The 72089-nt window shown below is 40.3% G+C and overlaps 1 long non-coding RNA gene across 1 annotated transcript; it reads right to left on the bottom strand.

Annotated features, from left to right (window-relative positions):
- Positions 1–53017: 53017 nt before the first annotated feature.
- On the bottom strand, positions 53018–63288 carry LOC142175480 (uncharacterized). Its single transcript, XR_012704550.1, has 2 exons — positions 62506–63288; positions 53018–55296 (listed from the first exon to the last, which is right to left on the bottom strand). It is a non-coding gene; the product is annotated as an uncharacterized LOC142175480 (long non-coding RNA).
- Between the last annotated feature and the right edge of the window lie 8801 nt (positions 63289–72089).

The following is a 72089-nucleotide window of genomic DNA, read 5'->3' as shown; positions in this document are numbered from 1 at the left end:
TACAATGGGCGGTTATGAGGAGTGTCACCTAGCAAAAGATCGTCATTTGTGAATGTGACCTTTTCCTCACAAGCATTAACTTCTTGAGGAGTGGACTCGATGGTCTTTTCCGAAGATGGTGCAAATGGTAGATCATCACTCTTTTCTTCCCCCTTGTCAGGATGGCAACAAAAGGCATCAATACCCTCATAGGAAATCTTCGTGCGGAAGAACTCCTCCAAGGTCACTGGATGTCGTGGCTTTTGAGGATGGTGCACCTCCACTTTTGCTTTCTTTAAATATTTAACTGGATTCCATCTCCTTGGCCTTTTCACCATCATTTTCCTTGTTGGTTATTCTATTGATTCTTTTCGTGGGCTCCTTTTGTGGTGCCTATGACGAGTCACCAATGTCCAACCTTCATCATCATCAGGTTGATTGACTTCAGCTTTGTCGCTCTCCAGTAATTCTTCATCTTTACTTTCTTTAAAACCACATAATTCATCTGGATTGAATGAGCCAAAGGTGATAGAGACTTGGTTTATGCTTGCTTTCTCATCTTCAAGCACGATCTTCTTTTCGCGAGCCAAGTCCATAACTTTGTCCTTGAAGACAAAGCACTTCTCCAGAGGGTGGCTTACAAGTCGGTGATATTTGTAGTAATTTGGGTAATTTGTTTTCCCAGCTTTATTTGGTCGCTTCATCTCTGGAAGCTCAATAAGATTTAACTCGAGGAGTTCTTCAAAAATGGCTGGCACATCAGAATCCAGGAATGGGTACTCTTTCTCATGCATTTCTTTTAGAGTCAACTTTCCACTTGGCTTATCTTGAAAAGAATTGGATTTCATACTCTGCTTCTTGCTCACCTTCGTCGTGAACTTCATAGGTGACGTGTTGACATTCATACCTTCTTTGCTTTCAGACTTGGGTACGAACTTGCCCCACTTCCTGACTTCTTGATTGTCATTCCCTTTGCGAGGTTCATAGTTGGCAACCTTTCATTTTTAGTGGAGGCCATGCTCAACTCCATCATGGGCACGAGTTGCAAGTTCTTCAAATGTGCCAGGATTGATACCTTGCAAGATGTAGCACAGTCCTCAATGCATGCCTTGGATGCACATCTCTATGCCTGAAGCTTCACTGAGCCTATATTTGTAGTTGAGGCTTGCATTCCTCCAACGATTGATAAATTCGATAACTGGTTCATCCTTTCGTTGACGGGTATTTATAAGTTCGATCATACTCACAGTGCATCTCATGCTATAAAAGCGATTGAGGAATTCTTGCTCTAGTTGATCCCAGCTATCAACAGATCCAGCCTCGAGGTTTGTGTACCAATCAAAAGCATTTCCTTTTAATGAGCAGACAAACTGCTTGATGAGGTAATCTCCATAAGTCCTAGCATTGTTGCATGTCTCAACGAAGTACGCCACATGTTGCTTTGGATTTCCTTTGCCATCAAACTGTTGAAATTTTGGAGGTTGATAGCCAGCATGCATCTTCAACATATCGATCCTTGAAGTGTATGGCTTTGCGTAGGTAAAGGAGGACTTGGAAACGACTTCATATTCATTTTTTATAGTACCTTTAATGAACTCCTTTAGTTGATTGATTGGAATCATCCCTTCCGAAGAGACTGGAATTTCCTTAGTGGATACAACTTGTTGTGGAGGAGGATCAATCTCTTGGACTTCTGGGAGTTTGCTGGGTGCATGAGTGGATTCTTCTTCCATCAAGATTCCCACCCTGTTTGTTAGCTTGTCAATTCTAGTCTCTTGATTTTGCATGCATTTGGTCAAGCCAGCGATTTCTTCCGTCAAGTTTGCCAATTTCTCCTCCATAGATGAAGTGTTTGTCACCATGGCTTGTATGATTGTCGTGGACGATGGAGAGTAGCATTGAATTTCACACAGATTGATCCTTGATTGGTTCACACTATGTGGTGTAAGTGGGGAGGATCCATCACTTGAAGCATCATCATCTTCCTTCACAGCAGAGTGCTTGGATCCGGAGAGGTCAAGGAGAGCAAGAGTTTTCTTGATCTTTTAAAAAACATCGCTTCCTCCTTCAGATGCGTTTGTGGAAGATCTTGCTCCTTTTGAGGATGAAGATCCGAAAACAGGGGTTGATGCGGACGTCACTTGGGGTGTTTGTTGTCCTAAAGAGATTGCTTTGCTCCTCGTAACTGGTCTGAAGCTTCCAAAGGTGATATTGAGGATGCTTTCCACATCAGCATAGAACCTGGAATTAGCAGCCTTAGTGGATGTTGATTTGGAGTTGATTTTCTTTGAAGCCATTTCAATGTTCTTGGACTTTGGTGATTGAAAAGTTAAGATGAGAGGTAGAGATTGTCCCACCGGGCGTGCCAAAATTTGTAGACAATGAATTTGCGTTGAGAAAATAAAATCAAGACCGAAAATATTGCAACAATCGTAGTATTTTATTTCAAATAATTAAGTGTTACAATGTCACGACCCGGATTTCCCACCCTCGGGAGTCGTGATGGCGCCTACTAATGAGAGCTAGGCAAGCCAATCCTTAACTGCTTACTTCGTTAACAATTACTTCTTTTAACAATGATCGGCGATAGCATGAAAGCAACGAAATTAAATAAATATGCGGAAGACTTAAATTTAAAGAAAACTGAACAATAATGCGAGAATCAACATATGCCTTTACCCAAGAACTGGTGTCACGTTACTCACGAACTTCTAAGAGTGCTAAATACAACCGTTTGAAAGAAAATATAAACTGTTTGTCTCGAATATATGAGATAACAGACGAAAATAAAAGATAGAGGAGATGCCGGGCCTGCGAATGCCTGCAAGGCTACTTCAGTGTCTCACTGGACTGAAGGCTGGCTCCTGCGCTACTGCTGCTGTCCAAAACCTGGATCTGTGCAAAATAGCACAGAGCGTAGTATCAGCACAACCGGCCCCATGTGCTGGTAAGTGTCTGGCCTAACCCCGGCGAGGTAGTGACGAGGCTAGGACCAGACTCCAGATAAACGTATACAGTTATAATATATGGCGGAAAAGTAAACAAGTAATAAGAAGTTAAAGCTGGGGAAGAGGAACATGCTTCGGGGATAACAGTTAAAAGAAATAACAGGGAATAATAAGGAAGCTATCACTTTAACTTCTATCACAAATGAAGAAAATAAAGGCAACTTTCACTTTCAGTTTCCTCTTATTGCAGGCGTGCAACCCGATCCCATTTCTCATATCTCGTGGTAGGCGTACCACCCGCTCCCATTTCATTCTATCTCGTGGTAGGCGTACCACTTGCTCCCATTTCATTATATCTTGTGGTAGGCGTACCACCCGCTCCCATTTCATAATATCTTGTGGTAGGCGTACCACCCGCTCCTATTTCATCAATCTTGTGGTAGGCATACCACCCGCTCCCATTTCATTCTATCTCGTGGTAGGCGTACCACCCGCTCCCATTTCATAATATCTTGTGGTAGGCGTACCACCCGCTCCCATTTCATTATATCTTGTGGTAGGTGTACCACCCACTCCCATTTCATAATATCTTGTGGCAAGCGTACCACCCGCACCCATTTCATAAATCATATGGTAGGCGTACCACCCGCTCCCATTTCATTCTATCTCGTGGTAGGCGTACCACCCGCTCCCATTTCATTATATCTTGTGGTAGGTGTACCACCCACTCCCATTTCATAATATCTTGTGGCAAGCGTACCACCCGCACCCATTTCATAAATCATATGGTAGGCGTACCACCCGCTCCCATTTCATTCTATCTCGTGGTAGGCGTACCACCCGCTCCCATTTCATAAATTTTGTGGTAGGCGTACCACCCGCTCCCATTTTATAATATCTTGTGGTAGGCGTACCACCCGCTCCCATTTCAGTTCATCACACAATCACAAGAAATCCCGGCAAGGGAACATAAGTAATATAATAACTTCCCGGCAAGGGAACAAGGATATCGAAATAGTCATCCCAGCAAGGGAGAATCAGCTATAACCAATCTCACTTTGCTAGTACTCAGATCAATTAATGGAAATACTTAATCATAGAGGATCGTTAATTAAAGTATACAAGGTGTCATTCAAAACCACAACAACTTTCAAGTTAAGACCCACGATCATGCTTGACATCAATGTATAGATACTCGTCACCATGCCTATACGTCGTACTCAACAAGAAGAAAGTAGCAAATATGACTCAACTCCTAATCCCTCAAGCTAGGGTTAAACCAAACACTTACCTCGATGCCTTGAACACCACTCAAGTCTCAATTATAGCTTTACCTCTAAATTTCACCACCAATCCGCTCGAATCTAGTCATAAGTTACTTAATTACATTAATAAATGCTAAATGAATCAACCCCAATGCATGAAAATGAGTTTTCCAAAGTTTTACCCAAAAGTGAAAATTCACTTCCGGGCCCACGTGGTCGCAACCCGAGGTTCAGACAAAAACCCGATTACCCATTCCCCCACAAATTCAAATATATGGTTTGTTTTGAAATCGGACCTCAAATTGAGGTCCAAATCCCTAATTTTAGAGAAAAACCTAGGTTCTACCCACATCACCCAATTTCCCCATGAAAATCTTTGATTTGAAGTTGAAATCATGTTAAAAGATGTTAAGAAGTGAAGAAAATAAGTTAGAAATCACTTACCAATCGTTTAGGAGAAGAAAAGTTGTTTGGAAAATCACCTCTTATGTTTTGGGGTTTTGAAAAGTGTAAAATAACTGAAATTCACGTGTATTTATACCCCTCTAAAGTTCCCACCGCGGACCGCGCAAGAAGGACCGCGGCCGCGCAGGCTCCCTGAAGACCTGTGGATCATTGCCCCGTGCGGACCATACCAAGCCGACCGCGGCCGCACAACACCCATTGCGGACCGCTCAAGGCGACCGCGGCCGCACGTGATTCCTCGCGGACCGCGCAAGAGGGTTCAACGACCTGTCAAAATTCCTGAACCTGCAACATCTGATCTTCTAAAGCCTAAGGCATCCCAGAACCTACTAGAAACTCACCCGAGCCCTCAAAACTCTAAACCAAGCATGCACACTACCTCAAAAACACCCTATGAACATATTCGTGTGATCACATCACCAATATAACATCATGAACATCGAATTGAGCCTCAAGATCCATGAAATTTCTCAGATTTCCTTTTAAACATCAATTTTCCCAATTTGGGTCCGGATCATGTCAGACGACGTCCGTTTTTACCAAACTTTACAGGAGTGATTCAAAACATATATAAGACTCGTACCGGGCGCCGGAACCAAAATACGGGCCCAATACCATTGCTTTCTAATCAGATTTCATTTCCATTTTCTTTAAACATTTCTAGAGAACAATTTCACTTAAAAATTCATAACTCGGGCTAGGGACCTCGGATTCAATTTCGAGCATATGCCCGAGTCCCATATTTTCCTACGGACCCTCCGGGATCGTCAAATCAAGGGTCCGGGTCCGTTTACCTAAAATGTTGACCGAAGTCAAATTTATTCATTTCGATGTCAAAACTTAGCAATTTTCACAAGACTTCACATTTAAGCTTTCCGGCTACGCGCCCGGACTGCGCACACAAATCGAGGCAACTCTAAATGAGGTTTTCAGGGCCTTGGAGACACAGATTTCAATTAGACACAGGTGATGAGCCTTTTGGGTCGTCACATTCTCTACCTCTAAAACAATCGTTCTCCCTCGAACGGACAGAAGAAGGAAGTACCTGAGTCGGGAAAAATATGAGGATACCGGTCCCGCATATCGGACTCAGACTCCTAGGTCGATGCCTCAGGGGGCTGACCTCTCCATTGAACACGAACCGAAGGAAAACTCTTCGACCTCAGCTGGCGAACCTGTCGGTCTAGAATAGCCACTAGCTCCTCCTCATACGAAAAATCCTTGTCCAACTGGACAGTGCTGAAATCTAACACGTGGGATGGATCGCCGTGATATTTCCAAAGCATGGACACATGAAACACTGGATGCACGGCTGATAAGCTAGGCGGCAATGCAAGTCTATAAGCCACCTCTCCCACTCGATCAAGGATCTCAAATGGACCAATGAACCTAGGGCTAAGCTTGCCCTTCTTCCCAAATCTCATCACGCCCTTCATAGGCGACACTCGGAGCAACACCCGCTCACCAAATATAAAAGCCACGTCTCGAACCTTACGATCTGCATAGCTCTTTTGCCTGGACTGAGTTGTACGAAGCCTATCCTGAATGATCCTGACCTTGTCCAAGGCCTCCTGAACCAAATCTGTACCCAACAACCGAGCCTCTCCCGGCTCAAAACATCCAACCGGAGATCGACACCGCCTACCATATAAAGCCTCATAAGGAGCCATCTGGATACTCGACTGGTAGCTATTGTTGTAGGCAAACTCTGCTAAAGGCAAGAACTGATCCCACGTACCTCCAAAGTCAATAACACAAGCTTAGAGCATATCCTCCAATATCTTAATAGTCCGCTCGGACTGTCTATCTGTCTGAGGATGAAATGCTATACTCAACTCAACCTGGGTGCCTAACCCTCACTGAACTGCTCTCCATAAACACGAGGTGAATTGTGTACCTCAGTCCGAAATGATAGATACCGGCACACCATGAAGACGAATAATCTCCCGGATATAGATCTCAGCTAACCTCTCGGACGAATAGGAGACTGCCACAAGAATGAAATGCGCTGACTTGGTCAGCCTATCAATAATGACCCAAACTGCATCGAACTTCTTTCGGGTCAACGAAAGTCCAGTAACAAAGTCCATAGTGATTCTCTACCACTTCCACTCGGGAAACTCAATCCTCTGAAATAAACCACCAGGCCTCTGATGCTCATACTTAACCTGCTGACAATTCTAACACCGAGCCACATAGGCAACGATATCCTTCTTCATTCTACGCCACCAATAATGCTGCCGCAAATCCTGATACATCTTCGCGTGCCCGGATGGATAGAGTACCGGGAACTATGGGCCTCCTCTAAAACCAACTCTCGAAGCCCATCCACATTAGGCACACAAACTCGACCCTGCAATCTCAGAACTCCATCATCACCTAAGGTAACCTGCTTGGCACCCCCACACTACACCGTGTCTCTAAGGACACACAAATAGGGATCATCAAACTACCGATCACGGATACGCTCCAATAACGAAGAACGAGCGACCGTGCAAGCTAATACTCGACTAGGCTTAGAAATATCCAACCTCACAAATCGATTGGCCAAAGCCTGAACATCCAAAGCAAGCGACCTCTCACTGACTGGAATATAAGCAATGTGAGCACGTGATTTTTGCCCTACAAGAACTACCCCCAAAAATTCAGAATAAAATGGTTTTGTGTTGTTTGTGATTTATTTGTATTTTTGTCTGTGCATGTTTTAAGAAAAATACAAAAAAATGTGTTGCATGTGTATTTTACAATTTAGAAATTAATTAAACAATCAAGTTTGTTTTACAAAATGGAAAAATCACAAAAATATGTACTTTGCATTTTTTGCATTTAATGTCCAAATTGTATGATTTTATTTTTATTGATGTTTAATTTCGTGTGATAATTATTATTAAGAGTTAATATTTTTAGTTAATTGTCGATCTTATAATTTAATTAGGATTTTTAGTTTTATTGTTGAAAAGGAAAATTGAAAAAGAAAAGAGAATAAGAAGAGGAAAATTCAGTTGGGCCAATTTGGCCAAGCCCAAATCCAAAACACAGCCAAACCTGGCCAAAAAACCAGCCCATACACGCCCCAGATCCAGTCCACCTGCGACCAATCCAGAACGACATCGTTTGGACATTGTGAATCTGGACCGTCAATCTCATACGACAAACGGTCCAGTCCGCCTCCAGAATTATCCAAACGACGTCGTTTTAAGTCAGTCAATCTCAACCATTTGTTTGATTGGATCGAATGGTCCAGATCACCCCATCCTCACCCGGTCTAGCCCGACCCGCTTTACATTCAAACCGACCCAACCCCCGCCTAAAAGAAACGGTGTCGTTTCTATTAAGTGTTTAATCCAATCCGTTAATTTTAATTAATCTAACAGACTGGATCGAATCCTTCATCCACTATATATTCCCAAACCATACCCCGCCCCCAAGCCAAACCCCCCTTCACCTCTTCATCTCTGAGCTTCAGAGACCAAATAGATCCTCCGCCTCTTACCACCGTGCTCCGCCCACCGGAAATCACCTCACGGCGGTTCTGGTGGTCCAAACAGCCCCAAAATTACACCATGGAACCCCCTCACCATCCTCTTTCCGAATCCCCACTCCATTGCCTTCGAATCATCCCCGAGTTCTTTGAATCTTAGATCGAAGAATTGGCCCCTAACCCTAGTTCATCCAAATAGCCCCAAATTTACACCACAGCTTCCCCTCGACCCCCCAACCTAACCCCTCTAACCATCACCCTCGAATCCCAGCCGTTTGTTTCGGATATCAGATTAAAAATCAGACGAGAACCCTAGTTCATCTAATTAACCCCGAAGTTACGCCACTGAACCACCCAGCTACCCCCATCCCAAATCTCACCCAGGTTCTGCCCAAATCTTGTCAAAGCCTTTCAAATTTCAAATCGAAGGCAAACCCTAGAGGAACCAACTTCAGGCTGTGTACGAAGTTAAGGGTTTGAGGTCTTAACCGACTTTAGTCGAGTGTTCTCCGTCGATAACACTCGATTAAAGTCCGTTTTTACCCCAAAAGGCTCAAGTCGGAGTTACGAGCAGAGCGAGTGAGAGATAGGTCTGAGTTCGGAGGTATTTCTTCTGTTTTTCTGTTTGTTTTTCATGTTTTGTTGTTTGTTTGTTTAAGATGAGTTCAAATTCGTCTTTTATCAATTACTCTTTTCTTTCTCCCTCAGACCTTTTATTTGGTCCAATTTATCATTGCTTCTGTTTGTTGTCGGTTGTTATATGCTATAATTTTTGTAATCGATTGAATAAGTGTCGTCGATTAGTCTGTTATGCTTGAATGTTAGATTAGCATGATAATAGTTTAAGTTTTGGTTCGTTCCCGTAGGTTTACCCTCCTGTTTCTTCTCTGTTCTAATTTTGTGTTGAAATAAGCATGTTGGTATCATTTGTTTCAAATTGTTCCAATTTCCCTTTCTCATTGTTATTCACCATGTTTTTTCATATGAGTTCAGTTTGTTTCGTTCAGTGTTCATTTTTTCTTGTTTAGGTTAGAATTGTGTTAGCTTAATCCCTATATCAACGCGATGTTTGATTCAGTTTCAGTTTCAGCTTCGATGATTCTGTTGGGGTCTGTGTGGTGTTAATATGGTTTTGATTCAAATTCAGTCTGTTGGTTCCAATTAGAATTCAGCTTTAGTCTTTAGTTGTTAGGAATTTGATAGGCTGGATTAGTTATAGATGAGGTGTTTAGAGTTTAAATTCAGTTCATTTAGATAATTGAATCAGTGTAGCAAATGACTTAGTTGAATATTCTGACAGTAGGGTACTAAAGTACCATTAATCTAATGAAATAGTTTAAAACAGTAGTGGGGGGTTGATGGTTGTGTAAGGGATCATGGGCACCATTTCACAAGGTTTAAGAGATTTGAATAGAAAAATAGGTTGCCCATACCCGCGTGGGATTAATAAATAAAAAGAAGTTTAGTGGGGAACAAAACATATTCTAGTGGAATTGAAAAAGAGATCATGGGCAGAATTAGTTTAAAAAATTCTGCTTAAGTGCTTTGGAGAGCTGGCAAGGTCAGTGTGGGGTATAAATGGGGGTCTTGGTTTTTCTTTTGGGGAGAGCTAGAAGGAAGAGAGGGGAGGGAGCTTTTACTGTTTCATTACCTTAATTAACTTGTCAAAATCTCAGCCCGTAGTCCAGCTGCCTGAAAATCATAAGCAGTTTTAAAATTTTCTGCTTCAAGTTTCAGAGATCACTTTTGAGAGTCTTTAATCAGTTAAAGAGGACACTCGGGAAATCTTAAGGGGGTTGAACATTCTGAAAAACTGGAAGAGAGCTTTAAGAGTTAGTCTAGTTCAACTAATGTTATCCCATTGAAACTAAAAAAAGCTTCAGCTTTAACTGTGGAGTTGTATTTTCGAGTTTTTCTTGATTACTGAATTCTAGGGGTGTTTCTGCTTGTGTTTTGATTGATATTTGGTTGCTATCAAGCTGTTTTGGGGTCAGTTACTGGGTGTTTGTGTTGCTGTTGGTGTTGCTGGGAATTTTAACTAGTTTCCTGAGTCGCTGCTGGTTATCTTTTTTTGCATTGCTGTTGCAACTGATGTTATTACTGTTGCTGACTGCTCCTTCATCTTCTTGTATTTCTATTATCCAGGTACACGTTCTAAAGCTCTCAAATTTAATGGAAAGGAAGTAAAGAGTTGTTGGAAGGGATTTCTGAATTTCCCCTGTTTCTTTGTTTTTAATTTAATGTATAAGCAGTAGTTCACTCGACATTTCATAGTATGTATTAGAATGACCTTGGAATGCATAAACTGGACTGATTGAATCTATTCTACAAACATGTGAATATCAATTGTAATTAATCTTAGTTGGTAATTACTAGTTATGAAATATACTATATTTGATTCTTTTTCAGTAGTCGTGAAATAGTTTCAAATAGTTTATGTCACAAAACAGGCTCAAGTAGTTTATGGAAATCAGCAGGTTGGTTTAATAGGTCTAATTCTGAAATTGCGAGTTCACTTGAGTAAATAACATCATTTTAAATAGCAATGTAAATAATGTTAGTAGCTAATGTTAGTTCTCAAATGTTAGTGATTAATGTTAGCCTGATGTCAGTTTTTAAGCATTGATGCATTTTTCAACAAGTCGTAAAAAGAGTTAAAAAATGGCTTTTGTATTACACATAGTTAATTCCAATAGTCCAATTCATCTAATAAAGCTAAAGTTGAACTAGATCGAAGTGGTAGCTGGTTTGTTAATATTTACAACGGCAGGTGGCGGATTTTAAGTTAGGTAGCGGGTTCAAACTAGAAGGTGTTTCCTTTGGTTTGGACCCGGACTTGAACTTGAAGCCCGAACTTTTAATGCTAAATGATTAGGATTTTTATTTATTCTTAGAGACAAATAAATAGAAAAATCATAGTCGCTTTAGGATATCCTTGAATAAAAATGAGATGATCCTCGCCAAATAAAAATGCAACTTTGCGGGGCCCTCAATAAATGGGTAAAATAAAACATTTAGAATTCGGGACGGGCCGTTTAGAGAATTTTACGGCCTTCCCCAAAATAATAATGTGTTAGTCTCTTTAAGCGCGTATTTTAATAACACTACCTCCCAAAACTCGGGTGCACATTTATGTGACCCAAATTCAATTCTCAACGGAGTCGAGATGTGTTAACAACCACGGGTACATTGATGTGACGTGGTTCGATACGCGCTTTTACGACGTTGCAATTCTCTTTTAAAATAATAATAAAGCGGTAAAAAGTTAAAATTTGCACATAGGTTCAACATATGTTAAAATCAGATGAATAAGCCGAATATGATAGTTGAGCGACCGTGCTAGAACCACGGAACTCGGGAATGCCTAACACCTTCTCTCGGGTTAACAGAATTCCTTATCCGGATTTCTGGTACGCTGACTGTTAAACAGAGTCATTCTTTTCCTCGATTCGGGATTAAACCGGTGACTTGAGACACCATAAATCTCCTAAGTGGAGACTCTGAATTAAATAATAAATCCCGCTTCGATTGTCCTTTAATTGGAAAAACTTCCTTTACGCCCCTGCGGGCGCGGTGAAAAAGGAGGTGTGACAGCTCTGGCGACTCTGCTGAGGACCAGACCTAGAATCTCTGGTTCAGGGTTCAGAATTCGAGCTTAGATAAATTGTTATATTTGGCTTTATCTGATTTTATTACATGTTTGGGCCTAATGTGCTAAGTGATGCTTTTACCGCTTTGATATTATCTGAACTGTATATAAACTGTGCCGAAACCCTTCTCTTCTTACCTCCGGGGATGTGCTTACTGGTTGAGACTCCCTATTCTGTTAGTGTCATACTCTAAAATAAGAAAGAGGCCGGACAAGTTACTAAGCCGGACGGCCTTTTGGTTCCCGGTACGTAGCCCCCTCCTCGACTCGAGTTGTCCGCTCGGGTACACAGTCTAGAACAAATACCCAGGTTACGAACCTAGAATAACTCAGCTTCATGCTGGATCCCTAATAGGAACGTTTGTTTGCATCATGTGCATTTGACTTTGGAGGCTCAACACAGGGGTTGGGTATGTCTAGGACAGGTGTACCAAAACAACACAAAAGACCATCCTGATGCATCCAACTTGCTACCTGTGCATTTGTTTGCTTCGGACTTGCATGCTGACCGGCTTTTGAATACTTTGAGGAAAGAGAGATAGAGGTAGTTAATCGCCTGTTTTGAAAAAAATCAATGTCCAAATAGCGTCGAAACTCTGTCGGATTTTTTAGAAAATGAAAAAAGGGGTTTTGTTTATGAAAAATGGTTTTATTTGCCATTAAAAAAAGGCTTGTTTTCAAAAGAAGTTTGTTTTATCTACCCGAACTACGTCGGTTTGATTCTCACAGGGTGCGGGATACGTAGGCAACCCTCATCGGGTCCAACCTTCCCTTTACAAAAATGTCAAAATTTTAATTTTCATCATAAATAAGTCGGGTGACGCCGTTTTTGTCAAAATAGCCGAATGTTCCCAAAAGGGACGCCGGAAGGCTGACTTTGCATAAACGGCCACTTGTAGTCATTTTTTGGATTTTTGACTGGTTGACTCACCCAGCCTCAAAATCTTCGTTCCGGAAGTGCTGAAAGGCCGTGTTCGGAACCGGATCTTTCTTTTAATCTGTGAAAAATTAAAAAAAATAGCCAACTGGTTGAGTCAAATAAATTTTATTTTTGCTTAATCACCTTAATAAATGTGCAAGATGAGCACGATGCAAAATGAACCTTTTTCAATAATGACTAAAATCTCTTTCAAGTTGCGGCTATGGTGGGATGATTTAGGTGGTGAAGGGCAAGATGAGGTCAAGAAATATCTAAAAGGTCTTACGGGTTTATTGGAAATCCATCCTCGGGGGATATCATAAGAGCTTTGGTCACCTGCTGGGACCCAGCACACAATGTCTTCCACTTCTCTGATTTTGAACTCACCCCGACTTTGGAAGAAATAGCCGGGTACATCGGAAATGCTGAAGTTTTTCGAGGGAAGAATCGATGATATCGGGCACTACATCACCATAAAGTGCCTAGCTTGCGAGGATATGTCCCGTACCACCTTATTTGCTTCAATAATGATTTATGTCCACCAGATCATGGAAGATTTGAAAGATCTGCAAAGGGTCCTTGCACCAAAGCCCGCGGCGAGGCCGAACGACGCCCCGCGGGCGACAAAATTCAAAACTCTGAAACATTCATAGTTTGAGTCTGTATTTTCCTTGTCTTCAGAGTCTGTTGTCCGTCGGAGTTTGTATTTCCCTTTTTGGCATAAAGTCTGTAGTCTGTATCAAGTCTGTCAATTTCCTTTCAAAAATGTTTTGCCTTGTAATAAAACGTTTTTCTAGTAAAGGTTGAAAAATCCAAAAATGGTGTCTTTATTTTCCGCACTTGTGGCAGAACTACGCGCGGTCTGATTCATGCGGGGACATGATACGTAGGCAATCCACATAAGATTCGACCACCACTAAAAAGAAAAAGAGAAAGGTAAAGTGAATAAAAGAAAGGAAAATAAAGAAATAAAAAGAAAGATAAAGAAAGTTTCTGAAACACTTAAACGAGGCACAAACAAAGTAAGCCGGAATGACGCATGCGGTCGAAGCAAATACATGTTAGAAATGGTTAAACTGCCTAGGAACATTGCATCCCCCAACGTGAAATTGCAATATGTGTTAAACTCTAATGCTAACAAGTTTGTTGTTTCCAGAGATTTCAAACCAGTTAGTTTGTTAGAACGTTCTGGCAGATTACCATTACCAAACAAGATCCAAAGGTCCCATACTAAAAAGCATGACTAGTTCAGACCAAAGTGTCGAGGATGAAAGGACGGAGAATCAAATGCTGAAGGAGGAAATGGATAAGATGAGACAGGAGATGAAAGAAATGCAGTTGGCCTTTGCTAGGGTACAAAAAGTGCCTAACCCTCCCGTTACTCCCACTCTCCCACCAGGACACACGCCGGAATACCCTCCCCCGGCCCTTCGACAAGCTTCCCCAGTCACCAATGCTATCAGGGAAGAAATGCCTATGATCCCTAAGCTTCACAACCCAATCAGAACCCTCCTCCACCAAATGTTCCTGTTTTCGTGGCACCCCGACCAGCCACACTGAAAAGATCATCCAGCGAGCCGTTGTTTCAGGCTCACGATAACCAATATTACCCCCTGAACCAACCTTCAAAGCACCCGAGCCTCATACTTATAATACTCACTTCGAGATCCCGGTAGAGATTGAAAAACTGGCTAAGAGCCTAGAGCAAGACGAAGTGATTCGAAAGTTTAAAAGCCTGGAGCAGTCCTTCAGGAATATCCATGGGTTAGGCAACCAAGTCAATGTGGCCTACAAAGATCTGTGCCCATTCCCCGACATTTCAATTGCCGGCAGGGTTCAAGATGCCAAAGTTTGATCTATATGAGGGGCACAGTGATCTAATGACACATCTGCGAGGTTTTTGCAGTAAGATGAGAGAGGCTGGGGGAAAAGACGAGATGTTGATAGCTCATTTTGGTCAAAGTCTAAGCGGGTCTGCACTGGAATGGTACACAAGACAAGATCCTAGCAGGTGGTACACCTGGGACGATCTAGCACAAGCCTTTGCAGGCCACTTCCAATACAACCTTGAGATCGTCCTTGACCATCTCACATTGCTGAAACTTGAGAAGAAGCCTGGGGAAAGCTTCCGAGAATTTGGGTTCCGCTGGAGAGAGCAGGCGGCAAGAGTTGATCCTCCGATGAGAGAGGGGGAAATGGTGGACTACTTTCTACAGACTCTGGAGCCAACTTACTTCGGTCACCCGGTAACATCAGTTGGCAAATCTTTCAACGAAGTAGTAAAAATGGGCGGTATGATTGAAGAAGGACTTAAGTCCAACAAAATCCTGAGCTATTCGGCGGTTAAAGCAACCACTCAGGCCATCCAGAGCTGCACGAGAGGGGCGCTCAGAAAGAAGAAAAGGGAAGAGGTCGCAACAGTCTAGGCAGGTTCTTGGTCCAGATCCAGAGGTCTCCCCTCACTACCAACCTAGACCCCATCACTCAAATTACCCACACATTCCATACGAGCCTCCACAGCCCTACTACCCACCATAAGAGCCACATTTCTCTGTCCATCACGCCCAAACTTACACCCAGCCTCTGGCTCGCCCGCAATGGCGTGAGCTAGCTCCCCAGAATACATATCCACCTCCACAAAATATATATCTACCTCCACAAAACACATATCCACCTCCACAAAACACATATCCACTACTAAGGGCCTACAGGAATCCTTCGGGACCAGGTTTCCGTGGGAATCAGACTTTCAGGAATGAAAGGGTGCAGAGGCAGAGAACATTCACTCCGCTGGGAGAAACCTATACTACTCTGTTCCACAAATTGAGGCAGTTAGGCCTATTGAGTCCTGTGGAGCCCAAGTTGCCAAATCCCCTTCCCAAAAATCTGGACCACTCTGTAAGCTGTGAATATTGTTCGGGGGCTTCCGGGCATGATACTAAGAAGTGTTGGAAGTTGAAGACTGCCGTACAAGATCTTATTGACGCAAATAGGATCGAGGTCCAGGACCCAGAGGCACCTAACATCAATCAGAACCCGTTACCGGCACACCATGAAGCCCACATGATCGAACTAGTGCACGAAGGAGGGAAGCTCAAGAAGCCCTCACAAACCTGTAATGATGATCCGTGCCAGTCCGAAAGAAAAGGCGATCAGTGGAAAAGCGGTAGTGCAGTCGGAAAGGGTAGAAGGCAAGCCAGTGGTGGTGATGGGGAAGAGTTCATCTGATGTTGCCAAGAATTCAGAGCCGGTCAAAGTAACGGTGCAAGGGATATCAAGCAAGCCAGTAGCCATGAAGGGGCATGCATAGGACCAGTTGTTATCAGGCCAGTAATGCAGTTGTCGATAATCAGCGAGAAAGCTGTGCCATGGAGCTACAGTCAAGTAATGGTAATGCATAAGGGGAAGGAAGTTGTGGAGGAAATATGTGAGGCACAAGGGTTAACTCGTTCGGGAAGGTGTTTTGCTCTCGCAGAGTTAAGAAGGGCCAATCCAGTAGCGACAAAGAATCCAGTTACCGAGGAAGAGGCGGAAGAATTTTTAAAGAAAATGAAGGCGCAAGATTACTCCATTGTGGAGAAGTTGAGGAAGACCCCGGCACAGATCTCATTGTTATCGTTGTTGATCCATTCAGATGAGCACCGCTGGATATTGATGAAAATTCTGAACGAAGCCTATGTTCTGGATAAGATGTCTGTGAACCATCTGGAGAAAATAGCAAACAAGATTTTCGAGGTCAACAAGGTCACTTTTTTAGACGACGAGTTGCCCGTGGAGGGTACAGAACATAATAGAGCCCTTTATTTGACCGTGCAGTGCAAAGACTCGGTAGTCACTCGAGTACTGATTGATAATGGGTCCAGTGCGAATATCTGTCCTTTGACCACGTTGAACAAACTGAAGGTCGATGGTGACAGGATTCACAAGAACAACATCTATGTTCGAGGGTTAGATGGTGGTGGTACAGACACAGTGGGTGACATCATACTTGAATTAACAATTGGTCCAGTCGAGTTCACCATGGAGTTTCAAGTGTTAGACGTGGCAATGTCATATAATCTTGTGTTGGGGCGACCCTGGATCCACGCCGCCAAAGCAGTGCCTTCTACATTACATCAGATAGTCAAATTCGAGTGGGATAGGCAAGAGATCGTAGTACATAGGGAAGACAATGCAAGCGCCGTAAGTGATGCCATCGTACCCTTCATAAAGATTGATGATAATAAGGGACCGTAGGTTTACCAGGTTTTCGATACGATTTTAGTGGACAAAGTTTCCGAAGGTGAAAGCATCCCACTTCCCAAAATAGCAGCTGCAACTGTTATGGTAGCCTGGAGATGTTGAAGAACAGGTTTGTGCCAGGCAAAGGTTTAAGGGCTGATCTTTAGGGTATTGTTCAGCTGGTTTATTTGCCCAAAAATCTGGATACCTTTGGGTTGGGGTTCAAGCCTACAACGGCGGATGTGAGACGGGCCCGCAAGTTGAAGAAAAGAGTCTGGGTCCTTCCCAAGACAATCCCGCGCCTATCCAGATCATTTGTCAGAGCAGGTATCAGAAAGTTGTCGGTCCTGAAAGTTCTCGAACCACTGATTGGGCCAGATGGAGATCTCAATGAGGGCTTTGAGGCTGTTCGCCGATGTCAACATGATAGAAGCTGGAGAAGGGTCCAGTAGGTTAGATGTACAGTTTGTGGGGCCCAAAGAAAATATCAACAATTGGATGGCTACTCCCCTTCCTACTCGGAGGGAGTCTTGGTAGTGGGCTCTGATTTTTCTTTCTTGTTTTTTTTGGATTATTCCAGGGTTGTAATCCAGTTTTGTTTTGTATTCGGCAAAGTGTGAAACTCTGTTATCCCGTATTTTTAAAAAAAGTGAAAGCTTTTCTCTTCTTATTTTGTTTTAACTTTGTTTTCTTCTTTTCTCTTTCTGAACAGTTCTCTTTATATTGGTTCTAATGACATGACATGCACAACGGATCTTCAACCTAGTCTAAAAAATCAATCTGATTCCGAACTAATTGTGCAAAAGGTCGATTATGATGATGAATCGAAATACGATGAGGATGAAGCCTTCAAAGAGATAAACAGAGAGTTAAGCCAGTTTGAAGAGAAATCCAAGCCCAACTTAAATGACACAGAAGCCATCAATTTAGGGGATGCAGATGATATCAGGGAAACTAAAATAAGCATCCACATTGCACCGAATATCAGGGAAGAACTAATCAAAGCACTTATTGAGTTCAAAGACGTTTTTGCATGGTCGTATGATGACATGCCGTGGTTAAGCACGGATTTAGTGGTTCACAAATTGCCCATTAACCCGGAATGCCCTTCTATCAAGCAAAAATTGAGGAAGTTCAAAACAGACATGAGTGTGAAGATTAAAGAGGAAGTAACCAAGCAGCTACAAGCAAAGGTTATTTGGGTCAGTCGATATCCTGATTGGTTGGCTAATGTGGTGCCAGTGCTGAAGAAAGATGGGAAGATCAGGGTGTGTGTCGATTATTGCAATCTGAACAGGGCAAGCCCAAAGGATAACTTTCCATTACCCAATATCCATATCTTGATCGATAATTGTGCCGGACGTGAGATCGGATCTTTTGTGGATTGCTATGCTGGGTATCATCAGATTCTAATGGATGAAGAAGATGCTGGCTTTCATTACGCTGTGAGGGACTTATTGCTACTGGGTAATGCCATTTGGTTTGAAGAATGCTGAGGCAACGTACATGAGAGCAATTACTACTGTGTTTCATGACAAGATACACAAAGAGATTGAGGTATACATGGACGATGTGATCATTAAAATCCAAGCATCAGGAAGACCACGTAGCAGACCTAAGGAAGTTTTTCGAAAGACTTCGAAGGTACGATATTAAGCTCAACCCGGCCAAATGTGTATTTGGTGTTCCATCTGGAAAGCTGTTGGGATTCATCATCAGTCGGCGAGGCATTGAGTTGGACCCGTCAAAGATCAAATCCATCCAAGATTTGCCACCGCCGAAAAACAAGACAGAAGTAATGAGTCTGTTGGGAAGGTTGAATTATATCAACAAGTTTATTGCTCAACTCACAACAACTTGTGAACCCATTTTTCGGCTACTAAAAAAGATGTTGCGGTAGAATGGACGACAGAATGTCAGGAAGCATTTGACCAAATTAAAGGATATTTATCAAATCCACATGTGTTGGTTCCACCTGAGCCGGGAAAACCGTTAATTATTTATCTAATGGTCCTGGAGAATTCGTTTGGCTACGTACTGGGGCAATACAACATTACAGGAAGGAAGGAGCAAGCCATCTATTATCTCAACAAGAAGTTTACAGGCTATGAGGTTAAGTACACTCAACTCGAGAAGACATGTTGCGCCCTAACTTGGGTGGCCCAAAAATTGAAGCATTATCTGTCATCATATACTACTTATCTCATTTCACACTTAGATCCACTGAAGTATATTTTCCAGAAGCCTATGCCCACAAGGAGATTGGCGAAATGGCAGATATTACTCACAGAATTCGACATCGTCTATGTGACGAGGACGACCATGAAGGCCCAAGTATTGACTGATCACTTGGCTGAGAATCCTGTTGATGAAGAATATGAGCCCTTGAGGACGTATTTTCCTGATGAAGAAGTGATGCATATAGATGAGTTGGAAATGACCAAGGAACCAGGATGGAAGCTTTTTTTTGATAGAGCCGCAAATGCGAAGGGAGTTGGAATAGGAGCAGTACTTATTTCTGAAACAGGACATTATTATCCTGTTACGGCTCAGCTGCGTTTCTATTGTACCAACAACATGGCTGAGTATGAGGCATGCATTTTGGGTCTACGACTAGCTGCAGACATGGATGTCCAAGACGTTTTGGTCTTGGGAGACTCGGACCTCCTGGTGCATCAGATTCAGGGTGAATGGGAAACAAGGGATTTGAAGCTCATACCATATCAACAATGTTTGCACGATCTGAGAAAGCGATTTCGATCAGTGGAGTTCAGACATATCCCAAGAGTTCATAATGAGATTGCCGATGCTTTGGCCACCTTAGCATCAATGTTGCACCACCCAAACAAAATTCATGTTGACCCGTTGCATATTCAGGTTCGTGATCAGCATGCTTATTGCAACATGTTAGAGGAAGAACTGGATGGCAAACCATGGTTCAATGATGTCAAGGAATACCTCAAGATGGGGATATACCCGGAGTAGGCCACCGGAGATCAAAAGATAGCCATTCGGCGACTGGCAAATGGATTTTTCCTCAGTGGAGGAGTGTTGTACAAAAGAACACCAGATTTGGGATTGCTGAGATGTATAGATGCTAGTCAAGCCACGACAGTTATGAAAGAGGTACATGCTGGAGTTTGTGGGCCACATATGAGCGAATATGTATTGGCGAAGAAGATTGTTCGAGCAGGGTACTATTGGCTCACTATGGAGCGTGATTGTATCTGTTTCGTGTGGAAATGCCATCAGTGTCAGATACACGGAGATCTGATTCATTCTCCGCCGATAGAATTGCATACAATGTCAGCACCATGGCCATTTGTTGCTTGGGGCATGGATATCATTGAAACAATTGAGCCAGCATCATCCAACGGGCATAGGTTCATCCTAGTGGCCATTGATTATTTCACTAAATGGGTTAAGGCCAAAACTTTCAAGTCTATAACCAAGAAAGCAGTGGTCGATTTTGTTCACTCAAATGTCATCTGTCGATTTGGGATCCCAAAAGTGATCATCACGGATAATGGTGCTAATCTTAACAGCGGTTTGATGAAAGAAGTATGTCAACAGTTCAAGATTACACATTGTAATTCCACACCATATCGTCCCAAGGCGAATGGAGCGGTCGAGGCGGCCAACAGGAACATAAAAAAGATACTGAGGAAGATGGTAGAAGGGTCCAGACAATGGCATGAGAAGTTACCATTGGCATTGTTGGGTTATCGCACTACTGTTCGTACTTCAGTAGGTGCAACTCCTTATTTGTTGGTATACGGAACTGAAACAGTGATACCGACAAAATTTGAAATTCCATCCCTTCGGATTGTTGCTGAGGCTGAGATAGATGATGACGAGTGGGTCAAAACCTGTTTGGAGCAGTTGAACTTGATTGATGAAAAGAGATTGGCAGCTGTGTGTCATGGCCAGTTATATCAAAAGAGAATGGCAAGAGCATACAACAAAAAGGTGCATCCCCGGAAGTTTGAAGTGGGCCAGCAAGTGCTGAAACGCATCCTCCCACATCAGGCTGAGGCAAAGGGCAAGTTCGCCCCGAATTGGCAAGGGCCATTCATTGTAACAGAGTGTTGTCCAATGGCGCTTTATGTTTAACAGATATCGAAGGGAAATGCGTCGACATGGCTATCAATTCTGACGCAGTTAAGAGATATTATGTATGATTTCTTTTAATTGTAATTGTTGTTTGTTTGCATTTGGCATGGTATCGGAGAATGAAATGACGGAGGCAATTTGTTCTTCCATCCAAACACTTCTACCTTTGCTTCCCCTTTTGAGCCTTATTTATTCTTTCATACCCCTCTTTTGGAATCAGTAATGAAAATGAAAGAAAAAGAGAAGAGAAAAATAATGATAATAAAGACAAAAGAAAAGTCACAAGAAAAACAAAGGAAGTGGGAACTACGTTTGACCTGATTCCTCAAAAAGGATACGTAGGCGCCTTACGGCTCGGTCATAGTGTAACAAAAATAAAAAAATCCCCAAGCAAGAAACTGGGGCAGAAAGTGTGTTTGTAATTTTGGGAAGGAAGTTTGATTCCAAGAGTTGTAATGTTTTACCCATCAAAAGTATTTTGAACCTTTTGATACCCCTTTTCTTTTAGCCATACACAAAAATCCATATTGATGTCCAAAAAAGACCTCTCGATCAGCTTCCGAGAAGTGCCCAGGCTGGCAAATGGAAGTCAGGAATAACACTCTGATCCCCAGCAAGAAGAGGATCATAAGCTGGAAATGAATTGATAACCGAAAGAATCCCCAGCAGAGAGAGTCATATCGGTAACACTCCAATCCCCAGCTGAAAAAAATAAAATAAAAATGAAAGAGTCTTATCAGTGAAAACCTCCACAGGCACCATAAGGCAACAGAAGTTGAGAGAAATAAAACGAGAGAGTCTTATTGGTGAAAACCTTCACAGGAACCATAAGGCGACGAGAGTTGAGATAAATGAGAGAGTCTTATTAGTGAAAACCCCTCGAAGGGCACTCTGAGGCGACAAGGGGTCGAAAGAGGCAAACAAGATAAGATTGACGGAAAGGATCCGTCGAGGCATCAAGCAGTGCAAAGATGTTGAGTCGACAAAAGAATTGGGCGCTTGCATATCCCCAACAAAGTAAGGCCATCAGAAAGATTGATTGATATAAATAGACTGGGTTGGTTAATCCAAAATGCACGACGTGATCATTGGGATCGGTTGTACCATTCAGATAAGTTCTTTTTTTTCTTCTTCTCCCCAACATTTTTCAGAAAACTATTCTTCTCTTATTTTCTTGAATTCATCAATTTTTATTTTTAAAGACTTTATCTCCCCAGCAGTTTGTTTTTGAAAAGGATTTTCAGAGCTTATTATCAGTTGCCAAGATGATGCAAAAACACAATGTGGATAGGACGGGCCAAAGATAATGCAATGGAACGAGAAAGACGTTTGTTGCAAGACCAAATGATGGATTGGTGTAGGATTTTGGGGACAGTTAGGAGAAAAGTGGGGAGCAACAATTGGTGAATAAAGAATCGTCAAGAAACAAGAGCATCCCTAGCAGATTATCGACCAAGTTCCAAGAGGGTCGAACAACATGGAGCAGGGAAAGAAGTGTGGGAAAACCATCCCCAGCAGGAATATGATCGCCAGCAGGAATATCATCCCCAAAAAATAATCTCATCCCCAGCAAGCTTTGGTAATGTAATGGAACACAAAGTTGGGAAAGGAGAAAGAGAAAACCATCCCCAGTAGGAGTGGCACGACCATTCACCACGTTTTAAACTAACAAAATTTTTCTTTGATTTGAAGCAGGGACAGGAAATGTTATAGATGATGAAAAGACATCATGATACAAGAAAAATTGTCAAACTGGGGCAGAAAATTTTTTGGAAGTCCGGTACCCACTTGGGGAAGAAGCAAGATAACACAAGTTTGGGGAAAAATGGTATACCCAACAGTTTTTGGAAGAAGGCCAAACAAGTTTTAAAGGAAGCAATTTCGGAAGGAAGATAACACAAGTCTTAAGGGAAGTAGTTCCAGTGGAAGGAAAGCACCAGCTTTAAGGGAAGTAGTCTTTGAAGGAGGAAAATAACATATTTTTGAATAAAACACCGGTGTTATCCCCAGTAGTTTTCAGAGGAATGAAACACTAGTTTTGAGGGAAGCAGTTCTAAAAGAAGATAATTTCAAGTTAGAAGGAAAATGGTTCAGGAGGCAGAAAGGAGCAACAGCAATAAAACACATTTCTTAGAAGTCATTGAAGGCAGGAGCCCGCCTGGAGAATGGAGGTGCTATATTTTTAACAAGTAGTTGAAGTCAGGATCCCTCCTGGAGAATGGAGGTATTATGTTTTGGGAAGTAGTGAAGTCAGGAGCCCACCTGGAGAATGGAGGTATTACAGTTTGAGTTATAGCTGAAGTCAGGAGCTCGCCTGGAGAATGGAGGTTGTTGTCATTTCAAGTTGAAGTTGAAGTCAGGAACCCGCCTGGAGAATGGAGGTGTTATATTTTTGAGTTGTAGTAGAAGTCAGGAGCCCGCCTGAAAAATGGAGGTGTTATATTTTTTAAGTTGTAGTCGAAGTTAGGAGCCCGCCTGGAGAATAGAGGTGTTATATTTTTAAGAAGTTGTTGAAGTCAGGAGCCCGCCTGGAGAATGAAGGTGTTTTGTTTTTAAGAAATTGTTGAGGTCAGGAACCCGCTTGGAGAATGGAGGTGTTATATTTTTGAGTTGTAGTCGAAGTCAGGAGCCCGCCTGAAAAATGGAGGTGTTATATTTTTTGAGTTGTAGTCGAAGTCAGGAGCCCGCCTGGAGAATAAAGGTGTTATATTTTTAGGAAGTTGTTGAAGTCAGGAGCCCGCCTGGAGAATGGAGGTGTTATATTTTTAAGAAGTTGTTGAAGTCAGGAGTCCGCCTGGGGTGTTATGTTTTTAAGAAATTGTTGAGGTCAGGAGCCCGCCCGGAGAATGAAAATGTTATATTCTGGAGAGATAGTTGCTATTGAAGTCAGGAGCCCTCCTGGAGAATGGAGGCTGCATTATCTTTAAATTGCCGTTGAAGTCAGGAGCCCGCCTAGAGAATGAAGGTCGTATTATCTTTTAAAGTCAAGTTGGAGTCAGGATCCCGCCTGTGGAACAGAGGAGTACATTTCAAAACGAAGTCAGGAGCCCGCCTGTAGAACAGAGGAATAAATTTCAAGTTTGAAGTCAGGAGCCCGCCTGTAGAATAGAGGACTACACTCAATTTCATGTCAAGAGTCAGTAAAGCGGAGGGTTACAACAAAATATCCCCAGCATAAATTCCGCTGCAGAAATCAGAAGAAAGGCCCAAGAGCAAGTTTGAAGATAGATGAGATGTTGTAATCCCTAGTTTAGTCTAGCTTCTTGTCTTCTTTTAGCACGGTGTAATAAGGAGGTCGGAAAGCAGTAGTAACAGCATGCAGCAGTAGTAACAGCAAAATTGCAGTCCCATGGTAGTCCCAGTTACCAAAACTTCCCGAACTACATTAACCTGATTCCCTTTTAGCTAGGGATATGTAGGAAACCTTCGAAGCAAAGGTTCAGTTAAATCTTTCAAAAAATGCTTCACACGGAGTAGCCTAACGGGCAAAAATCGCTCGTATCCGCTCACTTTATCTTTGCACGAAAACTCTCTGTGTTTCCGGACAAAGAGGGGAAGCTGTGAGCACGTGATTTTTGCCCTACAAGAACTACCCCTAAAAATTTAGAATAAAATGGTTTTCTGTTGTTTGTGATTTATTTGTATTTTTGTCTGTGCATGTTTTAAGAAAAATACAAAAATATGTGTTGCATGTGCATTTTACAATTTAGAAATTAATTAAACAATCAAGTTTTTTTTTTTACAAAATGGAAAAATCACAAAAATATGTTCTTTGCATTTTTTGCATATAATGTCCAAATTGTGTGATTTTATCTTTATTGATGTTTAATTTCATGTGATAATTATTATTAAGAGTTAATATTTTTAGTTAATTGTCGATCTTATAATTTAATTAGGATTTTTAGTTTTATTGTTGAAAAAGAAAATTGAAAAGGAAAAGAGAATAAGAAGAGGAAAATTCGGTTGGGCCAATTTGGCCAAGCCCAAATCCAAAACACAGCCAAACCTGGCCAAAAAACCAGCCCATACACGCCCCAGATCCAGTCCACTTGCGACCAATCCAGAACAACATCGTTTAGACATTGTGAATCTGGACCGTCAATCTCATACGATCAAACGGTCCAGTCCGCCTCCAGAATTATCCAAACGACGTCGTTTTAAGTCAGTCAATATCAACCATTCGTTTGATTGGATCGAACGGTCCAGATCACCCCATCCTCACCCGGTCTAGCCCGACCCGCTTTACATTCAAACCGACCCAACCCCCGCCTAAAAGAAACGTTGTCATTTCTATTAAGTGTTTAATCCAGTCCGTTAATTTTAATTACTCTAACGGACTGGATTGAATCCTTCATCCACTATATATTCCCAAACCATACCCCGCCCCCAAGCCAAACCCCCCCTCACCTCTTTGTCTCTGAGCTTCAGAGACCAAACAGATCCTCCGCCTCTTACCACCGTGCTCCGCCCACCGGAAATTGCCTCACGGCGGTTCCGGTGGTCCAAACAGCCCCAAAATTACACCATGGAACCCCCTCACCATCCTCTTTCCGAATCCCCACTCCATCGCCTTAGAATCATCCCCGAGTTCTTCGAATCTTAGATCGAAGAACTGGCCCCTAACCCTAGTTCATCCAAACAGGCCCAAATTTACACCACAGCTTCCCCTCGACCCCTCAACCTAACCCCTCTAACCATCACCCTCGAGTCCTAGCCGTTTGTTTCGGATATCAGATTGAAAATCGGACGAGAACCCTAGTTCATCTAATTAACCCTGAAGTTACGCCACTGAACCACCCAGCTACCCCCGTCCCAAATCTCACCCAGGTTCTGCCCAAATCTTGTCAAAGCCTTTCGAATTTCAAATCGAAGGCAAACCCTAGAGTAACCAGTTTCAGACTGTGTACAAAGTTAAGGGTTTGAGGTCTTAACCAACTTTAGTCGAGTGTTCTCAGTCGAGAACACTCGATTAAAGTCCATTTTTACCCCAAAAGGCTCAAGTCGGAGTTACGAGCAGAGCGAGTGAGAGATAGGTCTGAGTTCGGAGGTATTTCTTCTGTTTTTCTGTTTGTTTTTCATGTTTTGTTGTTTGTTTGTTTAAGATGAGTTCAAATTCGTCTTTTATCAATTACTCTTTTCTTTCTCCCTCAGACCTTTTATTTGGTCCAATTTATCATTGCTTCTGTTTGTTGTCGGTTGTTATATGCTATAATTTTTGTAATCGATTGAATAAGTGTCGTCGATTAGTCTATTATGTTTGAATGTTAGATTAGCATGATAATAGTTTAATTTTTGGTTCGTTCCCGTAGGTTTACCCTCCTGTTTCTTCTCTGTTCTAATTTTGTGTTGAAATAAGCCTGTTGGTATCATTTGTTTCAAATTGTTCCAATTTCCCTTTCTCATTGTTATTCACCATGTTTTTTCATATGAGTTAAGTTTGTTTCGTTCAGTGTTCATTTGTTCTTGTTTAGATTAGAATTGTGTTAGCTTAATCCCTGTATCAACGCGATGTTTGATTCAGTTTCAGTTTCAGCTTCGATGATTCAGTTGGGGTCTGTGTGGTGTTAATATGGTTTTGATTCAAATTCAGTTTGTTGGTTCAAATTAGAATTCAGCTTTAGTCATTTAGTTGTTAGGAATTTGATAGGCTGGATTGGTTATAGCTGAGGTGTTTAGAGTTTAAATTCAGTTCATTTAGATAATTGAATCAGTGTAGCAAATGGCTTAGTTGAATATTCTGACAGTAGGGTACTAAAGTACCATTAGCTGTGTAAGGGGTCATGAGCACCATTTCACAAGGTTTAAGGGATTTGAATAGAAAAATAGGCTGCCCATACCCGCGTGGGATTAATAAATAAAAAGAAGTTTAGTGGGGAACAAAACATATTCTAGTGGAATTGAAAAAGAGATCATGGGCAGAATTAGTTTAAAAAATTCTGCCTAAGTGCTTTGGAGAGCTGGCAAGGTCAGTGTGGGGTATAAATGGGGGTCTTGGTTTTTCTTTTGGGGAGAGCTAGAAGGAAGACAGGGGAGGGAGCTTTTACTGTTTCATTACCTTAATTAACTTGTCAAAATCTCAGCCCGTAGTCCAGCTGCCTGAGAATCATAAGCAGTTTTAATATTCTCTACTTCAAGTTTCAGAGATCACTTTTGAGAGTCTTTAATCAGTTAAAGAGGACACTCGGGAAATCTTAAGGGGGTTGAACATTCTGAAAAACTGGAAGAGAGCTTTAAGAGTTAGTCTAGTTCAACTAATGTTATCCCATTGAAACTGAAAAAAGCTTTAGCTTTAACTGTGGAGTTGTATTTTCGAGTTTTTTTGATTACTGAATTCTAGGGGTGTTTCTGCTTGTGTTTTGATTGATATTTGGTTGCTATCAAGCTGTTTTGGGGTCAGTTACTGGGTGTTTGTGTTGCTGTTGGTGTTGCTGGGAATTTTAACTGGTTTCCTGAGTTGCTGCTGGTTATCTTTTGTTGCATTGCTGTTGCAACTGATGTTATTACTGTTGCTGACTGCTCCTTTATCTTCTTGTATTTCCATTATCCAGGTACACGTTCTAAAGCTCTCAAATTTAATGGAAAGGAAGTAAAGAGTTGTTGGAAGGGATTTTTGAATTTCCCCTGTTTCTTTGTTTTTAATTTAATGTATAAGCAGTAGTTCACTCGACATTTCATAGTATGTATTAGAATGACCTTGGAATGCATAAACTGGACTGATTGAATCTATTTCTACAAACATGTGAATATCAATTGTAATTAATCTTAGTTGGGGATTACTAGTTATGAAATATACTGTATTTGATTCTTTTTCAGTAGTCGTGAAATAGTTTCAAATAGTTTATGTCACAAAACAGGCTCAAGTAGTTTATGGAAATCAGCAGGTTGGTTTAATAGGTCTAATTCTGAAATTGCGAGTTCACTTGAGTAAATAACATCATTTTAAATAGCAATGTAAATAATGTTAGTAGCTAATGTTAGTTCTCAAATGTTAGTGATTAATGTTAGCCTGATGTCAGTTTTTAAGCATTGATGCATTTTTCAACAAGTCGTAAAAAGAGTTAAAAAATGGCTTTTGTATTACACATAGTTAATTCCAATAGTCCAATTCATCTAATAAAGCTAAAGTTGAACTAGATCGAAATGGTAGCTGGTTTGTTAATATTTACAACGGCAGGTGGCGGATTTTAAGTTAGCTAGCGGGTTCAAACTAGAAGGTGTTTCCTTTGGTTTGGACCAGGACTTGAACTTGAAGCCCGAACTTTTAATGCTAACTGATTAGGATTTTTATTTATTCTTAGAGACAAATAAATAGAAAAATCATAGTCGCTTTAGGATATCCTTGAATAAAAATGAGATGAGCCTCGCCAAATAAAAATGCAACTTTGCGGGGCCCTCAATAAATGGGTAAAATACAACATTTAGAATTCGGGACGGGCCGTTTAGAGAATTTTACGGCCTTCCCCAAAATAATAATGTGTTAGTCTTTTTAAGCGCGTATTTTAATAACACTACCTCCCAAAACTCGGGTGCACATTTATGTGACCCAAATTCAATTCTCAACGGAGTCGATATATGTCAACAACCACGGGTACATTGATGTGACGTGGTTCGAGACGCACTTTTACGACGTTGCAATTCTCTTTTAAGATAATAATAAAGCGGTAAAAAGTTAAAATTTGCACATAGGTTCAACATGTATTAAAATCAGATGAATAAGCCGAATATGACAGTTGAGCGACCGTGCTAGAACCACGGAACTCGGGAATGCCTAACACCTTCTCTCGGGTTAACAGAATTCCTTATCCGGATTTCTGGTACGCTGACTGTTAAACAGAGTCATTCTTTTCCTCGATTCGGGATTAAACCGGTGACTTGGGACACCATAAATCTCCCAAGTGGAGACTCTAAATTAAATAATAAATCCCTCTTCGATTGTCGTTTAATTGGAAAAACTCCCTTTACGCCCCTGCGGGCGAGGTGAAAAAGGAGGTGTGACAAGCAAGACTGCCCATGCTGACTGACTTTCTACTCAAAGCATCGGCCACCACGTTGGCCTTTCCCGGGTGATATAGGATAGTGATGTCATAATCTTTTAACAACTCCAACCACCTCCTCTGCCTCAAATTCAACTCCTTTTGCTTGAACAAATACTGAAGACTCTTATGATTCGTGAATACCTCACATGCCACGCCATACAGGTAATGCCTCCAAATCTTCAATGCATGAACAATGGCTGCCAACTCCAAATCATACACTGGATAGTTCTTCTTATGAACCTTCAACTGCCTCGAAGCATAGGCAATGACCTTGCCATCCTGCATCAACACTGCACCAAGTCCAATGTGAGATGCATCACAATAAACGGTATAAGGCCCTGAACCTGTGGGCAAAACTAACACCGGCGCCGAAGTTAGGGCTGTCTTGAGACTCTAAAAGCCGTCACACTCATCCGATCATCTGAATTGGGCACCCTTCTAGGTCAACCTGGTCATCAGGGCTGCAACAGATGAGAATCCCTCCACAAACCGATGATAGTAGCCTGCCAATCCCAAGAAACTCCAAATCTCTGTAGCTGATACTGGTCTAGGCCAGTTCTTGACTACCTCAATCTTCTTTGGATCAACCTGAATACCCTCTGCTGATACAACGTGACCCAGGAATGCCACTGAACTCAACCAGAACTCACACTTCGAGAACTTAGCATATAACTGACTATCCTTCAGAGTCTGAAGAACCACTCTGAGGTGTTGCTTGTGCTCCTCCTGGATGCGGGAATATATCAGGATATCATCAATAAAGACTATCATGAACAAGTCCAAATAAGGCCTGAATACTCGGTTCATCAACTCCATAAACGCTGCTGGGGCATTGGTCAACCCGAATGACATAACCAAGAACTCATAATGCCCGTACCGAGTGCGGAAAGCTGTTTTAGGGACATCGGATGCCCTAATTCTCAATTGGTGGTTGCCAGATCTCAAGTCAAACTTTGAAAATACCTTGGAACCCTGAAGTTGATCGAACAAATCATCAATCCTCGGTAGTGGATACTTATTCTTAATTGTAACCTTGTTCAATTGCCGGTAATCAATGCACATTCTCATCGAACCATACCTTTTCTTTACAAACAAAACCGGCGCACCCCAAGGCGAAATGTTGGGTCTAATGAAACCCTTCTCAAGCAAATCCTGCAACTGTTCCTTTAACTCTTTCAACTCCGGCGGGGCCATACGATATGGCGAAATAGAAATGGGCTGAGTGCCCGGAGCCAGATCAATGCATAAATCAATGTCCTGGTCGGGTGGCATCCCCGGCAGGTCTGAAGGGAAAACCTCAGGAAACTCACGAACCACGGGCACAAAATCAATATAGGGAACCTCAGCGCTGGAGTCACGAACATAAGCCAAATATGCCAAACACCCCTTCTCGACCATGCGCCGAGCCTTCACATACGAAATAACACTTCGGGTAGAATGACCAGGAGTCCCTCTCCACTCTAAACGGGGAAAACCCGATAAGGCTAAGGTCATAGTCTTGGCATGGCAATCCAAGATAGCATGGTACGGGGATAACCAATCCATTCCCAAAATAAAATCTAAGTCGACCATGTCTAAAAGCAATAAATCAACACGGGTCTCAAGACCCCCCAAATACTACAATACAAGAATAATGAACTTGGTCGGCCACAATAGAATCACCCACCGGTGTAGACACATAAACAGGAATACTCAATGAATCACTAGGCATGACCAGGTACGGGGAAAAATAAGATGACACGTATGAATACGTAGACCCTGGATCAAATAACACTGAAGCATCTCTATCACAAACCAGTATAGTACCTGTAATGGCTGCATCTGAAGACTCAGCCTCGGGCCTGGCTGGAAGTGCATAACATCGGGGCTGGGCCCCACCACCCTGAACTGCCTCGCTAGGATGGCCTGTTGCTGGTGAGCCTCCACCTCTGGCGGCTTGAGCTCCACCTCTAGGACCTCTACCTCCACCTCTAACACCTCTGCCCCCGCCTCTAGCTGGCTGGGTAGGCTGTGGGACATCTAGTGCCTGTACCATAGCATGAGAACCCTGATACGGAGAACTGCTCGAAGCTCGAGGGCAATACCTAGCAATGTGCCTCGTGTCGCCACAAGTAAAACAAGCCCTCGGTTGCTGGGGCTGACGACCCTGGAAACTCTGAAGCGGCGGTGCACTGATAGGTGCTGATGGTGCACTGTAAGGCTACTGATCATAATAGTCGTCTGAGAACCACGACCACCTGAAGTACCATGGGAGACCTGAAGAGCTGACTGAAAGGGCCTAGGAGGATGGCCTCTACCATATGAATCTCTACCTCCAGACGAGGTACCACTAAATCTACCTGAATGACGGGGCCGCTTATCCGACCCATGACCACCTCCCTATGAAAGAACCATCTCAACTTTGCAGGCCACATTAGCCACCTCCTGAAATGTATTCTCACTCCCGGCCTCCTTGGCCATCTGAAGACGAATTGGCTGAATAAAACCATCAATAAACCTCCTCACCCTCTCTCTCTCTCGGTGGGAAGTATGACAAGAGCATGGCTAGCTAGATCGATGAACCTGGTCTCATACTGAGTGACCGTTATGGAACCCTGCTGAAGGCGCTCAAACTACCTCCGATAGGCTTCTCTCTACGTCACGGGGAGAAATTTCTCCAGAAACAACACTGAAAAATGCTCCCATGTCAAAGATGGCAATCCGGCTGGTCTCGCTAATCAATAATCCCTCCACCAAGTCTTGGCGGATCCAGATAAGCGAAATGCAGCAAAATCGACTCCATTGGTCTCAACAATGCCCATGTTCCTGAGAACCTCGTGGCAGCTGTATAAGAAGTCCTAGGGATCCTCAGAAGGAGCTCCGCTGAAAGTAGTAGTGAAGAGCTTGGTGAATCTGTCCAGTCTCCACAAAGCATCGGCGGTCATAGCCACTTTATCGCCGGTCTGAGCCACTACACCCAGCTGAACTGCCACCGCTGGCTAAATCGCTGGAACCTGAATCTAGGGATCTACCTGCTCCGAAGTGCGTGTAGCAGGAGTTTGAGCTCCTCCTCCAGCCTGAGAAGTGACTAGTGCAACAGGAAGCAAACCTGCTCGGGTGACACTCTCCATAAGGCCCACCAATCGAACTAGAGCGTCCTAAAGAACTAGGGTAGCGATAAACCCCTCTGGGACCTGAGCTGGGCCCACCGGAACTGTTGGGGCTGGAACCTCCTCCTCAAAATCAACCTGAGGCTCCGCCACTGGTGCCGCTGCTCGGGGATGAGCTCTGCCCCTACCTCGGCCTCTAGCACGGCCTCGCCCTCTGCCCCTAGTGGGAGCTGCTGTAGGGGGCTCGGGCTGCTGAGCAGTAGATGAGGAAATGCGTGTTCTCTCCATCTGCAAAGAACAGAGTAGAAGTTAAATTAGCATTTGAGGAACAAATCCGCACGACAAGAAAAAACAAAAGTGAAGTTTTCCTAACTCGGTAGGTTGTGGAGGATAAATACAGATGTTTCCGTACCGATCCCTCAGACTCTACTGAGCTTGTCCATGAGTTGTGAGACTTATGTAACCTAGAGCTCTGATACCAACTTGTCACGACCCAGATTTCCCACCCTCGGGAGTCGTGATGGCGCCTACTAATGAAAGCTAGGCAAGCCAATCCTTAACTGCTTACTTCGTTAACAATTACTTCTTTTAACAATGATCGGTGATAGCATGAAAGCAACAGAATTAAATAAATATGCGGAAAACTTAAATTTAAAGAAAACTGAACAATAATGCGAGAATCAACGTATGCCTCTACCCAAGAACTGGTGTCACGTTACTCACGAACTTCTAAGAGTGCTAAATACAACCGTTTGAAAGAAAATATAAACTGTTTGTCTCAAATATATGAGATAACATACGAAAATAAAAGATAGAGGAGACGCCGGGCCTGCGAACGCCTGCAAAGCTACCTCAGTGTCTCACTGGACTGAAGGCTGGCTCCCGCGCTACTACTGCTGTCCAAAACCTGGATCTGTGCAAAAGAGCACAGAGCGTAGTATCAGCACAACAAGCCCCATGTGCTGGTAAATGTCTGGCCTAACCCTGGCGAGGCTAGGACCAGACTCCAGATAAACCTATACAGTTATAATATATGGCGGAAAAGTAAACAAGTAATAAGCAGTTAAAGCTGGGGAAGGGGAACATGCTTCGGGGATAGCAGTTAAAAGAAATAACAGGGAATAATAAGGAAGCTAGCACTATAACTTCTATCACAAATGAAGAAAATAAAGGCAACTTTCACTTTCAGTTTCCTCTTGTTGCAGGCGTGCAACCCGATCCCATTTCTCATATCTCGTGGTAGGCGTACCACCCGCTCCCATTTCATTCTATCTCGTGGTAGGCATACCACCCGCTCCCATTTCATTATATCTTGTGATAGGCGTACCACCCGCTCCCATTTCATAATATCTTGTGGTAGGCGTACCACCCGCTCCCATTTCATCAATCTTGTGATAGGCGTACCACCCGCTCCCATTTTATTCTATCTCGTGGTAGGCATACCACCCGCTCCCATTTCATAATATCTTGTGGTAGGCGTACCACCCGCTCCCATTTCATAATATCTTGTGGTAGGCGTACCACCCGCTCCCATTTCATCAAATCTCGTGGTAGGCGTACCACCCACTCCCATTTTATTATATCTTGTGGTAGGCGTACCACCCTCTCCCATTTCATAATATCTTGTGGTAGGCGTACCACCCGCTCCCATTGCATTATATCTTGTGGTAGGCATACCACCGACTCCCATTTCATAATATCTTATGGTAGGCGTACCACCCGCTCCCATTTCATAAATCTTGTGGTAGACGTACCACCCGCTCCCATTTCATAATATCTTGTGGTAGGCGTACCACCCGCTCCTATTTCAGTTCATCACACAATCACAAGAAATCCCGGCAAGGGAACATAAGTAATATAATAACTTCCCGGCAAGGGAACAAGGATATCGAAATAGTCATCCCGGCAAGGGAGAATCAGCTATAACCAATCTCAGTTTGCTAGTACTCAGTTCAATTAATGGAAATACTTAATCATAGAGGATCATTAATTAAAGTATACAAGGTGTCATTCAAAAACACAATAACTTTCAAGTTAAGACCCACGATCATGCTTGACACCAACGTATAGATACTCGTCACCATGCCTATACGTCGTACTCAACAAGAAGCAAGTAACAAATATGACTCAACTCCTAATCCCTAAAGCTAGGGTTAAACCAAACACTTACCTCGATGCCTTGAACACTACTCAAGTCTCAATTATAGCTTTACCTCTTGATTTCACCACCAATCCGCTCGAATCTAGTCATAAGTTACTTAATCACATTAATAAATGCTAAATGAATCAACCCCAATGCATGAAAATGAGTTTTCCAAGGTTTTACCCAAAAGTCAAAATTCACCCCAGGCCCACGTGGTCGCAACCCGTGGTTCAGACCAAAACCCGATTACCCATTCCCCACAAATTCAAATATATGTTTTTTTTTGAAATCAGACCTCAAATTGAGGTCCAAATCCCTAATTTTAGAGAAAAACCTAGGTTCTACCCACATCACCAAATTTCCCCATGAAAATCTTTGATTTGAAGTTAAAATCATGTTAAAAGATGTTAAGAAGTAAAGAAAATAAGTTAGAAATCACTTACCAATCGTTTCGGAGAAGAAAAGTTGTTTGGAAAATCGCCTCTTATGTTTTGGGGTTTTGAAAAGTGTAAAATAACTGAAATTCACGTATATTTATACCCCCTGAAGTTCCCACCGCGGACCGCGCAAGAGGGACCGCGGCCGCGCAGGCTCCCTGTAGACCTGCGAATCATTGCCCCGTGCGGACCGCACAAAGCCGACCGCAGCCGCACAACACCCACCGCGGAACGCTCAAGGCGACCGCGGCCGCGCTGGCCCCTCCGCGGCTCCACGTGATTGCTCGCGGACTGCGCAAGAGGGTTCAGAGACCTGTCAAAATTCCTGAATCTGCAACATCTGATCTTCTAAAGCCTAAGGCATCCCGGAACCTACTAGAAACTCACCCGAGCCCTTGAAACTCTAAACCAAGCATTCGCACTACCTCAAAAACACCCTACAAACATATTCGTGTGATCACATCACCAATATAACATCATGAACATCGAATTGAGCCTCAAGATCCATGAAATTTCTCAGATTTCCTTTTAAACATCAATTTTCCCAATTTGGGTCCGGATCACGTCAAATGACGTCCATTTTTTACCAAACTTTACAGGAGTGATTCAAAACATATATAAGACTCGTACCAGGAGCCGGAACCAAAATACGGGCCCGATACCATTGCTTTCTAATCAGAATTCATTTCCATTTTCTTTAAACATTTTTAGAGAACAATTTCACTTAAAAATTCATAACTCGGCCTGGGGACCTCGGAATTCGATTCCGGTCATACGCCCGAGTCCCATATTTTCCTACGGACCCTTCGAGATTGTCAAATCACGGGTCCGGGTCCGTTTACCTAAAATGTTGACCGAAGTCAAATTTATTCATTTTGAGGTAAAAAATTAGCAATTTTCACAAGATTTCACATTTAAGCTTTCCGGCTACGCGCCCGGACTGTGTACACAAATCGAGGTGACTCTAAATGAGGTTTTCAGGGCCTCGGAGACACAGATTTCAATTAGAAATAGGTGATGACCCTTTTGGATCGTCACATACAATCTCTATGATTCCTCTCATTCTACTTTCTAATATAAATTCAAGGGCCTTTGAGCTTGATCTTGAATTCTAATTTGATTTATTCGTCGTGAACGCTTTGATTGTTGCCACAAATTGTATCACAAACAAGCGGCCTTGATCTTGAACGTCTTGTATTTGATCTGACTTCGTTCTTGATCTTGAATACTTCTTCGTTCTTGAGCTTGAACTTGATTTGTTCTTTGTTCTTGAACTTGAACTTGATTTCTTGAACTTGAACTTGGTTTCTTGAAGCCTGAAACTTGTAGAGAAATTTGCGGTGTTTGATCCACGAGCTCTCTCTTGCTTCTTGTTATAACTTCTGGTGTCTTTTATGGGTTATGAAGATCAGTATTTATAGTTGTGGGAGGGAAGAGTTATGATAAGAACAAACTCTTTTTGACCAATCAAATTGAAGTGTGACATGACCACATTTGATTGGCTAGAATATGTCACTTGCACACGTGGCGCGATTTTATTGGCCTTTTAGTATGAATTGGCATGCCTTGTCATTTTGATACATGGCATGATCCTATTGGATTGGATCTTCTGTGTGACTTGGCGCGCCACGTCACTTGATACGTGGCACCAAATTGGGCCTCTAGGAAGATGTCATCTTGGGCTTAATGAAGTGGGCTCATCACTTTAGCCCAATTAAATGGGCTATCCCAATGGTTTAAGACTTATTTATTTAATCCATATATATTGAACTTATATAATTAATTCAATTATATTAGCCCATAGTATTTATTTGGACTAATATATCTTGAATTTAAAATATAATCCAAATTATTTTATGGATTTAATTTTAATAAAATTTATATGCCTACACTATTGTTAATTATTTCTCCTATTAAATAGGTTTAGATTATAATTTGTAATTTAGATGTCTAGTGGTTTAAAGTTTTAGCTTCAATTCGTGCCAAACTTGAAAGGACCACCTAGTAGTATATGTATACAACTTATTCAAGGCCCACCAGGCAAGCCATTGAGTAAAAATTGCACGGGGCGCCCTATTTGGGCGCCCCTTTTTAACCTATAGTCGCTTTGTCTTTCTGTTTGCACCCGTACCCGTTTTTTGTTAAAAGCCTTTTAGAAAGACTATTTTGTCCTTCTTCATTAAAAGACTACTTTCTCTCCAAGTATACACTAGTCCTTTACTGTCTCTGTCTCTCTCTCCCGTTATTCGCATTTTTTGATTTGTTCTTTTCTGAAATCAAAGGGTTTTCGTCGTTGTTTTAATTTTTCAACTGCTATTCGTCATTGTTCCCACATTACGATTTAATCACAGGTATATTGCATTAATTTTCTGGGTTTTATTTTACGATTTTCTGGGTTTTTTTTCGGTTTTGGTTTTGATAGTCATATATTTATGATTAAATAGTTTCTTAGTGTTTAGTTTGATAAGTGTATTAGTTTTACTTTTATGATTGTGTTTTTAGGTTTTTTGAACGAGTTTTTATGTTGTTGATGAAAATTCTATAAATTCTTCAGTGATTAGACGTCCAAATTTTAAAAAAATTTGAGATTTAAATAGATGATACTATTAAAGTGATGATACCTTAGATAGGAGTTGAAGTTTTTTTTTCATGTTTTGGCATTATTTTTGGATTTGAATTTGTGTTTTGTTTTTTGTAAAAACTACAGCATGGGGTTGTATGTCTTGTGTTTTGTAACTGGTGAGCTGAAGTTTTTCTGTTTTGTTACTGGTGAACTTCAGCTCTAGAGCTGAAGGTTTTGTTTTTGTAACTGTCGAACTTCAGCTCTAGAGTTGAAGTTTTTGTTTTTGTAACTGGCGAACTTCAGCTTTAGAGCTGAAGTTTTGTTTTGTAACTGTCGAACTTCAGTCGTCTTAGAGATTGAAGTTTTAACTGATCTTTTTGATAATGTCCTGATGTTATTTTTTGTATGTTTTACTTTTTTGAACAGATGGCACCTAAAGCACCTAAAGATCCTAATGCAGTTAAAGTACGCAAAGCAGCTAATGCATCTAAAGCACCTAGACTACCTGTAATACCCTCAGGTCCTTATGTCCCTGCTCCTCCACCTACAAGACCAGGTCAAAGATATTTTGAGTTTCGAGATTGGTTTAACTCTAAGGGTTACTGGAAGGGGAACCACGATTTGAAGAAATTAATTGCAACTTTCTTGACTCCTACACAACGGGATAAACTTCATAATGGTACATTTCGATATATTATGGCTATGGAGAATTTCAAATGCAGCATGAAGTTGGTTCATTGTCTGTGTCTTTCTCGAATATTCACGAATGATCGAGACTCGATTAGTTTCAAGATTTTTGGCCATGATGTTTCCTTCACCCTTGAAGACTTTCACATTATGTGTGGTTTGCAGATCACAACACATAATGTTGATAAATCAATTAATCGAGAGAACAATATTCTGAAGCGCTATTTTGGTAAGTCCAAGGGTATGACTTTGAAGGATATTCGAGATTTTATGACTCGGAATGAAATTCTAAAGAATGCTGTGAATCACATACACGTATGCGAGAGCGATGATGATGCTGTGAAGCTTATGGAAATTCTTGTTGTAGAGTCTATTTTGTTTGGGAAAAAGACCGAGTCATCTATGATGGAGGAGTATGCATCTATTATTGAAGATGATAAGGTTTGTGCTGAATATCCTTGGGGTAATGCGGTTTATGAGAAGCTCATTTACTCACTGAAACATGCATTGGACAAGCAGAACAAATTCCATGCAACTGAGTATAAACTTAGTGGATTTCCTTATCCGTTATGTGCTTGGTTCTATGAGCGCTTCCCAGATATTCGGGAGAAGTATATAAGAGAGGATGAGTACCTTGATACCCCTGAGGTTCCCAGGATGTTACATTATGTATGTGTGGGAGAGCCTAAATTTCCTGAACTTTTTGAGATGTCAGTAGTCATGAAGTAAGTTACTTTTTTTTGTCTTTGTGTAAATATGTTGACGTAATAGTTTTCTTCTTCTCATAATATACTTTTTTGTATTAAACAGAAATATTTCAGCTTTAGGGTATTGGATATAATTCCTACAGAAGAGGAATTGAATTCAATGCCTTTAATTGGCTAATTACCATGCAGCCGGATTCGTTCAAATGTACTTAACGCGGGTCTTTCAACTGGTGAATCACCACGTACTCTGAGTCGATCAAAAGAATCGAATCAAACTCCTATTATTGGTGAATCACTACGTAGTCGGAGTCGATCAAAAGAAGCGAATCGAACTCCTTTTATTGGCGAATCATCTCGTACCCAAAGTCGTTCTAACCGTTCTACAAGTGACTTTGATGACAATGAATTACTCGACACAATATGTTCTGTAAATTTTCATCTGAAGTTTTTTGGTTTTGTGTTTTGTAAAAGTACAACATGTTTTTGAGCTGAAGTTTTGTTCTATATCTGAATTTTTGTTGTGTGTCTATTCTAGAGATTAACAATGGAGGTTCAAAGGCATGCAGAAAAAGAAAGAAGCACAATCATGAAAGAAGTTTTTGATAAGTTTAAAGAGGAGGAGCGATCTGCTTTTGTGGATGCGGTTTTTGTAAAAGTGAAGGTAAGCTAATTTATAGAGAAGCCTTTTTATTTCTCTGATGTTATTCAGATTAATCATTGTTAGTAAATTTTTTTCTAGGAATATTTCGATGAGAAGTTTGAACAGTTGTTTAAGATTGTCAACAAATCAAATGGAATAGATGATGACAATTTTAATTTGAGTAACCATCGAGAATATGATAGGGGAAACGACTGTTACGAACATCCATCGGATATTAATGTTGTTGATAATGCATTAGATAAAGTCGCAAATGTAAATGCTACACGTGAGGAAATGGCTTTTGTAGGCGATCAACATGTTCAAGAACAATTTGAAGAGGAACGTCCCAGCGCTGATAGATTGAGCAGAGATGGAAATGATGAAGCACAGTTATCAACTGAGAATATTAGAAGCAAGCAAGGTGCAGATAATCAAGTTGTTGAGACTGAAGAACATAATGCTCATGATGCATTGTGTAAAGTCGCAAATGATAATGCTATACATAAGGAAGCCGCTGTTGAAGTCGATGAACATGTTCAACAACAAGGTGTAGAGGAACAATCCAGTGTTTGTAGACAGAGTAAAGATGGAAATTATGAAGAGTTAACAACCGAGAAAGGTTCAGATGATCAAGTTGTTGGCACTGAAAAACATGCACCGAGTTGTCCTTTGGGAAGTGATATTGGAATAGGCAATTCGTTTGGCGATAGAGATCAAGCACCTGTTTTTACTTTAGAACTGAAAGTGAGTGATGTGTCTAGCAATATTGGGAAAGACGATCGGTATGCATGATTACTAACTATTTGCAAAGAACTTCTAGGTGGTGATACACAGGAAATTGTTACTACAGGTACAAAGTGTGAAGTTTATAATATTTCAATGATACCTTAGATTGGAGCTGAAGTTTTGTTTCATGTGTTTGTGTTTTTTGTAAAAACTACAACATATTTTTTTGCTGAATGTTTTGTTTTATAACTGGTGAACTTCAGCTCTAGAGCTGAAGTTTTTTGTTTTTGTAACTGTCCAAGTTTTTTTGTAACTGTCGAAGTTTTTGTTTGTGACTGTCTAACTTCAGCCTTCTTAGAGTTGAAGTTTTAATTGTTTTTTATAATATCCTGTAGTGAAATTTTCACTACATGCATAAATTTTTTCTATGTTATATATATAGAAAAACTAGTTGATCTATTTACCCTCTTTATGAATATGTAGTGGAAGTTGAAACTAGTTGTGCTTCAATTGACACAACTCAAAAACTCTTTGATGATGCTGAATTGAATGAAGGTAGAGTTGAGAAAAACCTTCCAAAGAATACTCCAATGCTCCTCGATGTTGGTTCACAAATGAATGAAGCTGTAAATGCTGATATTGACAAAGGCATTGACAAAGGCATGCAGCCTAGGGAAACCACATCGGAAGACAAACGTCAAGGTATTCTATAGATCATGAATTTATTATATTTGATTGAAGTATATTTTTTACAGTTTGAAATTTTACATACTTTATTTTCTTTTTTATGTTTTTGAATGATTTTTCAGAAAAACTCGAGGCAGCTCAAAAAGAATTTGGTGAGCTTATGTAGCTATATGAAAAAGGAGAAATACATATATTCACACCTGTTGTCTCACAGACAGCTGTGAAGTGTGTTGGTATTATTTTATAAAATTTAGTCAGTATTATTTTTTTTGCATGAAGATACAGGATCTGTTGGAATGCAAACACCATCTGTGTCGCAACACTTAGAACATGTAGTTATTTTCTACAATTCAATTACAAGCTGTTTTGTTTGCCTAATGTGTGTTTTCTATCAGTTTTATTTATGTTTATATTTTCCTTGCTTTTGCAGATCTCATCTTATGCATCAGAATTTCTTCCAAAACCTAAGAGAAGGAAGATTTCCAGTTCTCCTATGTGTGACACCAGTGATATCCCCAACTTCAATTATGTTCATTTTCACTTGGTAGTACACAAGGGACTGATTCAGAAGGTAATTTTGCTGTTGCTGTTGTTCGTGAAGAGACACAAGAACGTCGTGAATAGCAGGGAGTTGGTCAAGCATCTACCACAATGGCTGTAGTTTTCCCCCTGCTGCTGAACAACAGCAGTTAGTTATGACAGAATAGCAGGAAGAGCAAGCAAAAGGAAAACCAGATAAAAAAGGGAAAAGAATTTGTATGGAGAGTATTTGGTTGAGATCTCCTTATGTAGTTTATAAAAAAAAAGCAAAGGGGGCAAGATTGGAAAGTAGGAAAGAATACAAGAAGGTGTCCCTTGCATTATGTTAATCAAGACAATGGATTGATCGAAAGATTTACAGAGTGGTTGGAGATGGATGCCAGTGAATATGATTCCAATTGATTCAGATTAGCTGGATTTTGATATTGCAAAATCATTCTTTACCGAGCCTATGGATCCTGACTCTGATCTTGCGAATGAAGTAAGTTATTAAGTTTGTTTTTTTGAATTGGTTTTCAACTGTATTTCCCAAAACTTTAGCTTATTTTTTATAGTAAAGTTTTTGCACTGTAATTTGGAAATCTTCAGCTTTATTCATAGTAAAGTGCTGAAGTTTTTTAGCTTATTTGCTAAAACTTCAGCCTAATACTTCAAACTGAATATGCTTAAGTTTTTGTCATGCTGTTTGTAGTTTTGTAATGCATTTTTTCTAAACTTCATAGTGGTATTTTCACATGTTATCATTTGTTGTTGTTAATTTACAGCATATTGATGTAGGCATATATTACTTGCGCAAAAAATATTGCTATCACCTTCCACGTTATCCAAAATCAAGATGTGCAGTAACAGATACTTTTCGATTAGTATATGACTAAGCTGGATGGTATTCATCCTTCAGAAGAAAAGATGAAAATAATTAACAAAAGGAAGCAAAAGAGAATGCAGGATCAAAAAAAGAGCAAATCAAAGAGAAAGAGGATATCCAAACAACATGCTAAAGAAGAAGAAGAAGAAGTGGTTATTCAGCCACTTACGGACTTTAGTTGGTTTGAGGAAGAATCAACGAATGAAAAGTTGTCCAACTACGTAAAAGGCTTCGACCTTTCCTGTGGTATCTCATGGGCATCTGCTAGAAAAAATTTCTTTCCATTTCGACTTAAGCCAAGGACGGTCCAGACATTTACGTACTACTTTTTTGGAATTTTGGATTTTAAAGATAAAATTATATATGTGTATGATTCCATGGGCAGTGTAACATACGATCGTGCGCTTGAACATGTCAGAATTTATGCCTGGTTGATCCCACACTGTCTCAAATGCTTGGATTTTGGGGCACATAATAAAGTTTATGGGGAAAGTCCTGTGGAAAAATTTCAAACTATGTGGATGAAGACACTGCAACAGACTAACAAGTACGTGTTTCGCATATGTTTTACCATGCATCTTATGCTTATTATTTTTTTCCCTTATGTTAACGATTCTTCAATTTCTTTTTCATGTGTTTTTTGTAGTGTTGATTGTGGTATATTTGCTCTTAAGTTTATTGATATGCGGTTAAATAAAGAAGGTGTCTTCAATTTTGATCAAAGTCAGTCATTAACATTCAAGAGAGAATTGGCTAACAATCTTTGGGCTCATGGAAAGTGGAAAAAAGATAGCGGCTATGAAACTCCAGAAGAACAAGAAGGACATGATTATCGAGATTTTGAAGAGACTCTGTGTGAATTTTTTGATTGGAGGATTGGTTGAACATAATTTGGATTTTGTAAATATACATTAATTATTTTTTTTAGTTCACTTTTGTGTCATACAAATATGTTTGTGTCTTTTATCATGAATTTTAAGTACATTTTTGTTTCAAAAAACTTAAGCATGAAGTAAATGACTTCTGCTTTTTAAGTTAATGTTTTGGTTAAAAGTCATAACAAAACTATTGAATCCAACACAAAACTTCAGCTTATCAGGTGCTGAAATCTTTAGAAATATACTAAAAAACTTCAGGACATTGGGCTGGGCCGAAGTTTTTTGAAAAAGCTTTACGACAAAAACTATTGAATCCAACACAAAAACTTCAGTTTATCGGGTTCTGAAGTCTTTAGAAATATACTAAAAAATATCAGCACATTGGGCCGAAGTTTTTTGAAAAAGCTTTACGACAAAAACTATTGAATCCAACACAAAAACTTCAGTTTATCAGGTGCTGAAGTCTTTAGAAATATACTAAAAAACTTCAGGACATTGGGCCGAAGTTTTACTATTTTTTGTGGCCTTATTTTTTACTATTTTTTTATTGCATTTACCAACTACTAGCATTTAGCATTTATTTGTTTTGCCAACTGCTTATCTTGTTACATTCAATTTCCGTGAACAAAAAACAGTTAACAATCTCTTCAGCATTTATAGATATTAAATTGATTAGGTGCACTCTTTGGCTATATTAACAATCTCTTCACTTGAAAATTTCAGAGTCATCCATAGACTTCCATCATATTTTTTTAAATTTGTATTCAAAGAAAAACAAGAAAATGTTGGCTAAGACAAGCTTATTGGGTGTAGCAGGGAGTTCGTGGGGAGCAAAGATAGTGAAGGAGAAGTCAAATTACTTCATATGTGAAGGAGAGTGGCCAGATCAAAAACTCGAGCTCCAGGACAATTTGCTCTTTTTACTAGTTGATAAATTTAACTTTTAGGAAAAAGAGCAAATTTCCTGGGGCTCGAGTTTTTGATGTGGTCACTCTCCGTCACATATGAAGTGTCACACTTCCTTTTTACCTACACCCCGAGAGGGGTATATAAGGGAGTTTTTTCCAACTTAAAGTGACAATCGAAACATGATTATTTTATTAAAAATTCAGAGTCGCCACTTGGGATAATTTATGGTGTCCCAAGTCACCGGTTTTAAATCCTGCATCGAGGAAAGATTGACTCTGTATTACAGTTCGCGAACACAGAAATCCGGGTAAGGAATTCTGTTAACCCGGGGGAAGGTGTTAGGTATTCCCGAGTTCCGTGGTTCTAGCACGGTCGCTCAACTATTACAATTGGCCTATTATCTGATTTTAGTACATGTTTTAGCCTATGGTTCGATTTTAACTTTATAGCCGCTTTTATTTATTTTTAGGAAGATTGCAACGTCATTTATAATATGCCTTGAACCACGTCACATAAATGCACCCGTAGTCCACAACACATTTTATATAACGTTGTTGAGATTTGGATTTGGGTCACATAAATGCGCACCCGAATTTAGGAAGGTAAATTATTAAACTAACGTGCCTAAAGCAATTACGTATTTGTAATTTTGCGTATCGTGGCCCTATACTCATTCTCCTTGGCCAACCAAACCCACTATTCTTGCGACGCCTCAACGAATCCCTGAATGTGAGGCTTCTTGGCAGGTCTTTCAGGTTCAGTCCATGAGGCGTTCTTCTTTCTATACCAGGCAAGATAGGCGGGTGAGACCTCGCCTATAGATTCGTCATGCACTCGAGTGTTCGTTGTCAAATACTAGAATTCGTTCCAAATAGAACGAACTATTTCTTCATGAAATTGGCCGTCGGAACTAACCTCGACCGCATAAACACTAAGATCTTCATCTAGGTGCATCACCTGACACCTTCCCAACTGTCTCATCACCTGGTAAGGAGCGTAGGGTTGAATACTTCGCAGAACCATTAGGAGGAAGTAAGGACCAGTGGTGGGATATACACAATTTCTTCAACAGGAAGCCAACCCAGTGTCCATTCTATTTGTCCCGCAGTGATGGAACGAAGGCAGAATACCCAATCTCCAAACCCCTCTAGCAGCTTGAACCCTGAAATCCTTGTGTCAAACTCTTCAATGCAATTTTTCTCTGTGGATCCGTAACTCATATACTGAGGGCGATGACACATGTGCTCGATCATCTACATCTGTAATAGAAAATTGCATCCCTCAAAGAAATCAGCCCAACTTTACAAGTTGTGAGAGCTCGGTATATCTCAGACACTATCATAGGGGCAAGAGTGCTCTTGGCATCGGTAATCAGGACCTTGACGACTCCAACCACCCGCAAATCGATATTCCGGTCTTTTCGGGGAAACACCATAAGGCCTAAGAAAGCTACCATGAAGGCGAAACGCCTATGCTCATCCCATTTTGTTTGGTTTCCTTTGCTACAACCCCGCTTTCCGGATCATTGAACCCTCCTACATGCCCGTACCTGGTATATAAAATGTAGAGTGGAAAAACCACCCTCCAACTCGGAGTACGGGACTCCCTTGCTTATCTTTAGAAAATCCATGAATTTGTGAGAGTTAACGGCTCTTGGAGCGATCAGATACTTATGCCTCAGCCCTTCAGTACTTTCCATATAACTTGCTATCTTTTCCAATGTTGGGGTGAGTTCAAAATCCGAGAAGTGAAATACGTTATGGGTCGGGTCCCAAAACGTAACCAAAGCCTTTATGATGTCTCCTCTAGGTTTGATCTTTAATAACCCAGTGAGACCTCCCAAATGTATATTGAACTTATCTTTCTCCGATTTTCCCAGATCCTCCCACCACATATGCAACTCCAAAGGGATCTTGTTCCTGACTGTTATCGGCAAACTTGGACTCGTGCTCATTCTGCACATTTATTAGGGTGATTAAGTAAAAAAAATCAAGACTCATTTGACTCAAAGACAAAGTTGACACTTTTTTTTCTTTTGTTTTTCAAATTAAAAATCCGGTTTTGTAAATACGGCCTTTCAGCACCTCGAAGACGAAGATTTTAAGGCTGTGTTGGCTAACCGGCGAAAACCTTGAAAAATGACCACAGACGGCTATTCTTGCAAAAGCAGCCTTCTGGCACCCTTTTAGAGACATTCGACTATTTTTGACAAGAATGGCATCACCCTAATTATTTTCAAATAAAAGTAAATTTTTTGTTCTTTTGGGCTATTTTTGCAAAAGTGAAGTTGGACCCGATGAGGGTTGCCTACCCCACACCCTGTGAGAATCAAACTAGCGTAGTTCGGGAAATTTTGACAAAACCAACTTTTTCTTTTTCCTTGAAAATAATAATAAAATTCTCTTTTGTTATTTTTTTTCAAAATCTCGGCAGAGTTTCGGTATATTTTGGGACATTGGTTTTCAAAACAGGTAATTACCTTCCTTAGCCCTTACACCGCTATAATATTTTTTTCCAAACTCTCTCCTTTTATTCAAAAACCGGTCAGCATGCAAATTTGAAGCAAATAAATGCATAAGTAGCAAGTAAGATGCATCAGGATGGTCTTTTTCATTTTTGGTACACCTGTCTTAGACAGACCTAACCCCTGTGTTGAGTCTCCAAAGTCAAAATGTACATGATGCAAACAAACGTTCCTACGAGGGATCCGGCATGAGGTATTGTTATACTAGGTTTAAAAACCTGGGTTTATTTGTTCTAGACCTGGCTTACCCGAGCGGACAACTCGAGCTGAGGAGGGGCTGCGTACCGGTAACCAAAAGATCATCCGGCTTTGCAACTTGATCGAACCTCGTCCTATTTGGGATATGACACAAATAGAAAGAAGTCACGACCAGCGTGCACTCCTCAGGAGAGAGAAGAGAGGGTTTTCGTAGCAGTTTATATATACAGTTCAGATAATATCAAAGTGGTAAAAAAGCAACATTTAGCACATTAGGCCCAAACATGTAACAAAATCAGATAAAGCCAAATATAACAATTTATCTAAGCTCGAATTCTGAACCCTGAACCAGAGATTCTGGGTTCGTTCCCCAGCAAAGTCGCCAGAGCTGTCACACCGCCTTTTTACTTACACCCCGAGAGGGGTATATAAGGGAGTTTTTTCTAACTTAAAGTGACAATCGAAACGGGATTATTTTATTAAAAATTCAGAGTCGCCACTTGGGATAATTTATGGTGTCCCAAGTCACCGGTTTTAAATCCCGCATCGAGGAAAGATTGACTCTGTATTACAGTCTGCAAACACAGAAATCCGGGTAAGGAATTCTTTTAACCCGGGGGAAGGTGTTAGGCATTCCCGAGTTCCGTGGGTTTAGCACGGTTGCTCAACTGTTATAATTGGCCTATTATCTGATTTTAGTACATGTTTTAGCCTATGGTTCGATTTTAACTTTATAGCTGCTTTTATTTATTTTTAGGAAATTTGCAATGTCATTTAAAATATGCCTTGAACCACGTCACATAAATGCACCTGTAGTCCGCAACACATTTTATATAATGTTGTTGAGATTTGGATTTGGGTCACATAAATGCGCACCCGAATTTAGGAAGGTAAATTATTAAACTAACGTGCCTAAAGCAATTACGCATTTGTAATTTTGGGAGGGCCATAGAAATTCAACTAAATGGCGCACCTGGATTTCTAATTTTAAAGGATTTTATTATTTGAAGTTGTTATAATTGGGTTGCATGAAATGCACCCCCGAATTGAGATTCACATATCGTAACCATGCCCCAGAAACCGTACCCATAGCCACTAACAAATCACGCTACTATTAAACCCAACTTTTATTAAATCAAATTAAAAATCCAAGGCTTAACACTGGTACTCAATGATTTTTAATTCAACTTTCAAAAAAAAAAATTAATAACAATAGATTAATTCCACATGCTCATAATTCAAAGGCAAGATATATGTTTTATAAACTCAATAAAACTAAATTCAACTACATCACAACAAGAGCATTATTGCAACTGAAAACATTCATGGGTTGCTAAAATTTAACATGGAAACAAAAAGCATCAGATATCTTACAAAAAAGAACTCGGGCGGAAGCCAATGAACGACAACAGACTCAAACCCGTCGGAACTTAAGCTGGACCTCACCGACGACCTCTAACAGACCTCAAACGTTGCAGGAGAAGCCCGATCTTTGCCGACGAACTCAAACTTAAAGAGTCATTCATGGTGATTCTCTAACGAACCTACGACGGTGATAGAAATATGTGGCCATGGATGAAGCTTCACGGTGTTGCTTTCGTGGAGTTGCAACTGTGTATGTGTGTGTGTGTGTGTTTGGCGTGAGGGATATGGGTGAGGGTGGTGTGCACTAGTTTCCGGCGATGGGGAGGGGTCGCTGGTGCTGTTCAGTCGAGAAAGAGACATGGTTTATTTAAGGTTGAAGAAGAAGCTAATGGTGTCTTCTTTGGATTAGAAGGGTCTGTTGGTTTTTGTTTCTCAAATCAATGGCTGCTTTAGAATTGTTTTCTTGAAGCCGAGGGGGGTGGGGCTTTTTCTCTGAGAATCAGCGCTCCTTCCATGTTTCCTCGGCGTATTTTTTGTGTTTTGGTTTATAGGTCTAGGTTTTAGGTTATTTTTTGTGTATTTTGCCAATTAGTCCCTAGGTATTTTGTGTAGGTACTTAGGGTTTTTTTATTTATTTTTTGTTCCCAAGAAGAGTCTAGAAGGGTCCCTAGGATTAGCTTAATGGGTATTGAATATTGAGCTTAAGGAATGAGCTAGAAACTTGGGCTTTTATGACTAGCTATGCTTAAAATTAGCTTAATTAACTAAAAATCTATCCATATAGAAATACTATCAAAAATATTAATTAGCCCTACTTAAGTGAAGATAATTATTAAAATAAAGATTGACCATTAAAACAAAACTATTTTTTGGTATTTTTCAAGATTAAAAATGACTACAAAACATTAATGAACCTATTTTTTTTGTAATTTTCGTTTTCTTGCAATAAAATAAAAGTAAAAGAGTAAAAATTAGTTGAAATAGCTATATTATTCCTAAATTAAATATTTACGTGCTAAAATATGAAAAATCTTGGGGAGGGTCAAAAATTACATGTCTACAGCTGCCCCTCTTTGACTGGAAAGACGAAGTATTTTCAGACAAAGAACGACTAAACAGGTTTTTTGACCCGACCCTTATTTAGGGAGACCAAAACTAAGAGGAAGGAGAATCTGACCGAGCCTTGGTATCTGAGCTGCTTACATATCCTTGGCTATAAAGGAATCAGGCCACGTGTAGTTCAGAGGTGAATGAGATGATGGAGTATACCGAGGTGGAGAGCCGGTCGAGGTGCCCTTCCGCCGTGGTTCCGGTTTGCAGACCTGTTATTACATCAAAAATCAAAACATGAAAAAGACTAGCTAAGCCTGTCAACTACGAGTTAAACGATTCCTATCTATAAGTCTTCTGAAGCTTGATCTTAAGTCTTGAGTGGTTCTTCATGCAGATTTTAGATTTGAACCTTGACGCTTGCTAGATGCAGGTGCTACTGCTTACTGACTTCCTTATTACACCATGACAAAATAAAAGAAGCTAGACTAAACTATGATCTATGCATTACAAGAACCCTATCTATATCTTCAAATTTGATCTTGTAATTCCTGTTGCCTTGTTGACTTGTATTCTCCCGGTGAAGTCCCTTTGTTGCCGATTTTAATGGTAATCTGAGATGCTTTCCTTTTTCTCCAGGTGGACGCCTGATTGCTGAACTTTGAACTATAATCCCGTGCTCTCCACGTGGGCGCCTAACTGCTGAACTTGAATTGTATTCTCGTGCTCTCTAGGTGGACGCCTGACTGCTGAACTTGAATTGTATTCCCGTGCTCTCTAGGTGGGTGCCTGATTGCTGAACTTGAATTGTATTTCCATGCTCTCCAAGTGGGCGCCTGACTGCTGAACTTGAGTTGTATTCCCGTGCTCTCCAGGTGGGCTCCTGACTGCTGAACTGGAATTGTATTCCCGTGCTCTCCAGGTGGGCTCCTGACTGCTGAACTTGAATTGTATTCCCTTGCTCTCCAGGAGGGTTCCTGACTGCCGAACTTGAATTGTATTCCCGTGCTCTCCAGGTGGGCGCCTGACTGCTGAACTCGAATTGTATTCCCGTGCTCTCCAGGTGGGCGCCTGATTGCTGAACTTAAACTGCTTCTCCCTGTTCTCCAAGTGGGTGCCTGATTTCCACAAAAATAGACAAAACAAAGAAAATTTTCTGCCCCAGTTTGGTAGCTGGGCACATATGTGAGTGTTAAACTGAATCATGTTACCAAATATTACGAAGAACTTGAAAGCTAGGTCCCATTATCCAGGGGGGTCCTGACAACTCTTAATTAAACGACAATTTAAAATCTAAGTTATGTCTTCTAGAGGTGTGACTTCCGCTAAATCTTGTTATCTAATGGAAGTCTTAAAGCTAAGTCCCATTATCCAGGAGGGTCCTGAAAATCAAAAATCAAGTATTATCTTAAAAGTGACAATTTTACGGCTAAATTATATTACCCTACAACAGAACTTTCTCTAAACCTTGTTATCCAATAGAAATCCTAAAGCTAGGTCCTGTTATACAGGAGGGTCCTGAAAGTTCTTAATTGAATCCTATCTCAAGCATGAAAACTTTGAAGACAATTTATATTCCTTTGGGGTACATTTATGCTAGATTTTGCTACTCATGATTGTTTTGAATTTTAAACTAGGTCCCATTTTCCAGGAGGGTCCTGAAAACTTCTAACCGAATCCTATCTTAAACATGCAAACTTTGAAACCAACTTATGTTCCTTTGGGGTACATTTATGTCAGGTTTTACTACTCATAATTGTTTTGATTTTTAAACTAGGTCCCATTTTCCAGGAGAGTCCTGAAAACTTCTAATCGAATCCTATCTTAAACATGCAAACTTTGAAACCAACTTATGTTCCTTTGGGGTACATTTATGCCAGGTTTTACTACTCATAATTGTTTTGATTTTTAAACTAGGTCCTATTTTTCAGGAGAGTCGTGAAAACTTCTAATCGAATCCTATCTTAAACATGCAAACTTTGAAACCAACTTATGTTCCTTTGGGGTACGTTTATGCCAGGTTTTACTAATTGTGATTGTTTTGATTTTTAAACTAGGTCCCATTTTTCAGGAGGGTCCTGAAATTTTACAGTCAAATCTGTCTGGTGCTTGCTTTTCCTTACGGAGGGTTTCTTCGAAACAAATGAAATTTTCTGCCCCTGTTTCAATCAAAGAAAAATCTTGTCAGTTTAAAATGTGGTGGTTGGTTTGTGGCCTTGACTTTGAGGGCGATTGCTCCTCCACTGCCCATGATAACTTTGACTTCCACTCGAAGACCTTGCTAGCCACTTTCTCTATCATCCTTATCACAGAAAATACCTCTTCTCCATTCAGACTCGATACCCTATATCTGTTGCATTGCTTATGAACTGAATTTACCAAACCTTTGTGTCTCACATGAATCCCAAAGCACATCAATTGCCACCCACTCAATGCATATGCTGTTCTTTCTTGACTTAAACCACTGGCCTTGGCCTTGAGGTCTATTGCTCCTTCACTTGCCATGTTAACTTTGATTTCTACTTGGAAAACCTTGCTTGTCACTGGTTAGCCACTTTCTTTGTCAACCTTATCACAGAAAATATTTTTGATCCGTTCACCCTACACCCTCCATCTGTTGCATTATTCATGAATTGATATATACCAAACCTTTGTATTTCACATGAATCCCAAAATATGTCGATTGTCACACGTTGTTCTTTCCTAACTTATGTCACTTTGATGTGCTGGCCAGATCCCGTTTTGTGCAATTGGAAAGTTGGTGGCAAATTTTGAAGTCATCTCTCACTTATTTTGACCAAACAGAATCCGGAAGAGAGAGTAAACAAGACAAAAGGAACAGGGTAAAGGATAAAGGAAAGAGATGATTCCTAACAAGAAAACTACAAAGTAGAAACCTATCAGATGTGGATACCAACTCTAATGACCATGACACGCACCTGTGGCCTATTCTGTTGAGCAAGTCTGATGTTCAACTCCTGTTATACCCCTAAACCGTGAAACTGGGCTTCAATGCTCCAATTATCTAATCTGATTCATAATCCTTATTCGACTTGTAGTGCCCGAAGGGTTTTCACCATCAAGCCTCTCTCATTTTGTTCTTTCTCTCAACTTACTGTCTCCTTATGGTGCCCGCGACGGTTTTCACCAATAAGACTCTCTCATTTTTGATTTATCTCAGCTCTCGTCGCCTTACGGTGCTCACGGGGGTTTTCACCAATAAGACTCTCTCATTTTTGATTTCTCTCAGCTCTCGTCACCTTACGATGCCCGTGAGGGTTTTCACCAATAAGACTCTCTTATTTTCATTATTTTTCTACTTGGACCAGAGTGTTGCCCCTAATATGAATTACCTCTCCTTGCTTGACTTGGCATCTCTCGAAGACTGATCGGAAGGTCTTTCTTTGGACCTTAACGTGGGCTTTTGGATAGGGTTAAAAAGAAAGGGTATCAAAGGCTCAAAACAATTCCATGGGTTCAAAATTACAACTTTCGAAATCAGATTTCTTACAACAACCACAACTCCTGCCCCAGTTTCTTGCTTGGGGACTTTTGGATTTTTATTTTGATGGGACCGAACCGTGAGGCTGCCTACATATCCTTTAAAGGAATCAGGTCGAACGTAGTTCATGTCATAGAAATTACTTTGTTTGTTGTGATTTTTCTTTTCTTTTTCTTTCTCTTCTTTTCTTCTTTTTGTTTTTCTTTTTGTTGTTTTTCCTCTCTTTTTCTTTTCTTTCTTTTCTTTTCATTCTTTTCTTTCTCTCTTCATTCTTTTCTTTCTCTTTTCATTCTTTTCTTTCCCTTTTTCTCTTTATCCTTTACTTATATTTTGCACTTGCATTTCTGAACTTTACTAATGATTCCAAAAGAGGGGTATGAAAAAGAAATAAATAAGGCTCAAAAAGGGTAACAAAGGATAAAATGTTTAGATAGCAGAACAAAATGCCTTCATCATTCCAATCTTCAAAACATGCTAAGTACAAACAAACACAACTTAGCCAAAGAAATCATGCATAATATCTTTTGACCGCATTAGAATTGATAGCCATTTTTACACATTTGCCTTCTACATCTGTTAAATACAAAACACCATTGGACAACACTCTCACTCTTATTACCACGAACAACCCCCTGCAAATTTGGGGCGAACTTGCCTTTAGCTTCGACCCAATGCGGCAGGATGCATTTCAATAGGTTTCTTTATGTTCTATCTGCCCCGGTTTCACATAATTCGGGCTTGAAGTGATCTCAAAATGCCTTTTCTTATTTCCCCTCGCATGTCCCTACATCTTCAAAATTGCTTCATTGCTTCCTGACTAAACTGACTTTAAAAACCAGGCTGAGAATTATGCGTGCATGTCATGTCACTAGAGTTAACAGAGAAAGAACTGTAAAAGAAAAGAGAACTAAACAAAAATGACTAGCAGTTACAGAAAACAGAAAATTACATTAGATAGCTGGTGAAAGGATTTGAACAACAAAACAAGCAAACTAAACTGGGGTTACAAACCTAGAGCAAACCTAGACAACACTAAACAAGCTGCTACGACTAAACAGCTTGGCAAAATAAAAGGATAGAAGGGTTTGAGTCACAAGACAATATTCGGATTACAACCCTGGAAATAACCCGGACAATGGAAATGACAACAAAATAAACCACCAAAACTCCTCCTTGGCTAACCAAGAAAAGAACGACTTCCCAATCACCAAACTCAGCATCTTATCCATTGACTTCTGCATCAACAATACTAGGACCTTCACAAGTCTCTATTACATTGTTCTTAACAAATTGCTTTTGGGTTCCCCGTGCCTGCCCGTTCTTAGGATCAACCTCTGATAACAATGAAAGCTTCGTAGCGTGTGGACCTCCGAGGATCTCAAAAGAACCCTTATATTCCTTTTCAAAATAAATCATACCCACTATATGCGTCTCATTATGTATAGGTGACGGACTTTGGCTAGTGTCTGCTGCATCTGGATTTTGCACGACAATGTCACCTGCATTAATAAGCTTCTGAATCACTTTCTTTAGATTCCAACACTTCTCTATGTCATGCCCCGGGGCATCTTAGCAATATGTGCACCTTTGAGAAGAATCAAACTTCTTTGGAAGAGGGTTTGACATTTTTATCTGGATCGGCTTCAACATGTCCAATTTCCTTAGCCTCTGGAACAGACTGGCATATGACTCTTCCAATGGAGTGAAGGTTTTCTTCTTCCGCAACCTCTTATTTTTAAATGCTTGATTGGGCTGGAAACCTGATCCAGGGGGTTTCGGTAGGCTCGTGGGGGTGGATAGACATTTTCGGTAGGCTCGTAGGGGTGGATAGACAATTCTATGGGTTCAAAATTACAACTTTCGAAATCAGATTTCTTACAACAACCACAACTCCTGCCCCAGTTTCTTGCTTGGGGACTTTTGGATTTTTATTTTGATGGGACCGAACTGTGAGGCTGCCTACGTATCCTTTAAAGGAAACAGGTCGAACGTAGTTCATGTCATAGAAATTACTTTGTTTGTTGTGATTTTTCTTTTCTTTTTCTTTCTCTTCTTTTCTTCTTTTTGTTTTTCTTTTTGTTGTTTTTCCTCTCTTTTTCTTTTTTTTCTTTTCTTTTCATTCTTTTCTTTCTCTCTTCATTCTTTTCTTTCTCTTTTCATTCTTTTCTTTCCCTTTTTCTCTTTATCCTTTACTTATATTTTGCACTTGCATTTCTGAACTTTACTAATGATTCCAAAAGAGGGGTATGAAAAAGAAATAAATAAGGCTCAAAAAGGGTAACAAAGGATAAAATGTTTAGATAGCAGAACAAAATGCCTTCATCATTCCAATCTTCAAAACATGATAAGTACAAACAAACACAACTTAGCCAAAGAAATCATACATAATATCTTTTGACCGCATCAGAATTGATAGCCATTTCTACACATTTGCCTTCTACATCTGTTAAATACAAAACACCATTGGACAACACTCTCACTCTTATTACCACGAACAACCCCCTGCAAATTTGGGGCGAACTTGCCTTTAGCTTCGACCCAATGCGGCAGGATGCATTTCAATATGTTTCTTTATGTTCTATCTGCCCCGGTTTCAAATAATTCGGGCTTGAAGTGATCTCAAAATGCCTTTGCTTATTTCCCCTCGCATGTCCCTACATCTTCAAAATTGCTTCATTGCTTCCTGACTAAACTGACTTTAAAAACCAGGCTGAGAATTATGCGTGCATGTCATGTCACTAGAGTTAACAGGAAAAGAACTGTAAAAGAAAAGAGAACTAAACAAAAATGACTAGCAGTTACAGAAAACAGAAAATTATATTAGATAGCTGGTGAAAGGATTTGAACAACAAAACAAGCAAACTAAACTGGGGTTACAAACCTAGAGCAAACCTAGACAACACTAAACAAGCTGCTACGACTAAACAGCTTGGCAAAATAAAAGGATAGAAGGGTTTGAGTCACAAGACAATATCCGGATTACAACCCTGGAAATAACCCGGACAATGGAAATGACAACAAAATAAACCACCAAAACTCCTCCTTGGCTAACCAAGAAAAGAACGACTTCCCAATCACCAAACTCAGCATCTTAGCCATTGACTTCTGCATCAACAATACTAGGACCTTCACAAGTCTCTATTACATTGTTCTTAACAAATTGCTTTTGGGTTCCCCGTGCCTGCCCGTTCTTAGGATCAACCTCTGATAACAATGAAAGCTTCGTAGCGTGTGGACCTCCGAGGATCTCAAAAGAACCCTTATATTCCTTTTCAAAATAAATCATACCCACTATATGCGTCTCATTATGTATAGGTGACGGACTTTGGCTAGTGTCTGCTGCATCTGGATTTTGCACGACAATGTCACCTGCATTAATAAGCTTCTGAATCACTTTCTTTAGATTCCAACACTTCTCTATGTCATGCCCCGGGGCATCTTAGCAATATGTGCACCTTTGAGAAGAATCAAACTTCTTTGGAAGAGGGTTTGACATTTTTATCTGGATCGGCTTCAACATGTCCAATTTCCTTAGCCTCTGGAACAGACTGGCATATGACTCTTCCAATGGAGTGAAGGTTTTCTTCTTCCGCAACCTCTTATTTTTAAATGCTTGATTGGGCTGGAAACCTGATCCAGGGGGTTTCGGTAGGCTCGTGGGGGTGGATAGACATTTTGTGGAGCTGGGTACTGGGAAAGTGATGTACGACTTTGGGAGTTTTGTGGAGAGAAGTAGCATTGGGGAGGGTCATTTGGTGAACAAGGATATCCACGGGGATGATATCGAGGCTGGAAGTGTTGAGCAGGAAGGCCCATCGGATCATCTTTTCTGTTTCTCTTTCTTACACCCAAGCTTACTGGGATGTTCTGAATGTCTTCCGTGGTATCTTTAAATGTCGAATAACTCATGATTTTGCCTGACTTGATTCCATATTCTACCATCTCCCCCATTTTTAACACATCATTGAAAGGCTTACCCAAGGCCGGGATCAAACAACTGAAGTAGGTGGGCCCCTGGGCTTGTAGTAAGAGCTCAATCATTTCTTCTTCACCAATCGGGGGACTGACTCAAGCAGCTTGCTCCCTCCATCTGAGCCCAAACTCCCTAAAGCTTTCCTCCAGCTTCTTTTCCATTTTAGATAGGGAAGAGCGATCTAGGGTAACGCCTAATTTGTATTGAAAGTATCGAACAAAATCTTGAGCCATGTCATCCAATGTAGGCCACCTACCGACATTTTGACGATTATGCCATTCCAAAGCTGCCCCAGTCAGGCTCTCACTAAAATATGCCATCAACAAATCATCTTTCTCGCCAACACTTCTCATTTCACTGCAATAATCTCTCAAATGGGCTACCGGATCTCCACACCCATCATACAAGTTAAACTTTGGCACTTTAAACCCCGCAGGCAGACGAACGTCGGGGGACATAGACAATTCTTTGTAAGACATTCTACCCTGGTCTCCCATTCCTTGCTTGTAAGGACTGTTCTATGCTTTTCAGCCCCATGGGTATCCCATCTCGCCCTTTTATTCCTGTGAACTTTTCATTTTCAACATGAGGCTCGTCCCACGGGCCCTGCTTGTATGAGTTGGGAACCTTGTGGGCAACCTCTGAGGGGTAATATTAGGCATCGTGAGCTTTGAGTGGGTGTTCATTGTTGGGGATGGTGGATAAGACAGGAGGGTAATTTTTGGGAAAGGTAATTGGAAGATGAGTGATGTAACTACTAAGGTGGTTGGGAAAGCCATGATAAGCGGGTGGATCTGGAGAATATGAGGGGGGGGTCATCTGGCACTGTGACCGGTGTTTGGGTAAGGGTAGCATTTAGGAAGCTAGGAGGTGGCGGGGGTGGTGCCTTCCCAGTCATCCAAGCATGATACATGTCCGTCATGTGTTATCTTAACATCCTTACCTTGTCAGCCAAACCAGTGTCCCGTTCAACCAACTACTTTCGGGCACCGGTATCAACCGACCCAATTTTATTGGTGTCCGCCATTGCCTTTTGAATTTATGTTGCGGAGGGGAGTTACCACTTCGGGAGCCACAAACCAACCACCTTTCTGTGCTGAATTGTCAACAACAAACTTGTTAGTGATTAGAGCTAAACAGATAGGCAACCGCACATTTGGGGAATGAATGCACGTAAGCAGTTAACCGTTTCTATTATGCATTTGCTCGGTTGCTTACGTCATCCCGACTTTTCCTTATTTCCATTTGCAACTTATTCTCCTTTCTTTTCACTCATGCCTTTCTATGCTTGATTTCTCTTTGTTTTTATCCTCTCATTTCTCTCTCTTGTTTTGTCATTGTTTCTTTCTCACGGTTTCTTTTTCTCTCTTCCTTTTCTTTTCGCTCTTATTTTTCTCTCCTTTTCTTTTCCTCATCTTTTTACTTATCACTCCTTTTCTTTCTTTTGGGTTATGGTCGAATACTATGGAGATTGCCTACGTATCATGAACCTACATGAATCAGACCGAGCGTAGTTCTAGAGATAAATGTAAAAAAAAGTAATAAATATTTTGGGATTTTCAAATTTTTATAAAGAAAGAAAATGCTTTGATTACAACAACTCAAAAACTAACAGACTCAAAAGAAACTAACAGACTTTGATGAAAAGATGAAAATACAGACTTAAAAGCAAACTAACAGACTCCAACAAAAGACGAAAACACAGACTCGAAAACTGACTAACAGATTCCAATGAAAATCATGAATACATCAATGTCTCAACTGCTCCTGGGGCCCACGAGACATCATTCGGTCTAGCCACGGGCCTACGCACTAACTCCCCTTGGAGGTGGTAGAGCTCTTCCATTATCTGGCGAACAAAGGTCATAGCGGTGGAAAAAAACATGGATCTAGTCATATCCTCACAACTACTGCACTTCATTGCGATGTAGTTGGCGATCCTTCTGACTCTCTCTCTTATGACACCCTTTTCTTGCAACAAACGCCCAATCTGCTGGGTCCTGGCTTCCAAAGTTTGTTCGGCTACATGATTCTGTTCTTGAAGTTGTTGCAAATCACTCTCTAACTGTGCCATTGCTGCGTAACAGTGTTCCCTTTCTACCTTAAAGTCTTTTGCTTGCTTGATCATTTTGTTCTCAAAGATGGTGACCCTTTTCTTCAACCCCACAACCTCATTATCATATTTATCTTTTAATTGCTTAACCAAGCGCTCTCGTTCCTCCGCATTTTTAGCTAGCTTTGTTCGAGCCCTTGCTAATTCGCCCTCTGCCTTGTTAAAATCGAAGCCATACTCACTCACCTTCTGCCTAAGGTTCTTTATAAGCTTTTCATCTTTTGCACTTCTGGCGGGATTTTTAGCTGCTATTTTCATTTCTCGAATTTGGGCTCGAAGGGCCTCATTTTCTTTAGCTAGCCTTTTCTTTTCACCCTCATCCGCCGTGGCTTGCAAACCATTCTCGAATTTGAGATCCCTGACTTGCTTTTCCAGTTTTCCTATTGTGGCCCTATACTCATTCTCCTTGGCCAACCAAACCCACTGTTCTTGAGACGCCTCAACGAATCCCTGAATGTGAGGCTTCTTGGCAGGTCTTTCAGGTTCAACCCTTGAGGCGTTCTGCTCTCTATACCAGGAAAGATAGGCGGGTGAGACCTCGCATCTAGATAGGTCATGTACTCGAGTGTTTGTTGTCAAATACTGGCATTCGTTCCAAATAGAATGAATTGTTTCTTCATGAAATTGGCCGTCGGAACTAACCTCGACCGCATAAACACTAAGATCTTCATCTGGGTGCATCACCTGACACCTTCCCAACTGTCTCATCACCCGGTAAGGAGCGTAGGGCTGAATACCTCGCAGATCCATTAGGGGAAAGTAAGGACCAGTGGCGGGCATATACACAATTTCTTCAACAAGAAGCCAACCTAGTGTCCATTCTATTTGTCCCGCAGTGATGGAATGAAGGCGGGATACCCAATCTCCAAACCCCTCTGGCAGCTTGAACCCTGAAATCCTTGTGTCAAACTCTTCAATACATTTTTTCTCTGTGGATCTGTAACTCATATACTGAGGGCGATGACATAGGTGCTCGATCATCCACATCTGTAATAGCAAATTACATCCCTCGAAGAAATCTGCCCCAGCTTTACAAGCTGTGAGAGCTCGGTATATCTCAGACACTATCATAGGGGCAAGAGTGCTCTTGGCATCGGTAATCAGGACCTTGACGACTCCAGCCACCCGCAAATCGATATTTCCGTCTTTTCGGGGAAACACCACAAGGCCTAAGAAAGCTACCATGAAGGAGAAACGCCTATGCTCATCCCATTTTGTTCGGTTTCCTTTGCTACAAACCCCGCTTTCCGGATCGTTGAACCCTCCTACATGCCCGTACCTCTGGTATATAAAACGTAGAGTGGAAAAACCACCCTCCAACTCGGAGTACGGGACTCCCTTGCTTATCTTTAGCAAATCCATGAATTTGTGAGAGTTAACGGCTCTTGGAGCGATCAGATACTTATGCTTCAGCCCTTCAGTACTTTCCATATAACTTGCTATCTCTTCCAAGGTTGGGGTGAGTTCAAAATCCAAGAAGTGAAATACGTTATGGGTCGGGTCCTAAAACGTAACCAAAGCCTTTATGATGTCTCCTCTAGGTCTGATCTTTAACAACCCAGTGAGACCTCCCAAATGTAGATTGACCTTATCTTGCTCCGATTTTCCCAGATCCTCCCACCACATATGCAACTCCAAAGGGATCTTGTTCCTAACTGTTACCGGCAAACTTGGACTCGTGCTCATTCTGCACATTTATTAGGGTGATTAAGCAAAAAAAAATCAAGACTCGTTTGACTCAAAGACAAAGTTGACACTTTTTTTTATTTTTTTTTAAATTAAAAATCCGGTTTTGCAAATACGGCCTTTCAACACCTCGAAGACGAAGATTTTAACGATGTGTTGGCTAACTGGCGAAAACCTTGAAAAATTACCACATGCGACTATTCTTGCAAAAGCAGCCTTCCGGCGCCCTTTTAGGGACATTCGGCTATTTTTGACAAGAATGACATCACCCTAATTATTTTCAAATAAAAGTAAAATTTTTGTTCTTTTGGGATATTTTTGCAAAAGGAAAATTGGACCCGATGAGGGTTGCCTACGTATCCCACACCCTGTGAGAATCAAACTGGCGTAGTTCGGGAAATTTTGACAAAACCAACTTTTTCTTTTTCCTTGAAAACAATAAAAAAATTCTCTTTTGTTATTTTTTTTTTCAAAATCTCGGCAGAGTTTTGGTATATTTTGGGACATTGGTTTTCAAAACAGGTAATTACCTCCCTTAGCCCTTACACCACTATATATTTTTTCCAAACTCTCTCCTTTTATTCAAAAGCCGGTCAGCATACAAATCTGAAGCAAATAAATGCACAAGTAGTAAGTAAGATGCATCAGGATGGTCTTTTTCATTTTTGGTACACCTGTCCTAGACAGACCCAACCCTTGTGTTGAGTTTCCAAAGTCAAAATGCACATGATGCAAACAAACGTTCCTACTAGGGATCTGGCATGAGTTATTGTTATACTAGGTTTAAAAACCTGAGTTTATTTTTTCTAGACCTGGCTTACCCGAGCGGACAACTCGAACCAAGGAGGGGCTGCGTACCGGTAATCAAAAGATCATTCGGCTTTGCAACTTGTCCGAACCTCGTCCTATTTGGGATATGACACTAACAGAAAAAAGTCACGACCAGCGTGCACTCCTCTGGAGAGAGAAGAGAGAGGTTTCGTAGCAGTTTATATATACAGTTTAGATAATATCAAAGCGGTAAAAAAGCAACATTTAGCACATTAGGCCCAAACATGTAACAAAATCAGATAAATCCAAATATAACAATTTATCTAAGCTCGAATTCTGAACCCTGAACCAGACATTCTGGGTTCATTCCCCAGCAGAGTCGGCAGAGCTGTCACACCGCCTTTTTACCTACATACCGAGATGGGTATATAAGGGAGTTTTTTCCAAATTAAAGTGACAATCGAAACAGGATTATTTTATTAAAAATTCAGAGTCGCCACTTGGGATAATTTATGGTATCCCAAGTCACCGGTTTTAAATCCCGCATCGAGGAAAGATTGACTATATATTATAGTCCACGAACACAGAAATCCGGGTAAGGAATTCTGTTAACCCGGGGGAAGGTGTTAGGCATTCCCGAGTTCCGTGGTTCTAGCTCGATCACTCAACTGCTACAACTGGCCTATTATCTGATTTTAGTACATGTTTTAGCCTATGGTTCGATTTTAACTTTATAGCCGGTTTTATTTATTTTTAGCAAGATTGCAACGTCAGTTAAAATATGCCTTGAACCACGTCACATAAATACACCCGTAGTACGCAACACATTTTATATAACGCTGTTGAGATTTGGATTTGGGTCACATAAATGCGCACCCGAATTTAAGAAGGTAAATTATTAAACTAACGTGCCTAAAGCAATTACGCATTTGTAATTTTGCGAGGGCCATAGAAATTCAACTAAATGGTGCACCTCGATTTCTAATTTCAAAGGATTTTATTATTCGAAGTTGTTATAATCGGGTTGCATGAAATGCACCCCTGAATTGAGATTCACATATCGTAACCATGCCTCGGAAACCGTACTCATAGCCACTAAAAAATCACGCCACTATTAAACCCAACTTCTATTAATTCTAATTAAAAATCTTAGGCTTAACACTAGTACTCAATGATTTTTAATTCAACTTTCAAAAAAAAAAAAATTAATAACAATAGATTAATGCCACATGCTCATAATTCAAAGGCAAGATATATGTTTTATAAAATCAATAAAACTAAATTCAACCACATCACAACAAGAGCATTATTGCAACTGAAAACATTCATGGGTTGCTAAACTTTGACATGGAAACAAAAAGCAGCAGATATCTTACAAAAAAAGAAACAGAACCTCGGGCGGAAGCCAATGAATGACAACAGACTCGAACCCGCCGGAACTCAAGCTGGACCTCGCCGGCGACCTCAAACAGACCTCAAACGTTGCAGGAAAAACCCGATCTTTGCCGACGAACTCGAACTTAAAAAGTCATTCATGGTGATTCTCTAGCGAACCTACGGCGGTGATAGAAACATGTGGCCATGGATGAAGCTTCACGGTGTTGCCTTTGTGGAGTTGCGACTGTGCGTGTGTGTGTGTGTTTGGTGTGAGGGAGATGGGTGAGGGTGGTGTACACTAGTTTCCGGCGATGGGGAGGGGTCGCCGGTTTTGTTCAGTCGAGAAAGAGACAGGGTTTATTTAAGGTTGAAGAAGAAGCTAATGGTGTCCTCTTTGGATTAGAAAGGTCTGTTGGTTTTTTGTTTCTCAAATCAATGGCTGCTTCAGATGTGTTTGCTTGAAGCCGAGGGGGGTGGGGTTTTTTCTCTGAGAATCATCGCTCCTTCCATGTCTCCCCGGCGTATTTTTTGTGTTTTGGTTTATAGGTCTAGGTTTTAGGTTATTTTTTGTGTATTTTGCCAATTAGTCCCTAGGTCTTTTGTGTATTAGGTCCTTAGGGTTTTTTATTTATTTTTTGTTCCTAAGAAGAGTCAAGAAGGGTCCCTAGGATTAGCTTAATGGGTATTGAATATTGAGCTTAAGGAATGAGCTAGAAACTTGGGACTTTATGACTAGCTATGCTTAAAATTAGCTTAATTAACTAAAAATCTATCCATATAGAAATACTATCAAAAATATTAATTAGACCTACTTAAGTGAAGATAATTATTAAAATAAAAACTGACCGTTAAAATAAAACTATTTTTTGGTATTTTTCAAGATTAAAAATGACTACAAAACATTAATGAACCTATTTTTTTTGTAATTTTCGTTTTCTTGCAATAAAATAAAAGTAAAAGAGTAAAAATTAGTTGAAATAGCTATATTATGCCTAAATTAAATATTTACGTGCTAAAATATGAAAAATCTTGGGGAGGGTCAAAAATCACATGTCTACATGAAGTATTTTGGACTTCTCCTTCACTATCTTTGCTTCCCACGAATTCCCAGATGCACACCAGTAAGCATGTCTTTGGCCAATATTTTCTTGTTTTTTCTTATGAAAGAAGACAATAGTTTCTAAAAAAATCATAGTACTAAACTTCGTCAACCTGTGTCAGGTGCTCGTATTGCCGCTTCTGTGAATCAGTTTAAGACATAGTGAAGGTTCATGGAATGTGGTTAACAAAATCAAGAAGAGCAACTAGGACATGACTATGGAGAATATGAAGACACTCTGTGAATTTTTTGAATAGAGAATAACTTGTAAACAAAAAACTATTTTTTTCTTTTTTTCCAAGGATGTAAGTGAAAACAAAATTGGATTTTGTGAATATACATTATTTTGTGTGAATTATGTGACTTGGATTGATTCAAATGTGTTTGTGTGTTTTTCCATGAATTTCAAGTATATTTTTGTTGAAATTTAGCATGCTAAACTTGAGCATGAAGTAAATAACTTTTGCTTTTTAAGCTGAAGTTTTGGTTAAAAGTCATAATAAAAGTGTCAAATGTACGACAAAAACTTGAGCTCATCACTAAATACACTAAAGCAGTTTCTGCGTAAGTTATTTGAAAAAGCTTTACGACAAAAATTATCGAGTCCAGGACAATAACTTCAGCTTACCAGGTGCTGAAGTTTTTATAAATTCACTAAATAACTTCAGCATATTGGGCTGAAGTTATTGAAAAAGCTTTACGACAAAACTATTGAATCCACGATGAAAAGCTTCATCTTATGATGTGCTGAAGTTTTTAGAAATGAACTAAATAACTTCAGCACATTGGGCTGAAGATTTTGGAAAAGCTTATGACAAAAACTTCGGCATGTTTTGGTATTTTTTTAAGTTGATACTTATCTTTTTTGCATTTACTATCTACTTTTTGTCTTTTGTCACCTATTTCATCTTTCATTTACATTTGTTTGACTATATAGTAAATGATCCGAAAAGATATTTTTCAGGCTGAAGTTATTTTTTTTACTATAGAAAAACTGTGGGCTTTATTACGGCTGAAGTTATATTTCTTTTTGCATTTACCACATACTTGTTTTTACCACCTACTTATCTTGTTTCATTCAATTTCTCTGAACGTAAAGCAGTAAAAATAGCTGAAAAGTTACTTTTACATTTATAGATATTAAATTGATTAGGTGAACTCTTTGTCTATATTAACAATCTCTTCACTTGAAAATTTAATAGTCATTCATAGACTTCCACCATATTTCTTTAATTTATATTCATCCTTAGTCTTTCAACTTTTGTTAAAGAAAAAATGTTTGGTGCAAGCGGAAGTAGGAAGCCTAATATGGATGAAATTATGCAGAAGTGGGAGAGTTTGAAGTGTGAGTGGTACAATAACAAAACGATGGCTAATCTTATGCTTTTGTGGGATCAAATAAAGGCTGATTGGGAGAGATTCAGACCAAAGCTCTTTGCGAATGAATCATTCTAGAACAGGCTTAACCTGGAACGTACTTGTGGAGGTTATTCAACCTCGTTCGACAAGGTTGTGCAGCAGTTTGATAGTTTTCAGTTTCCCAGCTGGAACGACTATTCCAAGCTGCAAAACAACCTGAAGACTCTTCTTACTCTTATGGACAGAGTAATCGTCGAACAAAGTCAGCTGCGTGATGAATTCAACAAGTTAAAGATTGATCTTCTTGGATTCAGTGGTCTTTTGCCCGACTACCCTATAGTTATCTCCGATACTGATGATGATGAGATATATAGAGAAATTGAGGAGTACTGTGATGATGATGATGATGATGATGATGATGATGATGATGATGATGATGATGATGATGATGATGATGATGATGATTGTTAGTGTTTGTAATCCTTTTTTATGTTTTAGTGCTATGCTTTTTTGTTTACTTTAGCCCATAGAGCTGAAGTTTTTAGGTTCATTTTGTATAACTTCAGCCCAGAGAGCTGAAGTTTTGTTTGTACTTTATTTGTTGTTCTCATCTCTTTTTATATCAATGTAATTGTCATCCTCTATGTTCTTAGCTTTTTATTGCATTATCCTTGTTATTTGTTGGTATTTGCTTTATATTTCTTAGTTGCAGTATGGTTCTTAGTTTTTATTAAGTTCTTTTTCTATAACTTCAGCTTAGAGATGCTGCAGCTTTTGTTTGTACATGCATTTTTTTGTGTGTTGTACGCATATGTGTGTGAGTGTATGCTGTACGCGTATGTGTGTGTGTGTGTGTGTATGTGTGTGTGTGTTTGTGTTAAGGATATGTATTTCACATACTGTAACCTGAAGTTTTTTCTCACAGAAGTCATTGCGTACTTTTTTAAAATGCAACCAAACCTGTAAGCCTGCGCAACAAAAATGAGTGATTTGTACTTTAGCAGTATATAAAATAGTCCAAGAGCTTTTTTTTAATTCCTATGAAAAAAATCACATTTCAATTATGTCATACAATAAAGAAAGTCTAAATTCAGACCAAGGACTATTGAAGGTTGGAGTATTTTTTAGTGTGATTCTTGGAATATGGATGAGGTGTTGGAGAAGACAAGCAAGTTGTTCTGGTATGCCCAGCTTGTTTACATCGACTACATTTGGTAGACTTGAATGGTACTGATTCAGTCGCAGGTATATGCCTCTTCTTTTGTCTTCTTCCTTGTAAAATCTCTACATCGGGAGGTTTTGTGATCTCAGATTGTACATTTTGTGGTATATCCTATGATTTTTGATCTCCCACGGTATTCACATGTCCTTCATATGTTTTCAACCATGTTTCCCTTGAATACCAATTTGAGCAGTAATTAGATTTCTGCAAATATCTCTTATTTATAGCAGCAATTGCATGTGGACATGGCAATTCATCAAGTTGGAATTCCAGGCAGTCACAAGTTCTCTTCTTTAAGTCCACAATGAATTCGATTCCTTCACTATTCATTCTAAACAACATTGAGTCAAGGTTGAACACCTAACAAGGAATAAAAAATTAAGACAAACTATATTAGTGTATTTTTGCTTCAAAAAGAAAAAAGTATGAATTTTTTTTAAATGTAAGCAGTAAATCACTGCAACAGATATAAAAAGCTGAAGTTAATAAATATACTCACAAACATTTTGCAATCCAAGTCCATCTTCCTAGTCATCTCTTCTTCTGCCCATATTGATACTCTGTGAAAAGTTTCATTTGCCTTTTTTCTCCGTTCGTAAAACCACTCTCCCAACTTTTCTTGGATAAAATCTAACATTCTTAAAATAGGCATTTCTCTCCCTTTTAGTAAAACGGAATTCATTGATTCTACTATGTTTGTTGTTAGCATACCATAACGTCGCCGTGGGAACCACGATCGAGCCCATCTCTCGGGAGGCTCTTCCATTATGTAATTGTATGTTTTCTTGTCAATACTTTTGAGTTGGGACATTAACTGATTAAAATCTTCACGTTTGTATGGCCTTGCAGCACTTTGAAAAAGATTTATTACCGTGGCTTTTGCATGTCTTTGCATTAAATATTTCTCAAAGTGATAGAGGCAGATACCATGGTGAGCTTCAGGAAAAACATTTCTAATCCCATTTGCGATCGATTGGTTTCTATCTGACAAGAAAACTAGTTCATGACGGACTTGAATTGCTTTCTCATTTCCCCGAAGAACCAAATGTATGCCTCATTGTTTTCTAAATTTGCTACACCAAAACATAGAGGAAAGATTTGATTGTTTGCATCCTTTGATACAACAACAAATAGAACACCACGATATTTTGACTTTAAAAACATTGCATCTACTACAATAACAGGTCTACAGTAGGACCAACCAGCTATTGATGTCGCAGGAGCAAAGAACATGTAAGCAAATTTGTATAGTGAAACACAAAAATAACAAATCATAAGATGTGAAGTTTTTCAAATAGGAACATTTGAAACTTCAGGCTGATGGTTAGTATTGTTTTGCTTACGTATTTCGCGCATCTCTTTTTATGCTTGTGTACGTTCCTGGGTTTTTGCCCACCATCATGTGTAGGTATGAAGGAAGAATCTGGTAGTTCTCTTCAGGTGTTCCCCTTATGCAAGCAACAACTTTTTGAATAGCACACCATGTCTTGTGATAACCAATGTCAATTCCAAATTTCTTTTTCATTTCATTTTTTATAAAGGTTGGTCTATCTTTTTGTCTCGAATATGTTCTATAATTTGTTCACTTATAAAATTTGATGTAGCATGCTTCTGTTCTGGTTTTCTTGCATCAACCGAGCATTCATGGATGTTATGATATTTTATCACCCTGAATAGTGTGAAATTTTTTATTTTGGTAGCACGTACATTCCAACCACATTTGTCCACGATGCATTTCAGCTTGTATCTCTTTGAACATGATCTATCAGTAGTGAATTCAACTTTTTGGTTTATCTCCAAGCTGCAGAAAAATTTAGTCATGTTTTGTTTGTTCTCAAAAATTGATCCAACTCTTACTTCCTCAGGCAACGTATCGTGCCTAAGTATTTTACATGGTAGAGATTCTTTCACCTTTCTCCTCACTCTTTTTCTTGATTTCTAAGAAGCATAAGAACTTTCAGCAATTTCTTCAATTTTATCTGATGTTATCGGTATAAGCTCCATGTTTACTTCATCTTCGTTGTTGCTTATCATTGCAGAAGGTAACAAAAAGCTTTGCTGGATTATGTGTTGGTTGTCAATTTGCATTATTAGTTGTCCTTCTTCTTCTTGGTCATCGACAAACTGGTATGAATTTATTGGAGGAGGAGGTAATTGTTGCAGCATTATATATTCTGAAGCAGCTGTAATGTTAGAAGGTTGTTGCTCATTGTCTACTTCCATTATTGGATGTCCTACTTCATGTTGATAATCAGCAAAAGGTTCTGAATCTATCGCATATGCAAGTGATTATTTGAATGCTGCAGATTCTGAAGGATGTATTTTTTCGATGATGAAATGGCAATTCTTGTAGGGTGAATCAGTTGTAAGCAAATGTATACAGGTACTGAGTTCTTCATCTGAAGTTACAAGTATTCCTTTGCTTGTATTTAGTTTGATATCAAACCATACTTTTAGTGCATATCTGGTTGAATCAATATTGTGACGACCCGAAGGGTCATCACCGTAGTTCTTCCTTGTTCCGCGCTTTCGAGGACTTGAAAACCTCGGTTTTAGTCGCCTCGATTTGCATGCGCAGTTCGGATGCGTAGCCGGAAAGTTTTTATGTTAGAATATGTGGATTTTGTGAAAACAATTTGATGAATTTTGGTATTAATATGCATAATGTTGACTTCGGTCAACATTTTGGGTAAAGGGACCCGGAACTGTCATTCGACGGTCCCAGAGGGTCCGTAGAAAAATATGGGACTTAAGCGTGTGCCCGGAATCGAATTCCGAGGTCCCAAGCCCGAGAAATGAATTTTTGAAAGAAATTATTTTCTGAAATTTGATATGAAAATTTGAAATGAAAAGGAGTTAGAAAATATAGGTATCAGGCTTGTATTTTGGTTCCGACGCCCGGTACAAGTCTTAAATATGTGTTAAGCACTATCTGTAAAGTTTGGCTAAAAACGGACGTCATATGACGTGTTTCGGACTTAAAATGGAGAATTTGAGTTATGAAAGTTGAAGAAAGAAAATCATGTGTTTGAGGCTTGATCCTATGTATATGATGTTATTTTGGCGATTTGATCGCACGAGTAAGTCCGTAAGATGTTTTTAAGGTTGTGTGCATGTTTGGTTTGGAGCCCCGAGGGCTCGGGTGAGTTTTAGATAGGGCCCGGGAGGTCTTGGACTTAAGAAAATGCAGGTTCAGGTGTTGTAGACACCAGCGCAGCCGCGGTCATTTCCGTGCGGTCCGCGCTGGAGCCGCGCGGCCGCGATGCATTTTTGTGCGGTCCGCGTGGCTGAGTCTGAGGGCTAGGGTTTCAGGTTAACCAGCGCGGCCGCGCACCAAAACAGTGCGGTCCGCGCTGGAGGGGTTCAGAGAAGCCCCAATTTTTCTCCCACTCGGCGCGGCCGCAACACATTTTTGTGCGGTCCGCGCCAGGTCCTCACAAAGGTATACAAGTTCGGAAAATCTCAGTCATTTTTCACTTTTCAAAAACCCAAAACCTAAGAGGCGATTTTCCCAACAACTTTTCTTCCCCAAAACGATTGGTAAGTGATTTCTAACTTAATTTCTTTATTCCTTAACATCTTTTAACATAATTTCAACTTCAAATCAAAGATTTTCATGGGGAAAATTGGGTGTTTTTGGTAAAACCTAGGTTTTCTACAAATTGAGAAGTTGGACCTCAATTTGGGGTCCGATTTAAAAACAAATCATATATTTGGATTCATGGGGGAATGAGTAATCGGGTTTTGGTCCGAACCTCGAGTTTCGACCACGTGGGTCCGGGGGTATTTTTGACCTTTTTGGGAAAAACCTTGAAAAATCTATTTTCATGCATTGGGGATGATTCATTTAGTAATTATTAATGTGATTAAGTAACTTATGATTAGCTTCGAGCGGATTGGTGGTGGAATCAAGAGGTAAAGCTATACTAGAAGCGTGAGTTGAGTTTGAAGCATTCGAGGTAAGTGTTTGTTCTAACTTTGGCTTGAGGGAATAGGATTAGGATGATATTTGCTACTTGCTAATGTGGAGTACGGTGTATAGGCATGGTGACGGTTATCTATGCACCGGAGTCTAGCATGACCGTGAGTCTTGATTGCTTTTAATTCGAATAATGTGACACGAGCTCCTTGTTTATTTGATAAGTTTCATAGAATGTGAACGGTTGAGGAAGAATGATTTAAAAGGAGAATGTGTTGTGAATACTCCCTTGCCGGGATGTGTAGACTGATATATATATTCTCCCTTGTCGGGATATTTTGGGCTGTTAGCTGTACCCTTGCCGGGTTAAAGGTATTGAGTTGTTATTCTCCCCTGAAGGGGTCTACTATATGAAGTCAGATATTATGAACTATATTATGGGATCGTGTGGCACGCCGTCCACTTATATATGATATTATGGGATCGTGTGGCACGCCGTCCACTTATATATGATATTATGGGATCGTGTGGCACGCCGTCCACTTATATATGATATTATGGGATCGTGTGGCATGCCGTCCACTTATATATGATATTATGGGATCGTGTGGCACGCCGTCCACTTATATATGATATTATGGGATCGTGTGGCACGCCGTCCACTTATATATGATATTATGGGATCGTGTGGCACGCCGTCCACTTATATATGATATTATGGGATCGTGTGGCATGCCGTCCACTATATATATATATATATATCGTGTAGCACGCCGTCCACTATATATATATATATCATGGAAACCGGAGTTTCTTCTATTTATTTCCGATATTTCATTTTTATCTGTTACTCCCCGATAGCATGTCCCCTCCCAGTTTTACTTTGTATTATCTTGTTATTGTTTTCTTGCACTTGTTGTATATATATCTGTACAGGTTAATTGTGGTAGGTACTGTCTAGCCTCGTCACTACTTCGCCGGGGTTAGGCCAGGCACTTACCAGCACATGGGGTCGGTTGTGCTGATGCTACACTTTGTGCATTTTTGGTGCACAGATCAGGGAGCAGCTTACGGACCGCAGCAGTAGGATTTCTGGGAGCTATCTTCAGTCCAGGGACTCTCGAGGTAGCCTAGCTGGCGTTCGCAGGCCGAAGTCCATTTCCATGTTTTTCGTTTGTTCATCTTGTATCAGACAAACATGATGTATTTCCTTTCAGACATCGTTTATAGTATTCTGTAGTAGTCCGTGAGCTAGTGACACCAGACCTTGGGTAGTGATGTGTATTACACTTCCGCACTTTTGATTTTCAGTTGCTTTAGATTTAAAGTCTTCCGCTAGATTTTGTCTCGTTTATTATATTGTTTGAAAGAAAGCAGGAAAGGTGTTTTAAATATTTGGCTTGCCTAGCTCCGATAGTAGGCGCCATCACGATACCCGATGGTGGAAAATCCGGGTCGTGACAAATATTTGCAACTTTACTAATTTTCTTCAGGAAAGTATTGAATGATATGTGCTTATTAAGTATAATAAGTTTTGTATCATGATCCAAGTATTTGAAATCAGGAGTCCAACTCCCATTGAAAGTTATAACAATGCAATTGAACTCATCCTGCAGATTCATGTTAGTGGCAAGTATTAGGAAAGTGAATAGAAGAATTTTTAGGTTGTTTGTGCTGAAGTTTTTATAAATGAACTAAATCACTTAGGCATCTTCTGCTGAAATTTTTTGGAAAAAGATGTATGACATAATTAATGAATGCTGCACATAAAACTTTAGCTTATTAAGTGCAGAAACTTTTAGAAATAAGCTTAATAACTTTAGCATATCAACTGAATTTTTTTTGAAAAAGCTGTATGACAGGGATTCATGAATGCAGGGAAAACAACTTTAGCTCATTAGGTGCTGAAGATTTTAGAAATGAACTAAAAAACTTCAGCACATTGGGCTGAAGTTTTAGCAAATGAATTCAACAAACTTGAGCA

Source organism: Nicotiana tabacum, chromosome 21 (assembly GCF_000715075.1).
Source record: "Nicotiana tabacum cultivar K326 chromosome 21, ASM71507v2, whole genome shotgun sequence".
Lineage (NCBI taxonomy): Eukaryota > Viridiplantae > Streptophyta > Magnoliopsida > Solanales > Solanaceae > Nicotiana > Nicotiana tabacum.
Note: the sequence above shows the minus strand (reverse complement) of the source record. Positions and strands in the feature narration are given on the sequence as shown.